The sequence below is a fragment of the Camellia sinensis genome, chromosome 6 (genome assembly GCF_055761805.1).
Source record: "Camellia sinensis isolate YWXY chromosome 6, ASM5576180v1, whole genome shotgun sequence".
NCBI lineage: Eukaryota > Viridiplantae > Streptophyta > Magnoliopsida > Ericales > Theaceae > Camellia > Camellia sinensis.
Genome location: NC_138966.1, coordinates 135,548,394 through 135,620,482, shown reverse-complemented (window position 1 = coordinate 135,620,482; position 72,089 = coordinate 135,548,394). Strand labels below are relative to the sequence as shown.

The 72,089-nt window shown below is 39.8% G+C and overlaps 1 protein-coding gene, 1 long non-coding RNA gene and 1 pseudogene across 13 annotated transcripts; all 3 read left to right on the top strand.

Moving 5' to 3' along the window:
* Positions 1-19,233: 19,233 nt before the first annotated feature.
* Positions 19,234-57,473, top strand: LOC114266895 (uncharacterized). 11 transcript variants are annotated; one of them, XM_028207844.2, is made up of 12 exons: positions 19,234-19,729; positions 20,019-20,642; positions 21,084-21,445; positions 22,032-22,217; positions 22,392-22,493; positions 22,783-23,458; positions 23,903-24,264; positions 24,762-24,947; positions 25,122-25,223; positions 25,315-25,386; positions 33,787-33,903; positions 56,391-57,473. In XM_028207844.2, the coding sequence occupies exons 2-12, from the start codon at positions 20,099-20,101 to the stop codon at positions 57,300-57,302; spliced, it is 3,621 nt and encodes a 1,206-aa protein (XP_028063645.2). In that variant the 5' UTR covers positions 19,234-19,729; positions 20,019-20,098; the 3' UTR covers positions 57,303-57,473. The 11 variants fall into 11 exon arrangements, with proteins under 11 accessions (XP_028063645.2, XP_028063652.2, XP_082728748.1 ...); XM_082872622.1 differs by having other exon boundaries at positions 19,528-19,729; positions 21,087-21,445; positions 23,906-24,264; XM_028207845.2 differs by having other exon boundaries at positions 19,532-19,729; positions 21,087-21,445.
* LOC145792130 (vesicle-associated membrane protein 721 pseudogene) lies at positions 30,033-31,416 on the top strand (annotated as a pseudogene). The gene has a single exon (XR_014331278.1). The product of XR_014331278.1 is annotated as a vesicle-associated membrane protein 721 pseudogene (transcript).
* A 195-nt stretch (positions 57,474-57,668) lies between the features above and the next one.
* On the top strand, positions 57,669-67,703 carry LOC114266898 (uncharacterized). The gene is made up of 5 exons (XR_003630801.2): positions 57,669-57,843; positions 65,948-66,040; positions 66,134-66,241; positions 66,330-66,673; positions 67,402-67,703. It is a non-coding gene; the product is annotated as an uncharacterized LOC114266898 (long non-coding RNA).
* The last annotated feature ends 4,386 nt before the right edge of the window (positions 67,704-72,089 follow it).

Below are 72,089 nucleotides of genomic sequence, written 5' to 3'. Positions count from 1 at the left end.
ACGGCTGAGTTGTTCCTTAAACATGGCAGTGACCAATCTTTGGTAGGTTGCCTCTGCATTCTTCAGCCCAAAAGGCATAACCTTGTAGCAGTAGGTTCCTCTTGGGGTGAGGAATGCAGTCTTTTCCTGGTCCTCAGGATGCATGGCGATTTGATGGTATCCTCTGTAAGCATCGAGAAAGCTCATACGTTGATGGCGTGCCGTCGCATCGAGAAAACTCTTGGGGCAAGTTTTGTTTAGGTCCGTGAAATCGACGCACACTCATCAAGTCCCATTTTTCTTCTTCACAACCACCGTATTGGAGAGCCATATAGGATAAGTCATTTCCCTGATTGCCCCGGCTTTAAGCAGTTTGTCAACCTCATCAACAATGGCGGCAGTGTGCTCTGCGGCTGACCGTCGACTTTTCTGAATGATCGGCTTGCACTTGGGGTCAACATTCAAATGGTGCTATGAAACGGAAGGATCTATACCCGACATCTCGTATGGAGTCCATGCAAAGACATCAAGGTTGCTGAGCAGGAAAGAAATTAGTTGCTGTCTGTCGACTTGATTCAGGGAGGCGCCGACCATGAAGAACTTGTCTGGGCTTCCATCGATTTCAACTCAGTTTAAGCCTTTCGTGGCCTTTTCCTTTGGGAGCCGCCCAACATCGTCGAGGCTCTCTCGATCCGGCACCTCAATGGAATTTACCCGTAGTTCCTTTGGATTTTTTTCAGCAAGGAGATAACATGCTTGTGCCGAGTTCTGTGAGCCACGGATTTGCTCGATACAATGTTCTATCGGGAAGCGTAGCAGCTGATGATAGGTTCTTGGCATGGCTTGCATAATATGCAACTAGGATTGCCCCATGATCAGATTATATGACGACGGCAGTTTGACGACCAAGAATTCCACATCCACTGTTCGGGAGCCTGCTCGAACAGGCAGTCTAATTTTCTCTAACAGGTACTCTGGATTGGCATTGAAGCCTGTTAATGTTGTTCGTCCCAGTGAATGGATCAGGCAGGTCCAAGCTCCTCAAGCCTACGTCCAAATGATCAAGCCCACCAGATAACCTGCAGGCAAGTTCAACGGGGAACGGGGTAATCCCCTAGTGAACTCTCCAACGAGCAAGTTAGGAAGAGAAGTAATGTGTAGAGAGAGAGATTAGAGATAGAAAGCTTAACCTTTTTCTTGTCTACAACATTCGCTTATATCCTTTGGCAATTATTTCGCTGTTCCTTCCGACCTGCTCTCTTTGCCGAAAGCCTATGCTATAGCTTACCTTGCTCAGGGTAAGGGGGTCCTGTTCCGGCGGAGAGGTGTTGTCGTAATAAATGCTGTGATGGGCTGCATTAATGGTGATGTGCAGTGGCAATAACTTTGCAGATCTTTGTCTGCTGATGCGGCTCGTCCTTCACCCGCCACGTGCCTAAATGCCGTTGGTTTTTGACGCCATATTGGATTCCAGCTGTTCTTGACTCCATCGGCTGGGTTATGCATTGGGCCTCGAATGATGGGCTCAAGTTGCTTATAGTGGTTCATGGCCTTTGTGGGCCTGTCCATGTCAGTAGTCCCCCATTTCTGAGTGCAGTTTCAGACCAACGAAGGGAATATATATGAGGAAGATGAGTCCGACCGGGATGGGCGGCCGAGTTGGTGAGCCGAGCGTAAGATGGTCCAACCGTGGGGAGGGCTGATCGCGCGAAGGCCGAGCTGAGGGTCGACCGGGAGGAGATGCGACCGCGCGGGAAGGCCGAGCTAAAGGGCCGACCGTGGAGAGGGGCGACCGCGCGAGAAGGCCGATCGTTGAGGACAGGCCGACCGTGAGGAGGGCTAATCGCACGAAGGCCGAGCGGGGGGGCCGAGCGGGAGGAGATGCGACCGCGCGGGAAGGTCGAGCTAAAGGGCCGACCGTGGAGGTGGGCGACCGCGCAAGAAGGCCGAGCGGATGGGCTAACCGGGAGGAGATACGACCGCGCGGGAAGGCCGAGCTAAAGGGCCGACCGTGGAGAGGGGCGACCGCGCAAGAAGGCCGAGCGAATTGGCGCGGGGCTCAAGAGGCGGCGTGACAAGTGATGATTTGAAGTAGAAAAGACAGGGTAAGGGGAGTGGACAGTGCATCGTGGTCGTACACGTGGCCACATCCCGTAGGGGGGAAGATTAGGCGTTAGATCAGAAACGAAACGTTAGGTCATTATGGGTGTTGAAAAGATGGTTTTGGCGAATGATTTTGAAAAGTTTTCAAACTGGCGAAAATTAATTGGGACCCTTGGAATATGGGCAAACCGTGGGCTTTTGGCATTATTCGATTCACCTACTTGTGGACGAAAAATCAAAATATTTCAAGTGTGAATTCCTTTGTTGCTCACAATACACCTCTGCAACACTTTTTCAATTTCCTTGTTCCTGCCACCGAAGCGATTTGCAAACATACCACAGAAAAGGCCGAAGAAGGGAGTGCGATTGTCAGGGTGGACCCACTTGGAGATGATGATGTTGTGGAGCTAGCGGCGCAATATAAGACAGAGAGGGTGGGGGAGTTGGTGGTACGACCCCACGGTTCCACCATGTTAGCAGCTCCAAAGCCAATCAGCCAGACGGAACCAGATCATTGGCATACGAAGGCTGACAAATCCACGATTACTGGGACGGAGTTGGAGGCTATCCGCGAAAAATACCAGATCCTTGGGGAAGTGGAGCTATTGCTGCCGACATCAACGGAAAGGCCGTCTGACGCTAGGCCAGGAGAGTTTTCTCTCTATGAGGAAGCTCTGAAGGGTGGACTGAGGTTACCACTGCCGCAAGTGGTGGTGGATGTGCTCAACCGTCTGAAGGTAGCACCGGGGCAACTAATGCCCAACGCATGGAAGATCCTGTTGGCCTGTGTAAGTCCGTGGCCGAAAGCGAATGAAGGGGAGGCCATGACAGTGGACGAATTCTTTGCATGTTATAAGGCCTCGGGGCAGCAGGAGACATGGGTCACTCTGCAGGCATCAGTGGGGAGAGGGTTGGTGGCGGGGCTACCGTCGTCGATCAAGGGGTGGCGACCACGATGGTTTTACGTGTTTGCCAATGGGGGGCTTAGAGTGCGCACCGTTTGGAAAGTACCCATCAGGTCGGTGGAGCCGAAACTGGGGGCAGCTGCGGAGGGGAGGGTGAAGAGGGTGAATGAGTGGAGGGAGAGAGAAAAGGCCAAATGGGACGAGCTCGTTCAGCCGTCGGCATTGTTTGAAGCGGGGTTGGGGCCAAAGCCAAGTAGTGGGGACCTCGACCGAGCGGAGTTGGAGGCGAGGAGAAGGGCTCAGGAGGCGGAGGATCAGGCCATTCTTGATAAAGCCTAACAATTCAAAGAGTCCCAGGCCGGCCGACCACCAAAATCGGTTGCGAGGGAGAGGATTCGACCTCGCCCCAAACCCTTGGGAGAGAAAAACTTGGGCGATTTTATGCCGCGGCCGCCCCCAACAGACCCTTTGAATGAGAGGTCCTTGAAGGAGATGGAGGCGTTGGGCGTGGGCAAGAAGAAGAAGAGAATGAGTCGGAGTGAGAAAGTGCCTGCCCAGAAGAGGAGGAGGGAGACGAGTGTGAAGGAAACCCGTGCGGCCGAGGGGGCTGAAGGGGGAGAAGTGGAGGGGGCCCCAAGAAGGGTAGGTGGCCCAGAAGTGGTGGATGTTGCCTCAGAGGTCATGGAGGTGGTGCCAGTGGTGGCGGTGATCGCCGCAGGGATCGCAAAGGCCGCCCCCAAAAGGCAAGTGGAGGACGAGGCTGGCCCTAGGCCAAGAAGGGAGGGACAGCCCCAAGGGGGTCTTGCACCTCAAGAAGAAGGAGTCGGTGTGACCACGGCGATCTACCATGCTCGTGCGGTGACGGGGCAGCTGGAGGGAGAAGAAGGCCCAGCCAGGGCAGGGGCAGACCGCCTTGTAGGGATTGTAGAAGAGGCGGCCTTGCGCTCGGCCTCCAGATTCAACGAGGCTGAACTGCTAAGGGGGTTATACTCCGCTCAAATGGAGGTAACCACCTTAGCAGGGGCCCTACTGAGGAAGGTGGGGGCTGCCAAACTCAAGGCAGATGAGGCCAAGGCTCAGCTTGTAAAGTTAAAGGAGAAGAGTGCAAGTTGGGAGAATGCCCACACTAAGCTGCAAGCGGTTAAGGCGGAGCTAGAGGACACACGCCGCCAGGTTGTGTCGCTCGAGTTCCAACTTGCTGGCGAGCAAAAGAAGTTGGACGAGACCCAAAGAGCCTGCGCCGTCGCGGTCGAGCGACATGAAGAGGCTATGAGCAGTAATGAGGAGTTGGTCAGGCAAAAGGATGAGGTGGATAGCAAAGTGGGCGATCTCCAGAGGGAACTGGAGGGCGAGCGCGCCAAGGCAGTGGAGGAGAAAGGGAGGCTTCAGAGGGAGTTGGAAGCAGAGAGAGTGCAGGTGACGGCGGAGAAGGAGAGCCTGAAGAAGGAATTAGAGGTGGAAAAGGCAAAGGCGGCGTCGGAAAGGGCGGCCCTGCAGAAAGAGCTGGACGAAGAGAGGGCAAAGGCAGCCTCTGAAAGGGCGACTTATCCTGATCTGTGCGTCGCAGCAATGGAGCAATTCAAAGGGTCTGCCGAATTTCAGACGGCGGTTGATGCCACGGTCACGAGTAGCCTAGCTAGGCAGGAATCTAGGGGGGCGGGCCCATCGAGGACGACCGTAGGAGGCAGAACTGAAACAGAAGTTATTGAGAACTTCCAGTAGTCAGACTTTTATAAGCACGAATGGGCTGGGTACTGGGACAGTGGCTGGAAGATGTTCAAACGTAGAGCTGAAGAGTTGTTCCCAGACTTAGACCTTAGTAGTGTAACAATTGGCGAAGACGATGTGGCCCAAACCCCCCTAGATGAAGGCATTGAAGAAGAAGACCTCCTCTCCAGTGAGGAGGAGTAACTGGGGAGGAAGGAGAAAAAGATAGTTTGTTGTTTTGTTTTGTTTTTTTTTTTTGTTTTGAATTGCTGTAATGAACTTTTGTACATGAATTGCTGTAATGAACTTTTGTACAAAGTTGTGAACGAATAAAATTTCAGTTGTGTTTGTTATTTGATTATTTCTGCTTGTGGATCTTAGATAAATGAAACCCGTGCGCGAAGTGTGTGTAGAACTCCTTGTTAATAAGAGTGGAATTGAAGCTTGTAATAAGGACTCAATGCAGAGTGAAGTTAAGAAGTCCACAATGCAGAGTGAAATTTAAAATGTAATAAAATGATAGGCCTGAGAAAGTTAAATGTAATAAAATGATAGTGGAATTTAAGAACTCCACAATGCAGAGTGGAATTTAAAGTTTAATAAAATGATAGGCCTGAGAAAGTTAAGTGTAATAAAATGATAGTGGAATTTAAGAACTCCACAATGCAGAGTGGAATTTAAAATGTAATAAAATGATAAGAACGTCTTTGGAATTTGACTAAGCAAAGAGTGGTGTGAAGACTTTGACCTGGAATTGTGACTAAGTGTGTTAGTGAATTCCATAAGTATGAAGTTTTGCATGGGTGGTTTTGACCGAGCCCTACATGTTAGGTCTGGACGAGTGCTTCACGCTCAGTCTGGATGGAGCTTTTAGCGCTCGGTCCGGCAGAGGGTGTGAACGGTCGGACTGCCCGAGGCGGCTCATGCTCAGTCTGGCTGAGGCTTTAAGTGCTCAATCTGGCTGAGGCTTTTAGGCCTCGTTTGGGGACTTACTTTTTTAGCCAATTAGCCAAAAAGTTACTAAATTAGTCAAAAAGCCAACAACTCATACCAAAAAGTCAAAGATTCTCTTTTCTCTCTACTTTTTGCACATTTTTTCGTAATTAGCCAAAAAATCATCCCAAACATACAAGTTTTTTTTACCTACCTTTTTAGCCAAATAGCTAAAAAGTTACTAAATTAGCCTGTTCCCAAACGAGGCCTTAGTGCTTAGTCTGGCTGAGGCTTAAAGTGCTATGTCTGGCAGAGGCTTTTAGTGCTCAGTCTGGCTGAGGCTTTTAGTACTCAGTCTGGCTGAGGCTTTAAGTGCTCTGTCTGGCAGAGGCTTTTAGTGCTCTGTCTGGTTGAGGTTTTAAGTGCTCTGCCTGGCAGAGGCTTTTAGTGCCCAGTTTGGCTGAGGCTTTAAGTGTTCTATCTGGCAGAGGCTTTTAGTGCTCAGTTTGGCTGAGGCTTTAAGTGCTCAGTCTGGCTGAGGCTATTAATACTGCAAATAAGAATGTTACTGAAACAACATATAGATAACTGAGATATATAATCAAGAAGTTACATTGCATGGGGGAATATCAAGAATGTATGAATTTCCCGAAAAGAAAATACAATAACTGAGCAATACAAAAATAGGAGCTTATTGAAAGTAACGTTTAAGGTGTTCGGCGTTCCATGGGTGGGGGAGGTCTCGACCTTCCATGTCCTGAAGTCGGTAAGTGCCTGGTCAGGGTCGGGCTTTCACAATGTAAGGTCCCTCCCACTTGGCTGCCAATTTACTCTCAGTCGGATTTTTGGTAGCGAGAGTTGCTTCTCTCAAGACAAGATCCCCTACAGCGAACTCCCTCGGTCGGACCTTGCGGTTGTAGTGTGTTCTCATTTTCTGTTGGTATGAGGCCAGTCGGACAGCGGTGGTCTCTTTGAGTTCTTCAATTAGGTCGAGGTCAGCCCGACGGAGTTCTTCGGTTAGTGCTGGATCCGGATGTGAAACCCTGAGAGTAGGCAAGCCGACTTCTACTGGGATAACCGCCTCAGCGCCGTATGTTAAGCAGAAAGGGGTTTCCCTAGTGGGAGTCCGAGCTGTAGTTCGATAAGCCCAGAGTACATTCGGTAGCTCCTCAGCCCAAAGTCCCTTAGTAGCCTCTAGCTTAGTTTTGATGATTTTCAGGAGAGAGCGGTTGGTGACCTCAACTTGGCCATTGGCCTGGGGATGGCCAGGGGATGAGAAACAAGGTTGAATCTGGAGGTCGGCACAGAACTTCCTGTACTTGGCATTGTCAAATTGTTTACCGTTGTCGGAGATGATGGCCTGAGGAATGCCAAACCTGCAAACGATCGACTGCCAGATGAATTTGGTTGTGTTCCGCTCGGTGATGGTGGCAAGGGGTTCTGCCTCTACCCACTTGGTGAAGTAATCAATGGCGACGATCGCAAACTTGGTCTGGCCTCGACCAGTAGGGAGTGGACCGACCAAGTCGATCCCCCATTTGGCGAACGGATAAGGGCTGCAAAGTGTGATCAACTCTATAGGGGGTGCATGGGGGATGTTGGCAAAACGTTGACACTTATCACATTTGAGCACGAAATCGGTCGCATCGCGATTAAGAGTGGGCCAGAAATAACCAGAACGGAGTATCTTGTGGGCTAGAGACTTGCCGCCTGAGTGATTGCCGCAGATGCCCTCATGAATTTCTTGCATCACATAAGTTGCTTGAGTCGGATTGAGGCACCGCAGATAGGGGCGTGAGAAACCACGTTTGTACAAGATGCCGTCGACGAGGATGTAATTGGACGATCGTGCCCTGACTTTGGCAGCTTGCTGGTGGTCATCTGGAAGTTCCCCCGCTGTCAGAAATCGAAAGATGTCTGACGCCCAAGGGATGGGCTCATTTTGGAGGAATTGTACTTCATGCTGGTCGGGGGAAATGGCGGGGTGGGATAGGTATTCGAGGCGGACACCACTACTGAGGGTGGACTGGTCTGCGGAAGCCAGCTGGGCCATCTCATCTGCCTTAGAATTCTCCGCCCGAGGAATGTGCTTGATGTGAAAGGTGTTGAAAAGGCGAACTAGGGGAAGTGCAAGATCCCTGTAAGTCCGCATTGTGCCCTCCTTGGCGTCGAATTCGCCCGTGATCTGTCCGACTATGAGCTGAGAGTCGCTGAGCACTCGGACATGGCTGACACCAATGTCCCTGGCTAGGCGAAGGCCTGCTATCAGTGCATCATATTCGACCTCGTTGTTACTGGCCTCAAATAAGAAACGGAGCGCACATTTGAAATAACCACCCTTAGGGCTGGTGAGAATGAGGCCAGCCCCACTACCTTGCCTGCGGGATGATCCGTCGACGTTGAGAGTCCAAGAGTGAGGGTCTTCTGGCTCGATGGGAGCTGGCAGGGGTGGAGAGGCAGTGGTTGGGGTAGGATTAGTGAATTCCAAGATGAAGTCGGCGATAGCCTGTCCCTTAATTGTTGTTCGAGGCCGATAAGAGATGTCAAACTGGGTGAGTTCCACTGACCACTGCATAAGTCTACCGGAAAGTTCTGGTTGCTGTATGACCTTCTTCAAGGGTTGGTCGGTGAGGACCACTATGGAATGGGCTTGGAAGTAAGGACGGAGTCGTCTAGAGGCGGTGACCAAGGCCAAGGATAATTTTTCTAACAGGGGGTAATTCTGCTCTGCTCCCTTGAGAGCCCGACTGATGTAGTAGACCGGTCGTTGGACAGAGTTGTCTTCCCTGATAAGAGCTGCACTGACTACGGTGCTTGAGATGTCTAAATAGAGGAAGAGGGACTCGCCTGTAATCTCTTGTGAAAGGAGGGGTGGATTGGCCATGCACTGCTTTAACTGCTGAAAAGCCTCTTCCGATTCAGTTGTCCATTCAAAAGTTTGCCGAAGAACTTTGAAGAATGGTAGGCACTTATCTATTGCGCGGAAAATGAAACGGTTGAGGGCTGCAGCTCGGCCAGTGAGTCTTTGAACCTCCTTGACCGTCCTGGGAGACTGCATCTCAATCAAGGCCTTGATCTTTTAAGGATTAGCTTCAATGCTCCGCTGACTGACCATAAAACCCAGAAACTTCCCAGATCCTACGCCGAAGGCGCATTTCTCTGGGTTGAGCTTCATTTGGTACTTACGTAGCGTGGCGAAGGTCTCCCGCAGGTCGATCAGGTGATCAGTGGAGAGTTTGCTCTTAACTAGCATGTCGTCGACATATACTTCCATATTCCGACCTATTTGGTGATGGAAGATGGCATTGACCAACCGTTGGTAGGTGGCCCCAGCGTTCTTCAATGCGAATGACATTACTTGGTAATGGTAGGTACCTCGGTCGGTGATGAAGGATGTATGTTCCCGATCGGACGGGTGCATAAGAATTTGGTTGTAGCCAGAGAAAGCATCCATGAAGCTAAGCATTTGATGACCGGGCGTGGCATCGACCAGCAGATCTATGCGGGGCAGAGGATAGCTGTCTTTGGGGCAAGCTCGGTTCAGGTCAGAGTAATCGACACAGAGTCACTATTTGCCATTGTTCTTGCGGACGAGGACCACGTTTGACAACCATTTAGGGTAGTCGACATTTTTGATGAATTGGGCCTCAAGGAGTTTGTCGACCTCTGCGGCTATAAGAGTATTGCGCTCCGGATGAAAGATGCGCTGCTTCTGGCGGTAAGGTCGAAAATGAGGTTCAATGCTGAGGCGATGAGTTATGAAAGAAGGGTCGATGCCTGGCATATCTGAATGAGTCCAGGCGAATACATCATTGTGCTCGGTTAGAAGGGCAGTAAGGTTGGCCTTAGCTTGGGGGGATAGCTGGCTGCCGATCTTAGCAGTTTTCATTGGGTTGGTGGGATCGATGGGAATCTCAACGAGCTTCTCCACCGGTTCGCCTCTGACCAGCTCGTCCTCATCTCGGGCGTCAAGTCCTTCAATGATCATGGCCTCCTTCAACTTGACTTCCTTGAGTGAGGCGACATAAAATTCCCTGGCGATGGTCTGCTCTCCCCGTACTATCCCGACCTCCTGGTCGGTGGGAAACCGACCCGGTCGCCAGTCAATTCCACATCCACTGTTCGGGAGCCTGCTCGAACAGGCAGTCTAATTTTCTCTAACAGGTACTCTGGATTGGCATTGAAGCCTGTTAATGTTGTTCGTCCCAGTGAATGGATCGGGCAGGTCCAAGCTCCTCAAGCCTACGTCCAAATGATCAAGCCCACCAGATAACCTGCAGGCAAGTTCAACGGGGAACGGGGTAGTCCCCCAGTGAACTCTTCGACGAGCAAGTTAGGAAGAGAAGTAATGTGTAGAGAGAGAGATTAGAAATAAAAAGCTTAACCTTTTTCTTGTCTACAACGTTCGCTTATATCCTTTGGCAATCATTTCGCTGTCCCTTCCGACCTGCTCTCCTTGCCGAAAGCCTATGCTGTAGCTTACCTTGCTCAGGGTAAGGGGGTCCTGTTCCGGCGAAGAGGTGTTGTCGTAATAAATGCTGTGATGGGCTGCATTAATGGTGATGTGCAGTGGTAATAACTTTGCAGATCTTTGTCTGCTGATGTGGCTCGTCCTTCACCCGCCACATGCCTGAATGCCATTGGTTCTTGATGCCATATTGGATTCAAGCTGTTCTGGACTCCATCGGCTGGGTTATGCATTGGGCCCTGAATGATGGGCTCGGGTTGCTTATAGTGGTTCATGGCCTTTGTGGGCCTGTCCATGTCAAAGCCGAATGATGGATAAGGGGCCGGAGAGAGATCCGATTCGGAGAAGCCAAGTTTGGTAAATGTGTTATAGTACATAATCTCCGATGTGCTCCCCGGATCGATGAGTACGTGCTCAATTGTGAATTGGTTTACGCTTAATTCAATCACCAAGGGATCAATGTGGGGTAATGTTACTCTGGCCAAATCCGAATCATCAAAAGTAATGCCCTCGGCTTCATGGGGTCATTTAGCCAGAGTGAGTTGGCCTTGAGGGTCAGACTTCGACTGAATCGCATGCACCGCCGATGGCATTGGCAGGCTTTATATCATGTGGATCACGCCGAGCGGCGGTGAATCCTGTCTTAAGGCTATTGCTTTGGTTAGGTTGCCTTTTCGGACGTACTATTGTAGCCGGCCATCTTGTACCAGTTCCTCCAAGTGATCCTTCAGTGCATAACAACTCTTAGTGTCATGGCCATGGTCCTTGTGATACTCACGCTGTCTATCCCGTCTTCTCGTGTCGGGAGGTCCCACCATTTTCGACGGCCATTTGAAGAACGGAAGGTGTTGGGTTTTGGACATAACCACACCGATCGGCTCTGCTAACCCCGTGTACTTCTTGTCAGCGCGCCTTGTGCACCTGCTGTCAACTTGCAGTTGTTCATTTTCCCGGTGGGAGCAGTGGTCGTTTGATCGGCGGGAATCTCGTCTCTTGTCTCGTTTCGCCCGATGACATGGTTCAGGGCTCTGAGGTGCTACAGAATTTAACGCCTGAGCAATTTCAGCAGGAGCCATCTTGTTGATTACATTGCCAACTTTGACCCTCAAGCATTGTCTACTAGATTGAAACATTCCCAATATTGCGCCGAGTAGGCACGAAGGGTTTCCCCCGGTTGAATCTGCATTGCCCAGAGGGAATCGACTTGCTTTGGTTGGACCTCATTAGTGATAAATCTTGCCCTGAAGGACTTTTGGAGTTGGTGGAAGCTTTTAATCGAAGCCGGCTCCAATTTGTAATACCACCTGACAGCTAGTGGTCCCAAACTGCTCGAAAATATTCTGCACATCAAAGCCTCGTCATCTGCATGTAGTGTCATGGCTTGCTTGTAATGGCGGATATGATCGGTGGGGTCCGATTTACCGTCGTACAAGATGAACAACGGTGCTTTGAATTTTTTGGGTAGCACTGCCTTTGCAATCCGTCGTACGAAGGGATCATGTCGGTCTTCTTCATCTGAGCTATCTCGTCTGCGTTTACGCCTTATACGTGGACTCTCTTCAGAGGAGCTGGAAGTTTCAGATCGACCTTTCTTCTTGGGACCTGGGGATAATGAGTTGGAGTCACTATTAGTGTCTTATTGTCGAGCTCGAGATCATCGACCTCCTGCCCTCACAGGTCGTTTCAGATCTTGGCGTACAGCTTGTTTGGACTTCGCCACCTCCAAGGCCAAATCCTGACGGAGACATTTGTTTTCAGCGATCATGTTCTCCAACCTTTGTTCGTTTTGCTTTGCTTGTTCCATGATTGCTTGCATTACCTCATGTTCTGAAGTCGAGGGTGAAGCGAAGTTAAAAGCGCGTCTTATGGAGATAGTCTCTGATCTAAGCATGTTCGTTGCAGTGAGGTCGTTTCTCTGCGTTGTTTCATCAGTGACTATCGGAGGGTTTTCCGTTACGCCAGCCATGGATGTGTTTGAGTATTTCCACAGACGGTGCCAATTGTGGAGAAATGGTTTGGAAATACTCTTCTAATCCTGGGGGACACTCGAGATCCTCTGCTAATCACCTGCAAAGAAATAAACACTCCGGTCGGGGGTGCCGGAATTAGCACTCCGACGGACAAGTTAGTCTCCACACTCAAGATTACTTGTATTCTAAGTTAAATATCTTGTTTCTCACATACCTCTTTCTGGCTGATGTTCCTCTGTTTATATCTTTTCTTTCTTAGGCCTTGGGATTAGGTCCATTTTCAATTCGCTATTCGGCATATTTTATAAGACACCACCCTTTACTCGGCCCCTTGCCTAACTGGCTGTTTGGCCGAGTAGGGTTGGATTCGTGCGTGCGAGCTGATGCCGAATTCCACAAAATTTGACTCTCCCAAGTTCGATTATCCGGAATCTCTACGACTCCCAGCACTCGGCCCTCACATATTACAAAATCAACAATTGATATTCTTAGGACAAAATCTCCTTCCTGTAATAAATCAATTTCAAAAATAAAAATTTCATTATAGCTCAACAATAAATACATTTCCTCAATCATTTCCAATAACCCATTTGAAAACCCTCATTTTTAATTTCAAGCCAAAACCCTAGGTTATTCAAAAATCCCAAAATCACAATACTGTCTTAAAAATAGCAAATATCTAAGTTAAAAATCATAAGAAATTATAGAGAATCCCTACCATGAAGTTAGAAGGCAAGAGAGAGAGAAAAAATTTCAACAACGTTGAAACCCAACTTTGTTCTGATCAAAAGAAAACTCTTCGTGTGCTCTACATTTTTGTCAAAGAAACTAGGGCAAAGAAATCAACGGATCTAGGTGTATTTGTAGAGAAAATGTGAGTTCTAGAGAGAAAGGATCTCAACTTAGGGTTTTGAAATGTTTAGAGAGTGAGATAGAGATGAAAAAGTGACTTCGTCGAACTGATATATGCATAGATCACTCAAGCACAAGAATGGTCACTCGAGCGACCAGATACAACAAAGACACTGCTCGAGCGCAAGAAAGGTAGCTCGAGCGCACAATGCACCCCTCCCAGTAGTTCAAACCTGCAAAAGCTCGCTCGAGCGTAGATATCAAACTCTCAGTAGTTTGCAAACTGTAAAAGATCACTTAAGCTCAGAAGCTTTGCTCGAGTGAACAAGTAAAATTCTAGGCAATACAGTTTTGAAAAGTCCAACTCCCAACTTGTTTTCAACCCAACCAAGACGCTTAGGGGTGTAAATTTGGCCCGGTTCGGCCTATATCAGGCCTCGCAGGCTCCCGCCAAAATTCAAGCCAGGTTAACCCACAGGCCAGAAAAATTATGCCTATGCCTAGGCCTAGGGGTTATTCGGGCCTTAGGCAGGTCTGAACAATTTTATTTATTTTTTCAATGAAAAATTTATTATTTTCCACAAAAAAGACACTAGGCCTCAGACGGGCCGGGACGGGCCTTAAGGGGTCTATCGGGCCAGGCCTCAAAATGATGGCTCAGGCCCAAGCCCAGGGTCTCAAACTGGGCTTAGGCTCGGTCCCAAACGGGTCTAAACGAGACGGGCCCACCCCGAATCGTGGGTGGGCTTCGGGCCGCGGGCCATTTTTATACTCCTAAAGACACTCCAATAGTCAAACTCAATAAGAAATGAATAAATACATGAACAGTGATACAAGACAAGATATCCCAAATCCAAAATAATAAAAAAGGTCGGGTTTAAGCCAGAGTCGCTATATGGACGACCCATCTTAATAGGTATAATTCGTTTAACAATTTTATTACACAAACATAAAAATCATTTGTATAATATGTATTTACAATCAAATAAACACATAATTTGATAAAACATTGTTTGCACAAAAATTTAAGTTATACAACATACTCAAATCAATTAAACTTTACAAAACTAAATACAAACTACCCCAATCACTTAATTAGAGTTTCATCTTAACCTTAAGACAATAAAGTTTCTAATACTCATATTACAACTCCTCTTAGATCTCATTTGTTTGGCTGCATAAGATGAATGAGATTAGGAGTACGGTGGGATTAATTGAGGAGATTATTAGTGTGATGGTATTAGGTTGGAGATGTAGGATAAAAAATGTTTGCTTGTATACTACCGGATTGGTAATACTATAGATTGTATTAAAATATAAAATTAATAATTTATAGTTTTTATTATATTTTTAATGTTATAATAATTATTATTTTTTTACTTTTTAAATCCACTTAATATAGAGGTACTTAAAAAAATATAAATTTTGCATAAAAATTATTTAAAAATTCTATAAATATTAAAAAAAAATCATATTTTTATAATGTTTATTAAAAAATTTAAATATTTCTTTCACAAATAAATTATTTGAAAAAAAATAATATTAAAAGTATTTTAATCCATTTCATTTAATATTTTAATCTATTAATCCTATCACTAGATTTCTAATCCCATATGTTTTCCTTTCATACCAGTCCAACCAAAAAGGGGGATTGCTAGTCTCTTTAGAGTGTTAATCCCATCATAACCTTCCACAATCAAACACTTTCTATATGACCCTTCCTCACTATTAATCTAATTCCCTTACTCATGGAGTCAAACAAACAATACGTTAACTATTTAGGGTCCAACTTGTCTCATGTTGAGATCAAGACCTGGTCGTCCAATTCGGCCCATGGGGTCCATTTTTGGGTCTCGTTTTGATAATTTAAACCGTTCAATGTGTAGAATTCATCGAGTACTATATCCTTGTAAAAAATCATGTTGATCGAATATCAATAACTATTTGATTGGATCAGATTTCTATCAACCATTTTTTTTCACCGTCCATTTTTGTTAAACAAATCTAATCTGATCAAATTGCTATCAATATCTGATTATCGTGATTTTTTACAGGGATATAGTACTCGACGAGTTCTACACACTGAACGGTTGAGAAACAAGGCCAAAAAATGGACCCATAGGCTAGACTGGATGGTCAAGTCTTAATCTCAACATGAGATAAGCTGAACCCAGATATTTACACTCTAAACTTTCTCACTTCACTTTCATTATTTTCTTTTATTTTCATTCTCTTTCTCTTTCATGTTTCACTGAGCTCCCCTCTCTGCTTGTTGGTCCTTTACGTTTGTTTGGCGGATTGAGTTAGATGAGATTATTAGTGAAAGGATTGTTAGTGAAGATATTGTTAATGTGTAGATTGTTAGTGAGGGGATTACGTAAAAGTGTGTTTATTTTGATGATAGTGTGAGAGATGATAAGTGATGGGATTGTTAAATTATTTTTATATAAAATAAATAAATAAATTATTTTTATATTTAAAAAAAACTAAAACAAATATTAAAACAAATAGGTGCATTTGGTAAAAAAAATAAAATTAAAAAAATAATTTTTTATATAAAATAGACTCAATCTCCTCACTATTTTCCTAATCGTACCTAAAATTCACACCGGCTAATAGGATTACTAAGGTGCCGTTTGGTAACACTTACGTTTTTATTTTTCTGTTTATATTTACAAAAATTTTAAAAATTCAAATAAAAATTTGTTTGGTAAATTTTTGATTTATAAATCAGTAGTCTCAGTTTATAAATTTGGCCAAAAAATGTAAACTAAAAAAATGTGTTTCCGTTTTTAGTTTTGAGTTTTTTTTTTTTTTACCACTCAACACTAGCCACCACCCGCCACCCATTTTCCACCATCGTCTTTCGCCACCACCACCCACCACTCACCCACCACCACCACTCACCACCCGCCACCACCACCTACCTACCACCCACCAGCCACCACCGGCCACCACCCACCTGCCACAAACTCGGCACCACCACCCACCACTCGCCGCCGCCGCCACCACCACCACCACCACCCGTCACTTACCCGCCACCACCACTCACCACCCACTTGCCACAACCATCCACCACCCGCCACCATTAGCTACCCACCACCACCAGCCACCTGCCACACACCCGCCACCGCCACACACCACCCACCACTACCACCACCACTCGCCACCTGCCATCCACCCGCCACCACCACATACCACCACCACCACCACCACTCGCCACCTGTCACCCACCCGCTACCACCACCCACCACTACCACTACCTGCCATCCACTCGCCACCACCACACACCACCCACCACCACCCACCACCCACCCGCCACCTACCTGTCACCACCACCCACCACCCACTCGCTACCACCCACTGTAATAACCCAGATTTTTAATTATTATGTAAAATTTATACTAATATTATTTAATTACGGCTGAAAATATATATATATATATATATAATATTTATTTTGTGACAATATAATTAGTAAGAAATTTGGTGGTCAAAGTATAAATAATTAACTAATCTATACTTTTCCATTTTTAAGGATAAGATTAAAGCCTATAGGTGATGATGCCAACTATATATAGGGAGGGTTATGTGGCATCGCTACGTGTGCTCTTGATGCTTGCTGGGCAAGCATTTCACTTGTATAAAGAAGGAATGGGGCTATGAAGGGAAGAATAAAAAGGAAACGCAGAAAAGAGAATGAAAGGAAAGAGAGAAGGAAAAAATAATGAAAGTTGAGAGGGTTTTTGGTAGTGGAAAGAAAGAGTGAGATATTAAAGTTAAGGTGAGTTATATTATACCTTGAGTAACCAAAATATGTTTTATGTATGTTTGACTTATCATATTTATCTTATACAAGTTATGTTTTATAAACTATTATAAATTATATAAATATTTCAGTTACGTGGTTTAATTTCTAAACCCTATTTTTGAAAAGGAAACCCATGGATATGTTTGTTTATGTTTTAAAGAATATTTGACTATGACCTTATATACAATTATGTTTTGTAACTACCACCACGGGAGTCTCACGTCTTGGGGGACTTAAATAACCATTGGTCTCTGTTTGGTTACTTTGTGGTCCTCTGATCTATTGACCTCTGTTCTGTGCGGAGCTAAGTGCTACACTATCGTGGGAGCCACGTCTAGAATCCGTACGAGCCACGTCTTGAATCCGTACCTCTGTTCTGTGCGGACCAAAGTACTGTGCGGAGCTAAGTGCTACACTATTGTGGGAGCCACCTCTAGAGTTCATACAAGCCACCTCTTGAGTCCACACATTTGTCCGGTTCTGTATCGTGGTTATGACTTCTGGTGTGGAGCAAAGTGCTATACGGAACTAAGTGCTACACTATGGTGGGAGCCACCTCTAGAGTTCGTATGAGCCATCTCTTGAGTCCATACATCTGTTCTGTTCCGTTATGTACTGTGGTTATGATTTCCGTATTTAATCTCTGTATTATATATTTTGCATTTTAATATCAAGCTTTGTTTAGCCAATAATTATCCATGGTGAATTTTATGCCCTTATACTCTTAGTATAATATTTCTCACTCTGTCATATGCTTATAGTTGTTTACCACTTTCAGGTGACATGCCAAGGTCAGTGCGTAGGGTAAGCACGAAGCACTTATAGAGATGGTTCAGCTCTGACAATTTAATTAAATAGAAGCTCCAATGATTATTTTGGTACCCTTATTTAAATATTTCTTCCGCTTGCATTTATTAATTTATTTAAGAATTGGTCGAAGGTAACTTCAGTTACCGGCCATCACGATACTTAACCATTGGGTATGGGGAGTGAGTCGTGACGCCCATCACTCGCCACCGTCACCCACCTATCCACCACCACCACCACCCGTCATCCGCCACCCACTTGCCACCACCACCCGCCACCACCCGTCACTATTCACCACCACCCTCCATCTGCCACCCACCTACCACCACCACCCTCCACCACCACCTGCTCGTTACCACCCACCACCCGCCACCTACCCGCCGCTACCACCACCCACCATCCGCCACCCACCTGCCACCGTCACCCACCTACCACCACCACCCGCTCGTTACCACCCCCCACTCGCCACCGTCACCCATCCACCCACCATTACCACCCACCACCACCCGCCACCTACCCGCCGCTACCACCACCCGCCATCCGCCACCGCCACCGCCACCCACCTGCCACCACCACCCACTACATGCCACCACCACCACCACTGACTCGTTACCACCCACCACCATCACCCACCCACCCACCACTACCCACCACCACCCGTTACCCAACACCCACTGTCACCACTTTCCACCACCGTCTTCCGCCGCCACTTGCCACAACTTGTCATTTTTCAAACTTTTTTATATTTTTAAATTTTTTTAAACATTTTGTCAATTACCAAACGTGTTTGTAGTTTATGTTTTTTCAAAAATAAATAAAAAATAAACAAAAACTAGTATATAAATTTTTTATAAATATAAACTGAAAACGTAAACGTTACCGGACAGATCCTAAGCTCCCTTCACTACTAATCCTATAACATTTTATTATATCCAAATAAAAATTTGATGAGTCTCACGAAATAATAATCCAATCCACCCTCAGAACCTCCTAATAAAACATGACCTTTATAACGATTTGATGAGCCTCATGGATTGATAATCCAATCAACCGTCTCAAACCCCGATCAATCGTAGCCTTTATAAGCAAAAGATCTGCAAATAAAGTCAAATAAATAGTATTATAATATATTATTTTATTATATATACCATATGCATTATTGATTCTAGTGGGTTGAGTGTCGGCGGGCTGCCGTGCCGACTTCATTTTTGTTTATATTTTTTTATTTAATTTAATTTATAATAAATATAATATAATATAATATACAAATAAATCTCTATATAATAAAATAAAATAATCTTATACACATTTATCTTATTAAGACGGTTTAAATTTATTCAAATTATAAAATAACAGCGGTGATATATCTTATTTTCTCTCTTTTTTATCTTACTTTTTTTTTTCTTTTTTTACTCACCCTCCCATGATCTCATGAATAATAATAATTCCATGATTCCATCTTCCTCCTTGTATTTTTATTTTTTTATTTTATCCCATTTTTTATTTTCCTCCCTATTTATTTAATTTTTTCTTTTTTTTGTTCACTTATTTTTATTTACACCATGTCTTCAAATATGAGTATACACTAGTAAAAATATATACCAACACATAAAATTATAAAATAATATAAATGAATAAATCTATATAATAAAACAGGATGAATTTTAAATTTATCCTACACACATTTGTTACATTTAGACCGCTCAGATCTAATTAAATTACAAAATAACGATTGTGATATGTCTTCCTTTCTCATTTTTCTCTTTTTTTTTTTTTTTTCCTTTTTCACTCATCCTCCCATGATCCCACATTCTTCTTTTCATTTTTTTTTCTTCCATATTTATTTAATTTTTTTCTTATTTTTATTCACTTATTTTTATTTACACCGTACACATAGATATACACTAGTAAAAATATATACCATCACATAAAATTACATAAAATTATAAAATAATACAAATTGATAAATTAATAAAATATATTTTAACTACAGATCGTTTGAGATTAGATTTTTTTTGCTTCTACGTATAAGTTCGAAATTTTTTCTTCCCTCTCAGCAGCAGAACTCTCACTCTCTCACTCTCGTTCGACCGACGCTATGTCATCTCTCTCTCTCTGGTGACCGACCGGCGATCGGTAGTGCGGGACCGCCGGCGGCGCAACACCTTCGGTTATTCTTTTCGCATCGCAGCTTGTAAGCCTCTCTCTCTCTCTCGTTAGCCCATGCGATACACTGAAAATGGAATTGATTGTTCTTGATTTGGCAAAGTATAGTCCAATCGGTTGTGGGTGATTTTGGTTGTTATTTACTTTTTAATTTACAGAAACGGAAATTTTATGGGTGTTTTGATCAATTCGACGGGCCTGTTTGATGTAAAAGACAATGAAAAATTGCTTGATTTATTGTGTTAGTTTTGCTTTTATATATACCTGTTTGTTTTAAGCCATGGAGGTTGGAAATGAATTATCCACCCATTTTCCAGAATCCGCACTGCGGGCGGTTGCAGGTTCACTTTTTCCCAACCTGCAGTCAATCAATCTGCGAGCACCCCTAATATATGGTATGAAAGAGTCGAGTAACAGTCATAGTAGCGGCAGCGGTGGTGGTGGTGCCAATTCGATATACAGGGGAGTTCGTAAACGGAAATGGGGCAACTGGGTGTCGGAAATACGCGAGTCTGGCAAGAAAACTCGAATTTGGCTAGGAAGTTTTCAGACGCCCGAAATGGCTGCTACAGCATATGATGCAGCTGCATTTCACCTCAGGGGACATGGTGCACGACTAAATTTTCCTGAGCTGGCTAATAGATTCCCGCATCCGGCAAGCTCGAGTGTTGTGGACATACGGTTGGCTGCACAGCAGGCAGCTGCTTTGGGCCTCAGACAGCTGCTTTGGGCCTCAACTCCGGTCCCTTCAAGTCCTGCGCTGTTGGATCACAAGCGCAAGCATGAAAATTTGAAGCCTGAAACACTGATGGCCGACTCAAATGTGAACGAGAACAAATCGGACTCCATCAAGAGAGCTGAGGAGGAGGCTGTCGAAGGTGGTGGTTCCGACGAGTCCGAAGCGCAACGACCTTGTTTGGTGGAGAATCTCAACGGCTCAGGTATTGTTTTCATTTCTCCGCGAGATTTGGTCCAATTGTGTGGCTAGGGTTTTGGCATTGTGGTTTTGTCACACTAGTTTTTTATACTGAAAATGCATTTTCTCTGTTTCTACTATTTTCATGGGCATATACACTCATGTAATTAGATTGCCTCCATTTATTTATGTGGAGATTTTTACCCTTAAAGATTGAATTTTTCATATAAAAATCTAGAAACTGAGCTCTCACGTGATTCCATTTGTTTGGAAAGAAGATACATTGTGGGGGAAAAAAAAAATTAATGTCCTGTCAAACCCTGATTGGATGGGAATGTAGGGGTGTGCTATGTGAGCTTGAGTCTGTGTGGATGTGTGTATATATTGTTTCTGGATTCATACCACTAAATTTCTTGATTGAATTGTAAATTTTATGTCTAACTGTTTGTTTTTTCATATGTGGTAGTAGCTGAGAACGGAGTACAAGAAGAGAAGGTGGATGAACTCATGGAGGAGGATGCTGAAAAGCCATCCGCAGAGAATAATAATACTGAATCAGCAGATACTCAGCAGCCTACAGAGGGAGCTTCGGAGACTGTGAACAATGAACAAGCTTCTTTTACTGATGATCATCAGAAACAGGACATCCAGCCAAACTCCATTGCATATCTGCAATTGGAAAGTGCTCAGGAACAGCCATCTGGAGGGGAGCTTCAGGAACCACCCTCAGCAGAAGTTCCTCAACAGGGGTTTTTTTCTTCTGCGGAAGAGCAACCTGTATCTGAGACTCAAACAATGTCACGGAAAATGGAGGTTCCTAATAATAAGGTGAATTTAAAATATTACTTTATACCCAATTTGGGTTCTTCTGATGTTGAGGAACATTGTTGGTAGGGTTTAGTGCCTGATTATTAAGAAGAAGCTAAATTTGAAGCAGGACAGGTCAACCTTCCCCTCACCCCTCACCCACCTGCAAAAAATAATAATAATAAATTAAATAAAAATAAAGGGAAGGAGAAATGTAATTTGCTGTAGATTTGATTGATGGACTAATTTGAAGGATGGAAGCCTGATGCAGATCAGAGAACTAATTGGTTTAATAAATACAGCGTTATTTGTAAAAATGATGTTAATTTTGAGCCCTTGAGTGATGGAAAATAATCATTTCTACTGCATAAGAGAAGGGCATGCTTAGAGAAAATAATCATTACTACTGCATCAGAGAAGGGCATGCTTAGAGAAAATTATCGTTACTACTACTGCATCAGAGAAGGGCATGCTTAGTATCAATCTTTTTATGTCTCACCATATGGCTCATCAACACTTCTTATGTCTGCTTTGATCTATGGAATTAGCAAGCTTCCACATTCTTTAAGGTGTTTCCTCAAAGATTGTTGTGCACATGTTGGTGCAGGTTGGAGTACTCATTGGCAAGGCTGGGGATACTATACGGTTTTTGCAAATCAATTCAGGTGCCGAGATTCAGATCACAAGGGATGGTGAAGCTGATCCTTATTCTTCCACCAGGCCTCTGGAACTAATAGGAACTTTGGAAAATATAAACAAGGCTGAAAAACTGATTAAGGATGTCATAGAAGAGGTCTCATGCTGTTTGATTTTTTCTCTTTTTCTTTCTTCCACTCCTCCTTAATTGCTCCCACTTTTTGTTTACGGTTAACCAGTGTGTACTGTGTTCTTTTGGTGTTACAGTTTGCTTTTGGTCATAGTTGTTCTGAATTTTCCTTTTACTAAAGCCATGTTTATGCTTTTATAGGCTGATGCAGGGGGTTGCCCTGCCCTTGTGGCTAGGGGCTTCAGTACTGTACAGGCTGCTGGGGCTGCAGATCAAATTCTCATACAAGTTCCAAATGAGAAGGTGAGTTTTGTCTCCCATGTGATACACTGACAACGGAATTTATTGGTCTTGATTTGGGAAAGTATTGTCCAATCGGTTGATTTATGAGGTTGTGGGTGATTTTGGTTGTTCATTACTTTTTAATTTACAGAAATGGAAATTTTATGGGTGCTTTGCTCAATTTGATGGGCTTGTTTGATGTAGAAGACAATGAAAAATTGCTTGATTTATTGTGTTAGTTTTGCTTTTATATATACCTGTTTGTTTTAAGCCATGGAGGGTGGAATTGAATTATCCATTTATTTTCCAGAATCCGCACTACGGACGGTTGCGGGTTCACTTTTTCCCAACCAACTGTCAATCGGGCGGGTCCAACCCGCAATCCGAACCGCACATAACCGATCTGCAAGCGCCCCTAATATATGGTATGAAAGAGTCGAGTAACAGTCATAGTAGCGGCAGCGGTGGTGCTGGTTCGACATACAGGGGAGTTCGTAAGCGAAAGGGGGGGAAATGGGTGTCGGAAATACGAGAGCCTGGCCATAGAAGTCGAATTTGGCTTGGAAGTTTTGAGACGCCTGAAATGGCTGCTACAGCATATGATGCAGCTGCATTTCACTTCAGGGGACATGGTGCACGACTAAATTTTCCTGAGCTGGCTAATAGACTCCCGCATCCAGCAAGCTTGAGCGTTGAGCACATACGCTTGGCCGCTCAGCAGGCAGCTGCTTTGGGCCTCAGAAAGCTGCTTTGTGCCTCAACTCAGATCCCTTCAAGTCCTGCGCCGTCGAATCACAAGCGCAAGCATGAAGATTTGGAGTCTGAAACACTGATGGCCGACTCAAATGCGAACGAGAACAAATTGGACTCCATCAAGAGAGCTGAGGAGGAGGTGGAGGAGAAAGAGGAGGAGGCTGTTGAAGGTGGTGGTTCCGACGAGTCCGAAGCGAAACGACCTCGTTTGGAGGAGAAGCTCAACGGCTCAGGTATTGTTTTCATTTCTCCGCGAGATTTGGTCCGATTGTGTGGCTAGGGTCTTGGCATTGTGGTTTTGTCACACTAGTTTTTTAGACTGAAAATGCATTTTCTCTGTTTCTACTATTTTCATGGGCATACACACTCATGTACTTAGATTGCCTCCATTTATTTATGTGGAAATTTTTATCCGTAAAGATTGAATTTTTCATATAAAAATCTTGAAACTGAGCTCTCATGTGATTCCATTTGTTTGGAAAGAAGATACATTGTGGGAAAAAAGAGGTAATTTTGATGTCCTGTCAAACCCTGATTGGATGGGAATGTAGGGGTGTGCTATGTGAGCTTGAGTTTGTGTGGATGTGTGTATTTATTGTTTCTGGATTCAAACCACTAGGTTTCTTGATTGAGTTGTAAATTTTATGTTTAACTGTTTGCTCTTTCATATGTGGTAGTAGCTGAGAACGGAGTCCAAGAAGAGAAGGGAGATGAACTTGCGGAGGAGGGTGCTGAAAAGCCATCTGAGGAGAATAATAATACCGAGTCAGTGGATACTCAGCAGTCTACAGAGGGAGCTTCAGAGACTCTGAACAATGAACAAGTTCCTTCTACTGTTGATCATGAGAAAGAGGACATCCAGCCACCCTCCATTGCAAATCCGCAATTGGAAAGTGCTCGGGAACAGCCATGCGGAAGGGAGCTTCAGGAACCACCCTCAGCAGAAGTTCCTCAACAGGGGGATTTTTCTTCTGTGGAAGAGCAACCTGTATCTGAGACTCAAACAATGTCACGGAAAATGGAGGTTCCTAATAATAAGGTGAATTTAAAATATTACTGTACACCCAATTTGGGTTCTTCTGATGTTGAGGAACATTGTTGGTTGGGTTTAGTGCCTGATTATTAAGAAGCTAAATTTCAAGCAGGATAGGTCAACCTTTCCCTCACCCCTCACGCACCTGCAAAAAAAAATTATAATTAATTAAATAAAAATAAAGGGAAGGAGAAATGTAATTTGCTGTAGATTTGATTGATGGACTAATTTGAAGGATGGAAGCCTGAAGCAGATTAGAGAACTAATTGGTTTAATAAATACTGGGTTATTTGTAAAAATGATGTTAATTTTGAGCCCTTGAGTGATGGAAAATAATCATTACTACTGCATCAGAGAGGGGCATGCTTAGTATCAATCTTCTTATGTCTCACCATACGGCTCATCAACACTTAATATTTAGTCTGCTTTGATCTATGGAATTAGCAAGCTTCTATATTCTTTAAGATGTTTCCTTAAAGATTGTTGTACACATGTTGGTTCAGGTTGGTGTACTCATTGGCAAGGCTGGGGATACTATATGGTTTTTGCAAATCAATTCAGGTGCCAAGGTTCAGATCACAAGGGATGGTGAAGCTGATCCTTATTCTTCCACCAGGCCTGTGGAGCTGATAGGAACTTTGGAAAATATAAACAAGGCTGAAAAGCTGATTAAGGATGTTATAGAAGAGGTCTCATGCTGTTTGATTTGTTCTCTTTTTCTTTCTTCCTCTCCTTAATTGGTCCTACTTTTTGTTTACGGTTAACCAGTGTGTTGTACTGTGTTCTTTTGGTGTTACAGTTTGTTTTTGGTGATAGTAGTTCTGAATTTTCCTTTTGCTAAAACCATGTTTATGCTTTGATAGGCTGATGCAGGGGGTTCCCCTGCCCATGTGGCTAGGGGCTTCAGTACTGTTCAGGCTGCTGGGGCTGCAGATCAAATTCTCATACAAGTTCCAAATGAGAAGGTGAGTTTTGTCTCCTTTTTTTGTGGTTTCCACTCTGTCTCTCTATTGCTTCTTTCTGACCCTGCCATATCTCAACTTTCTTCTGTTCTAGGTTCGTGTAATCATAGGAAAAGGTGGGGAGACTATTAGAAGCCTGCAGACAAGATCAGGGGCACGCATTCAGGTAGTTTTGTGCTGAGATGTATGTGAGAATAAGTAGAAGGATTTTTAACAGAGGTGTAGGCCTTGTTTGGTTTCAAAAATTTCCAAAATTTGTTTGATTGAAATTTTTTGAAAAAAAAATCCAAAATCACTTTTTTCTCTACAATACATTAATCAATCACTTTTTGTCTCACATCCATCTATTCAACTACAAAAAATAAAAAATAAAAAATAAAATCCCAAACTCCAAAACTCCAAAACTCCAAAACTATTTCAAAACATACAACCAAAAAAAATTTCAAATTTTGTAAACTCTTTCTAGAAAATCATTTTTCAAATTTGTTTCACAAATACAAACCAAACATGGCTGTAGACTCCTTAATAAGAGTTATATATCATTTTACAAATACTTGTGAGAATATAGAATATATTGTTATGTGTTTTGTACAAATTAGAGTCCTATTAGAGGCATGATTGTGTTAGTCCTGTTAGAGACATAATTGTATTTGTATTTTCTTTTTGGTTTAGGATTTGGGGCTATATAATCTAAGATCTGATTGTAATCTTTGATACAATGGAATATATAGAAAAGCTTTTAGAAATCTTACATGGTATCAGAGCTGAGGCCGAAACCCTAGTTCTCACCTTTGATTGTTCGAAATTTTCTCCCTCTGGTTCGAAATCATCTCTGTTTTTGATCTTGTTCGCTGGCTCCAGTACTCATCTAAGTTCGAGCAACCCATCTGAGTTCGAATTCCAAAAGTTGTTCATAATCTTCCTATCTCTCCGCAATCGGGATTCAATCTCGCAAACGCAAACTCTCTCGGTTCTCTCACTTCAGTTCGCAAGGGCAATCTCTCTATCTTGTCCCTCTCGCTTGACTTCGTCCTCTGGTTTTCTTCTTGACTTCAATATCTCTCTGTGGATGTTTGTGGGTCGGTGCTTCTAGTTCCGTCCATTTGACTTGGGAATATTTGTGGGTCTTTGGGTTAAGATTCTGGTTGTAATAAATTTGATCTCTCTGGTTCTGTTTTTGTTGTTAGTTGACCTGGAAAAGCTTTTATTTACAATTTGCCCCCAACCATCCCCCTCATATTACACTAGAAAGTTAGTTTGCCCCCTCAGATTTTGAGTATTACACTTAAACTCTTGGTTTGGCTATTTTGTTTGATTAAACTTGAACCTCTCAGTTTTCTGATTACTGTTATGTCTCTGGCTTCTGATGAGTGTGCTTTCTGCCATCAGAAAGGCCATTGGAAGTACCATTGTCCTAAGAAGAGATGTCTGTCTGCCACATCTTTTCAGCAGTCTCATAATCAATTCTGGGCTTCTCCCGCTGCGTACACTACATCCGCTTCAACTCCTGATCCTAATTTGGCTTCCCTAACTGCTCAGATTAGTCAGCTTCAGCATATATTATCTACCTCACAGCCATCCCCATTTGCCTCCATTGTTTCCTCTCTTCATTCAGGTTTGCTTGGTTCTTCTTCAGGTATTTCTTCATCTGTTTGGATTTTTGACTCTGGTGCTTCTCATCATATGACTCCGCATCTCTCCTTACTTCAAAATTGTACTCCTCCTCCCTTTCCTATTACTGTCAATACTGCTAATGGATCTGGTATGTCTGTTGTATCTGTTGGGTCTGTCCTACCGTCTGCTATGTCTGTTGTCTCTATTCCATCTGTCCTTTATGTTCCTCAGTTATCTGTCAGTTTATTATCTATCAGTCAACTTGATGCCGCTGGTTTTGATGTTATCTTTTCTTCTGCTATCTGTTTTGTACAGGATCGAATGTCTAAGCAGCAGATTGGGACCAGCCGTAGAATTGGAGACCTCTATGTAGTGAAGAGCTTGCATCTGCCTATAGCAACCTCTTTGACTGCCTTTTCCTCTTTTCAGTTGGATTCTTTGTCTAGTCCTTTTTACTTATGGCATTATCGATTCGAGCATTTGTTCGCTGACCGCTTACGGTGTTTAGCTCAGTCAGGTATTTTGGATAAAGTTTCTCCTAGTGAACTTATTGAATGCCGGGGGTGTAAACTTGCCAAAATAACAGCCTTACCTTTTCGTAAAAGTACTTCTATATCTGATGCACCGTTTTCTTTAGCTTATACTGATGTTTGGGGCCCTTCTCCTGTTCTCACCAAAGGGGGTTCTGCATACTATGTGTTATTTATTGATGACTGCATCCGTTACACTTGGATTTATCTTATGACTCATAAGTCAGATTTCTATCAGATATACTGTACCTTTCAGTCTATGATTACTACTCAATTTGGGTCTACAATTAAAGTGTTACGGTCTGACTTGGGTGGGGATTATTTTAAAAATGAGTTCTGTGAGTATTTGGCCAATTTGGATACCATTCACCAAACTTCCTGTACAGATACACCTACCCAAAATGGTCGAGCTGAGCGTAAACACCGTCATCTTCTTGTGACCGCTAGGTCTCTTCTTCTCTCTGCCTCAGTTCCGGCTCCATTCTGGGGGGAGGCAGTTCTTACTGCTACTTTTCTTCTCAATTGCATGCTTACTCCTCTTCTTTCTGGTTGGTCTCCTTATGAGGCTTTGTTCTCCCAAATTCCTAACTATTCCCTCCTTCGTGTGTTTGGGTCTGCCTGTTTTGTTCTTCTTTCCCGCAAAGATGGACCAAACTTAGTGCCCGGTCTGTCCTCTATGTCTTTTTGGGTTATAGTCCTACTCAGAAAGGTTATCGGTGTTACGACCCTGTTTCCCGTCGTCTTTATGTCTCCCGTCATATTGTCTTTCTTGAACGTCTATCTTACTTCTAGCTTCCCCCTCTCACTGCTCCAGTTTCCAAAGAGGATTTGGTTCACATTGACCCATTTCCTTCTGAGGTCTCGTCTGATGAGTACATCTCCACTGTTCCCCCTAAGCTTGTTTCATTTTCTCCTCCGATACCTTTAGCTGTTTCTCCTTCTTCGGCTTCTTCTCTTCCTTCGACTTCTTCTCCTCCTCCGTTGTTAGTTTATTCTCGTCGCAAGGCTCTTCCTCCACCGGTTGTCTCTACCCCTTCTGCTGCTCCCTCTGTTTCTGACGACTCTGATCCTACTGCACACCGATATCCTTCTCGAGCACGTCATCCTCCAAACAGGTTGGGTTGGTCTAATACTTGTTTTTCTGCTTCCTGTCGTACCTTTTTGTCTGCTATTCACTCTTTTGTAGAACCTCAGTCTTACAAGGAGACCTGTCAGAATCCTCATTGGGTTCGAGTTATGGAGGATGAGTTGTCTGCTTTACAAAAAACTAGTACTTGGGAGTTTGTTCCTTTGCCTGCTGATAAGAACCTAGTTGGTTGCAAATGGATTTACAAAGTCAAGACTCATTCTGATGGTTCTCTTGAGCGTTACAAAGCTCGTCTGGTTGCCAAAGGTTTCTCTCAAGAGTATGGTATTGATTATGAGGAGACATTTGCTCCTGTTGCCAAAATGACTACTGTCTGTACTTTGATCTCTGTTGCTGCTGTTCGTTCTTGGCTTCTCTATCAGATGGATGTTAAGAATGCTTTTCTTAATGGCCATCTCACTGAGGAGGTTTACATGCGTCCTCCCCTGGCCTCCACTATCCCTCTGGTCAAGTTTGTCGTCTTCGGCGTGCTCTGTATGGTTTAAAATAGTCTCCTCGTGCTTAGTATGATCGATTTCAGACTGCTGTTACCGAGCTCGGGTTTCATCCCTCTGCTTTCGACTCGGTTTTATTTCTGCGACATACCTCGGCTGGTTTTGTTGCTCTCTTACTCTATGTGGACGATATGATCATCACTGGCTCGGACTCTTCTGCTATCTCTGAGGTCAAGCAGTATCTCTTCCGCACCTTCGAAATAAAGGATTTAGGTCCATTACAGTATTTTCTTTGTATTGAGGTTGCTTTTTCTCCCAAAGGCTATTTTCTGTCTCAGGCCAAGTATGCTAATGAAGTCATTCATTGTGCTGGTCTTACTGATACTAAGGTTTCTGATACACCTATTGAGCTTAACGTGAAGCTTAACTCTATTGATGGTGTCCCTCTGGATGATCCCACTTTATATCGCGAGCTTGTGGGATGTTTAGTTTATTTGACTGTCACTCGCCCTGATCTTGCTTATACTGTTTATGTGGTTAGTCAGTTCGTTTATGCTCCTCGCTCTACTCATTGGGCTGCTTTGGTTTGCGTTCTTCGCTATCTCAGCGGTACCATCTTTCAAGGCTTATTGTTGTCCTCTACTTCCTCTTTGGACTTGGTGGCTTATGCTGACTCTGATTGGGCCGGTGATGTTACTGATCGTAAGTCTACGTCTAGTTTCTGTATGTTTCTTGGAGATTCCTTGATCTCTTGGAAAAGTAAGAAACAGTCAGTCGTTGCTCGTTCTACTGCCGAAGCTGAGAATCATGCTATGGCTCATGCCACTGCTGAGATTGTTTGGCTTCGTTGTCTCTTGTCTGATTTGGGTGTCTCTCAGTCTTCTCCGATATCTCTCTATTGTGACAACTGCAATGCTGTTCAGATTGCCCACAATACTGTCTTTCATTAGCGGACGAAACATATTGAGATTGATTGTCACTTTGTTCGCCAGCATCTGCAGTCTGCCTCTATCTCGCTTCCTTTTATCCCTTCGGCTTTGCAACTTGCGGACTTCTTCACCAAGACTCACACTACCGCTCGGTTTTAGTTTCTTCTTAGCAAACTCTCAGTGTTTTCTGCTAAAACACCTTGAGTTTGAGCGGAGGCATGAGAATATAGAATATATTGTTATGTGTTTTGTACAAATTAGAGTCCTATTAGAGGCATGATTGTGTTAGTCCTGTTAGAGATATAATTGTATTTTGTTAAAATCCACCCACTACACCACTACCACCTCACCTACTCCATTAAACCTAACCCACTACACCACTATCACCTCCACTTCACCTACTCCACTAAACCTAACCCACTACACCACTACCACCTCACCTACTCCACTAAACCTAACCCACTACACCACTACCACCTCCACTTCACCTACTCCACCTACCACCTACTACCACCTACTCTTCTATATATAGGAATCATTGTAACATATCAAGAAATTAATCAATAATACAATCAATTTATTCTCTCTTTTCCTATACATTAATTCTAATATTTGTTTCTCTCTCTCTTTTCCTATACATTAATTTTAACATGGTATCAGAGCAAGGTTAAAGATCTTGGTGTTCTTCGCCTTCCGGCGGGCGGCAACCTTGCCTTGACCGCCCGCCGGAGCTCAACCAATTCAAACCTCCCTCTCCCTCTCGGCACATCACTTTCTCTCTCTACAAATTTCTCCGTCCGTTTATCTCTCTACCCCTTTGTCTCTCTAAGTTTTAGGGTTTTGAGTGTGAGAGAGATGGGGCAACAGTCTTTGATCTACAGCTTCGTGGCTAGAGGAACAGTGGTTCTCGCCGAATTCACCGAATTCACTGGAAATTTCACGAGCATCGCTTCTCAGTGCCTCCAGAAACTCCCTTCCTCCAACAACAAGTTCACCTACAACTGCGATGGCCACACCTTCAACTATCTCGTCGAAGACGGCTTCACTTATTGTGTCGTCGCTGTGGAATCTGCTGGCAGACAGATTCCAATGGCATTTCTTGAACGAGTTAAGGAGGATTTCACCAAGAGATATGGTGGTGGAAAAGCTGCAACTGCTGCTGCTAATAGCCTGAATAGGGAGTTTGGACCCAAACTTAAGGAGCAGATACAGTACTGTGTGGATCATCCAGAGGAGATCAGCAAGCTTTCCAAAGTAAAGGCTCAGGTTTCAGAAGTCAAAGGAGTGATGATGGAAAATATTGAGAAGGTTTTGGATCGTGGAGAGAAGATTGAGCTTCTAGTGGATAAAACAGAGAACCTTCGCTCTCAGGCACAAGACTTCAGGACCCAGGGTACCCAAATGAGGAGGAAAATGTGGTTACAGAATATGAAGATAAAGCTTATAGTTCTTGGTATCCTCATTGCCTTAATTTTGATCATAGTTTAATTGTGCGTGGGCCAACCTTCTCCACTCATTTATTTTATTATTATTTTTTACAAATCCATACCCACTCTAATTCATACCTCCTCACTTTTTAAAACGCATGCTGATTCACGCTACCCCTACTTTACCCCACTTTACCTTTATTTATTTTATTTTATCAAAAATAAAAAAATAAAAAAATAAAAAAAATAAAATAAAAAAATACCAAACCCATTGCAGGTTTTCACCAAAACCGTGGGCCAAGAAACTCACGTGAACCAATTTTGTTTTTCCCTCACTCTCTCGTTTTGATTTCACATATCTTCTTATTATTTCTTTCTTTTTTTCTTTTTCTTTCACTTTATTTTTTCATCTTTTTTTCCCTTATTTTTTTTTTGCACAAAAAAAAAAAAAAAAAAAAAGGGGGAAGAAGACGAACTGCACACCAAACTCATTTTATTCATGTCGGGGCTCACCCCGATCACCATTTTACACCCCAAAAAAAAAAAAAAAAAAAAAAAAAAAAAAAAACCACAAAACAAAACAAAACCAACACAAATCGGAACAGTGGCATTTTTCTTCTCTACTCTGCCGCTGGTCTCTTCTTCTTGCCTCCGTCTCGGCCGGCCCTTGACGGTATTGCCTCCGTGCTTCCTAGACCACCAAGCAAGTTGCCTCCTCCCTGCTCCTCCACTACAGCATATGGTGGACCTCCAAATCGGAACATCACGGTGGCCTTCCGCTTCAGCTCCTTGTTTTCTGCCTTTAGCACACTTATCTCTGCTCGCGCATCCTTATACATGCGTTGGAGCAGAGCCAGCTGGGAGTTTAACTGTTGCACCTCATTTGTCCTGCTCTGCAGCCGGTGCGACAAGTTTGTGACCGCAGTCATGGTTTCCACACATGACTTCAGAGTATACTGATTGGCCTCAATATCAGTTTGCACCGCCATTTTTTGCTCCACCGACCGCATCGGAAAGTTCAACGGAGCAAACACAGAGGTGTTTGGTTGAGGTTCACTGGCCACCGCACCAGTTCTCTCTCTTGTTGACTCATTGAGGTCGGGAAAGAGAGTGAGTAGACCTCGGGATGAAGAGGCCATATTCTGGGTAGCTGAACGGGAAGAAGAGGCCATGTTTTTTGGGTTGCTGAGTGTTTCCGAGAAGGGTTGGATACAGAGTATTTACAGATTGTTTCAGAATAACAAGTTCAGAGGTTTCAGTCTGGTTTGGTTTCCTCTGCCTGCGCATTGGTTTATATTGACACAGACGACGCGGCCGACACGCCGCTCTGTCGCTCACGTGCCTCGCCGCGTCTCCGGCTCACCTTTTGATGGCTCGACACTTTCTGTCGGGCACGACTTTTGATGAAGTGGGCGCGCCTTTTGAGGGCGCAACTTTTGATGGCACGCCTTTTTATGGATTGGGCACGCATTTTGATGGCACGTCTTTTTATGGATTGGGCACGCCTTTTGATGGCACGCCTTTTGAAAGATTGGGCACACCTTTTGAGGGTGCGACTTTTTAAGGGTCCGACAAGACTCTGTAAACTGTCCCGACATTGATTCCGGTTAGCTCCTTCAAGGGTCCGACAAGACTCAGTAAACTGTCCCGACATTGATTCCGGTTAGTTTCTACAAGGGTCCAGCAAGACTCCGTAAACTGTCACAACAGTGTCTGTTACAACGGTCCGACATGACCCCGTAAACTGTCTTCTACATCGGTCCGACATGACCCCATAAACTGTCTTCTACATCGGTCTGACACGCCCACACAGTGTCTGCTACAACGGTCCGACATGACCCCATAAACTGTCTTCTACATCGGTCTGACACCGCCATCCAGTGTCTTCACCAATGGTCTGACACGACCATACAGTGTCTCCTATCCTCTTTTATTTTTATGTATTTTCTTATTTTGTTACTCTCTCCAAACTCAAGTTGGTTAGTTCCTATCCCCCTTGAGTTTGCGGGGGCTGTTAAAATCCACCCACTACACCACTACCACCTCACCTACTCCACTAAACCTAACCCACTACACCACTATCACCTCTACTTCACCTACTCCACTAAACCTAACCCACTACACCACTACCACCTCACCTACTCCACTAAACCTAACCCACTACACCACTACCACCTCCACTTCACCTACTCCACCTACCACCTACTACCACCTACTCTTCTATATATAGGAATCATTGTAACATATCAAGAAATTAATCAATAATACAATCAATTTATTCTCTCTCTCTTTTCCTATACATTAATTCTAATATTTGTTTCTCTCTCTCTTTTCCTATACATTAATTCTAACATATTTGTATTTTCCTTTTTTGTTTAGGATTTAGGGCTATATAATCTAAGATCTGATTGTAATCTTTGATACAATGGAATATACAGAAAAGCTTTCAGAAATCTTACAATACTGACATTTTCATTTTGTTCAGTTGCTACCACAATGTCTTCCTGATGGTGACCAATCTAAGGAAAGGACAGTGCACGTGTCTGGTGATAAGAAGCAGAATGAGATGGCAAGAGAAATGATAAAGGAAGTTATGAGTCAGGTTTGTCTCAACGTTTCACCTTTCCTTTGAGTAAATTGAAGCGGATGTTATTTCTTCTTACTTATTAATTTTTACATCCCAAGTATTTTTTTGTTGACTCCTGATCCTCTTGACAACTATAAACTGAATTATTGAAGCAGTATCTTATCTGTTGTTCACCCTTATACTGTATCTTTGGTATGCTCCTTGCACGAGATGATTGGAACATTTTATTTTTCAGGTTTTCTTATTAAATATATGATCAAGTTTGCTTTCACACTACAGGAAATCACATTTTCAGCTATCAAATTTTTAATCGCCGAAGGTTCTTTTTTAGTCACCGAAAGTCATTGGCAACTAAAGTTATTCGTCGCCCATTTAGTTGCCGAAGCCTTGTCGGCAAATGGTCAATGGTGACTTATATTATCTTCGGCTACTAAAACAAACTTAGTTGCCAATGGTCACTTTTTGGCGACGAAAGATTTAGTTGCTGAAAATAATCAAATAAAAATGAAATTCTCTTTCAGCGACTACAATATTTAGTCGCTAAAACTTTTTAGTCGCCAATAATAACACATTTAGTGACTACATAGTTTTGTCACCGTTTTATACCACCATTAGCCACCAAATAGTTTAGTCGCCAAAAGATTGGATATTTTCATTGTATTGCATTTTACGGCCAAACGTTTTTGTCACTGAAGGTGGATTGTTCTTTCGTGACTAAAATATTTAGTCGACAATATTATTTTGGCTACTAACTATTTGGTTGCCAAAAGTCTTTTGTTTTTTTTTTTTTTTTGCTACTAAATATTTAGTCACCAAAAATCTTTGCTTACATTTTTGGCTACCAAATATTTAGTTGCCAAAAACATTATAATCTATTTTTCTTTTAAATTAATTTATCGACCACCTTCCATTATTAGTACAACCTATACCATGTATATAAACAAAATAATTCATATACTGATTGTATTATCAACCATTCTAGAACGTGCAGAAATTTCACTTTCAACCATCCAAAAAAGTCATATTTAACGTCAAATTTCAAACGTAATAGAAATTTCATACAAACGAAGTATAATCCAATCTCAAAAATGTAATTCCATACAGGACAGAGGATTAAACAAAAACCATGCCCTCTGTACACAAAAAATTAATATCCACAATATCATGCCAAAAGTTAATTTGCACCACATCAAAAACTAATTTGTATCATGCATTTATCAAAAATAATAATAATAATAATAATTTGTACCACGCCATAAAAGTAATCTGTACCATGCCAAAAAAGTAATCTATATGAACAATAGTAATTTATAGACTAAAAACAATGTCCTCCATAGTTGTCCCAAAAAATTCGTATCCACAATTCCACGCCAAAAATCACTTGGAAAACTAAAATTAATCATTAGTATTGACTGAATATTAACATATTTAAAATTATAAAAGAAAGTCATATAAAACTCGAATGTAGTTAATCTTTTCAAATTAATCATTAGTTTTGCATACTCGAATGTATAAAAAAAAATAAAAAAATAAAAAAAAAGAAAGAAAGAACTTAAAAAAAAAATTCTAGTAATTTTTCTACATAAATTTTCACAAACAATTCAAATTGCAGTTAGCAACTTAAAAATTCAACTGACAAACAAATTAGTATTGACATAGACAATTCATAATTCCATATTAGTATTAAGATAAAAATAAATCTCCATTATAATTTCATCAAAAGCTAAAAAGCCCATTTCAACAAAGTGATATTAAACAGGGCAAACACATGACATGTAGACTAGAGGCTCGAAAGAAACTTCAAAAATAAAAAAAGCACATCGATAATTGTCCTATTATCAGTATAGTCATTGTTCATTTATGAAAGCTATGTTAAAGTTCGAAAGTGAAGCTAGAGTTTTCCATTTTTTTATGTTTTACTTCCATAAATGGAAGGTAAAAAAAAAATATTTGAATCAATATGCAACAACGGATCATACCAGAAGCAGAGTTGGAGATAGATATTGATCTTCCTTTTCTTTTTACAAATCAAAACTACTTCTACTACTACTTGTGAGCAGCACATTTAAACAACACAAATGGATATGGTTCTGAACAATTAATAATAATGTAAGAACATTTAAAATTGAAATTTTAATAATGTCTAAAGATAAAATAGAAAAAAAAAAACAAAACAAAACAAAAAAAAAAACAACTTATACATACAGAGGCCAAGGTGATGAAAATGCATCATTGTCGACTTGAGTATCTCCCAACTAGGTTGGCACATACGAGCCAAGCCAATCATGTGCAATCACCAAGGCAGAGAACCCAAACATGGAGTTAACAGCTTAGAAATTCAACTAAAAAAACAGAGGGTGTGCTTGGTTTGTATTTTGAGATAAATTTTAAAAAAAAAATTGGGGAGAGTGTTTAGAAATTTTTTTGGTTTGTTTGGTTGTATATTTTGAAAATAGTTTTGGAGTTTGGGAGTTTGGGATGATTTGATATTTTTGTTATAGTTGAGTAGATGTGTGTGAGAGAGAAAAAGTGATTGAGAAGGAGAGAAGAGAGAAAAAGTGATTGATTAATGTGTAGGGGGAGAGTGATTTTGAAAAAAAAAATTAAAAAATTTCAAAAAATTTGAACCAAACAAAATTTTGAAATTTTTTCTTAAAAATTATATCTTAAGATATAAACCAAGAATGTCTTGCTGCAATGTAACTCATCCAATTCATAGTTCCAAGTCTAAATCTTTTACCCAACTAGTGTCAAGCAAGATGGGGTCCCAATCTACGTGTCCTATTTATGGACCGTCTGTCCCCACAGGTTATATTTGGCACAGGGAAGCTGCTTGTTACATCCCAACAGTGGTTTCAGGGCTATTTTGCATTTTCGCCCTCCAAACACGCCCTTTTTTGACTAACTTTCAAGCATTTTCGACTCTAAATCTGAATCTATGTGTCCTATTTACGTACCATCAATTCTCACAAGCCATTTTTGGCACGAGGAAATTGCTCATTACATCCTAACAGTGGTTGGCACGAGGAAGCTGCTAGTCACATCCTAGGTGGATGAATTCAAAAATTACCAAGTCTATATGCAGAGTCAACAACCTAGATGAATTGACATAATGTTAAAGTCCACCTACTCTCCACCTACTTCACCCACTTAAACCTACTCCACTAAACCTAACCCACTACACCACTACCACCTCCACTTCACCTACTCCCTACCTACTACACACTCACCCTCTTCTATATATAGGAATCATGAATCATTGTAATAGTAATAACATACATCAATCAATAATACATTAATTTTTACATGGTATCAGAGCAAGGTTAAGAAGCTAGTAATTCTGCTTCACCGGCGGGCGGCAGCCTCGCCTTGGCCGCCCGCCGGACCTCCACACATTCCTTCACTCCGCTGCCACAAATTCCACATCTCTCTCTCAATTTCTTTTACACTCTCCTGGCATCAAACCAAGGAGACCCACGGCTCTCTCTCCCTCTCTCTAGATTTAGTATATACAGAGAGCTATGGAGTCTAAGCCAAGCTTACTGAGGAACATTCTGGTTCGACTCTTTGTCTTCAGTGTTCTCATCATCGCCGTCCGATTCGCCTACGTCGTCACCATCAGAGGCGAATCCTGCGATCTCGGAAGCTTCTGCTTCTTTTCCTCGCCGGAAAATCTCAACCTCGTGATCGGCGTCCAAAATCGCAGGTCATCGGCGATCATTTCAAACGACGCCGCCCTGATTGCATCGTCAGCGACATGTTCCATCCCTGGACTGCCGACCTTGGTGCTCGCCTCGGCATTCCCAGGTTCTTGTTCTATGTTACAGAGACATTTGCTTTGCCGGGTCTCCCCGATGATAACATCATATTTACCAAGAGAAAAATCCCATACTGGTTTAAGGAGAAAGGAACTAGTTATGGACAAATAATTGACGAGGTCATGTTACTTTCCAACCCATGTGCACTTTTGTTTTTATTCTACTTTTTGACATACCAACTCATGTGCACCTTTTTTTTTTCTCTTTTATTCTACTTTTTGACCCATCATTCCACCACCTTCCTCTTTTTTTCTAAATCATATTTTTATCACCGCCCACTCCATGATACCTATTTATTATTATTATTATTATTCTTATTAAAAAAAAAAAAAAAATAGCAAACACCATTGCAAACCATTTACAAATTTGCACAACCAATCATATTTTATTTATCTCAGGGAACAACCCCGATCACACTTTTACACACAAAAAAAAAAAAAAAAAAAAAAAAAAAAAAAAACAACCAAACAAACAAAACAACCACATCCACCGGCGGGATTTTTTTTTTCTTCTCTACTCTGCCGCTGGTCTCTTTTTCTTGCCTCCGTCCTGGACGGCCCTTGACGGTGTTGCCTCCGTGCTTCCTAGACCACCAAGCAAGTTGCCTCCTCTCTGCTCCTCCACTGCAGCATATGGCGGATCTCCAAATCGGAACATCACGGTGGCCTTCCGCTTCAGCTCCTTGTTTTCCGCCTTTAGCACACTTATCTCTGCTCGCGCATCCTTATACATGCGCTGGAGCAGAGCCAGTTGGGCATTTAACTGCTGCACCTCATTTGTCCTGCTCTGCAGCCGGTGCGACAAGTTTGTGACCGCAGTCATGGTTTCCACACATGACTTCAAAGTATACTGATTGGCCTCAATATCAGTTTGCACCGCCATTTTTTGCTCCACCGACCGCATCGGAAAGTTCAACGGAGCAAAACCAGAGGTGTTTTGTTGAGGTTCACGGGCCACCGCACCAGTTATCTCTCTTGTTGACTCGTTGAGGTCGGGAAAGAGAGTGAGTAGACCACGGGATGAAGAGGCCATATTCTGGGTAGCTGAACGGGAAGAAGAGGCCATGTTTTTTGGGTTGCTGAGTGTTTCAGCGAAATAGCAATTTCAGACTGATAATGTTCGGAAGGGTTGGTTACAGAGTGTTTCAAGATTTGCAGCTCTTAGAGGCAATCTCTCAGAAAACGAATATCTCTCTCAGAAAATGAAGAGTTTTTCAGAAGTTTTTTCCCAGGTTTTTTTGTCTTCGCTTCTGCCTCAAGCACAGCCTCCGCCTCAGTTTATAAAGACCCTGACGAAGAGGCAGCCACGCGTATCGCGCGCCACTTGACGCCAGACGACAAACGGGCGCGCCAGCCAAGGCACTCACGTGCCTCGCCATCATATCTGGCACGCCTTTTTATGGATTGGGCACGCCTTTTGATGGCACGCCTTTTGAAAGATTGGGCACACCTTTTGAGGGTGCGACTTTTTAGGGGTCCGACAAGACTCTGTAAACTGTCCCGACATTGATTCCGGTTAGCTCCTTTATGGGTCCGACAAAACTCTGTAAACTGTCCCGACATTGATTCCGGTTAGCTCCTTCAGGGGTCCGACAAGACTCTGTAAACTGTCCCGACATTGATTCCGGTTAGTTTCTACAAGGGTCCAGCAAGACTCCGTAAACTGCCACAACAACTGTCACAACAGTGTCTGTTACAACGGTCCGACATGACCCCATAAACTGTCTTCTACATCGGTCTGACACCGCCATCTAGTGTCCTCTACACCGTTATGACACCACCATACAGTGTCCTCTACATGGTTATGACACCCCCATACAGTGTCCTCTACAACGTTATGACACCACCATCCAGTGTCTTCACCAATGGTCTGACACGACCATACAGTGTCTCTTATCCTCTTTTATTTTTATGTATCTTCTTGTTTTGTTACTCTCTCCAAACTCAAGTTGGTTAGTTCCTATCCCCCTTGAGTTTGCGGGGGGCTGTTAAAATCCACCTACTCTCCACCTACTTCACCCACTTAAACCTACTCCACTAAACCTAACCCACTACACCACTACCACCTCCACTTCACCTACTCCCTACCTACTACACACTCACCCTCTTCTATATATAGGAATCATGAATCATTGTAATAGTAATAACATACATCAATCAATAATACATTAATTTTTACACATAACTATGACAATCACCTGTTGTCAACTCCAACTTCAGTGATAAACCCTTTGTAAAATGAACGTCAACAGTTTCAAGCACTATCAATGTGTGTTATATTTATGTCAAGTTGTGAACGTCGAATTATGTGTATTATGTATGCTGGAAAAAAAAATCATTATGGGAATGCCAAATAAATAAGCATGCCATGTTAAGGCTCCAGCCCTGACTCTTTCCCATATCAAACATTAAAGAAATAAAATAGTGCATCACTTGTCCATGAATCATGAAACATAGTTAAATACTCAATTACTTGACATAAATCTAGAAGTATATTTGTTTAAGCAAATGCTCCATATAATCTATATATTGGATAAGTGGTTGGTTAAGTAATCATATATATGCAAAATCAGTAACAACTATTTTTTTTTTCATTTTTATATAATTTATTATTATTGTTTTTAAATATATTTTTATTAATTTGACACAGCATGTGTGATTTTCCTTCTATTAAACTAATATGTAAGCATGTGATTCGAATCATCCCATCTATTGCTGTATGTCAAATTCAACTAATTTTATTTTTGGTTTTTAATTAGGTTAGGCGTCAGGTGCTAGATGGAAATGAGCCACCCAACTAATTGCCCATTTTGGATTCCTTTAGAAGCCTATACCCACATGGTATCTACTTAACCTGGGTGTAGGGTATAAGAAAATCAAAATTTCAATTAATGATCTATTTTGATTTTGAAAATTTTTACACTGATATAAATCAAACTTACGGAAATATTATATTTAAATATTTTGTTTCTTTAAACATTAGAATATGAGTAATTAATAATATAGGTCTTCTAATAAAAATTAGGAAGGTATTTATAAAATAACTTTCACCATTCTTCTTCATTTATTTTCATTGTAAGATTTTACAAATTTTTATAACATACTTTAAGATCTCATAAAAAACTTTTTCCTACACAACGATAAAACGGATAAAAAACGAGCCGTATCATGTGATCTACTTCAGTTTCTCAACTAACAAAATTGAAAACTTCTATTTGGTGCTAAACTTTCCTTTAATCCCATCCGAATCTAACCGCTTACCTCCCTACTTGGGTGGTAAAACCATTTTTTCATTGACCTTCCTTTTTTTTTTTCTTTCTTTTTTTTTTGTTTTTTTTTTTTGTTTTGCCTTCTATTTTTGTTACTGCTCTTTCTATGGATGCTAATATTTTGTTGTTGTACAATAGAACATGGCTGAATGCATTGCAAGCTTTGTTTTTGCCTCTAATATAGGAAAGGAATCAGGCAAAGCTGATTTGAATTTAAATTAAAATTCATCAGAATTAGCCATAGTGGCTGATTCAAATTTAGAGATTCATTAGAGCTTCTCTTGATCCTTGTGATTGATAAAATCAGATGGTTAAAAATTCTTTCCACCATTACCTAAAAGTTCAACTTGGATGAAGTGCGCGCCAAGAAATTCTTTTGATTTTGACTGAAAGTATAACAGGTAAGTTGTAATTGCCACCGTATATTGCACAATTAGGACACTCCACACTCACTTGTATGTATATATATGATGAATATAACTATATTATGGTTTGATTGTGTGAGTGAGCCACCCCCATGTGAAAGAAGTATAATAGGTGAGTTGGAATTGCCACTGTACCAACTTAAGAATTAACCTTCTTTACAATGACAGGTGGTACATCCATGTGCATCTCTCAACAAATTTTCATGAACACGATTGTATGTTTACAGCGTAATCACAATTTTGGGCTGGGTTTGTGTGAAAAAATATGAACGGAAGAAAACAGAGAGAGAGAGAGAGACACACACACACACACACACACACAAAGACGCATAGAGGGAGACAGAGGGATAGAGACAAAGAAAGGCCGAAATAGAGGCATACCTGGGGTAAAGTCAATGGTGGATGGATGGAGGTGCGACAGTGGTGCTGTGTGCGATGAAGGTGATGCTCCTGCACCCAACAGCGATGGAGGCAAATCAATAGAGATTGTGGAAGGAAAGCAGAGGCGTGAGAGAGAGGGTGAGGTAGAGAGTCACAGTGAGAAACATAGATGTCCATTCCAACTTCCAAGTATAGGTAAATATGCCTAAACGGTGACGTTTTGAAACCCTAGCTTAATTTCTTTTTCCCCACTAACTGTTTTACTAGCCCCAAACAAAATACTGAAACTTTTTCCTGACTAAATAATACTTTCGTCGCCAAGTAATATAGAAAACCCTCCAAAAATTTGAAGTCTTCCCTCCAAAACTTTTAATTACAATTGCCATTGCTAAAAGTAAGTTGAACTCCGACTAAATTATTTTTTAGTAGCTAAAGATTTTACTTTTTGCTGACCAAATTTTGTTTAGTCGCCCAAAACCCTGCGTTCAATGACTAAAAATCAGTTAGTCGCCAAAAGTAAAATAAATAGCGACTAAATTAATTTTAGTAGCTATAGATTAAAGATTTAGGGACTAATTTTTTTTAGTCGCCGGAAACCTATTTTCAACGACTAAAACTCAATTAGTCGCCAAACATAAAGCAAATACCAACTAGATTATTTTTTATAGCTAAAGATTGTAACTTTCAAGACTAAATTTTTTTTAGTAGCTAAAATGTGTACCTTTGCCAACTAAGTTTTTTTTACTAGTTAAAGTTGTACCTTTGCCAACCAAATTTTTTTAGTCAGCATTTTTAGTCGCCAATTAGTTTATCAATCCCTTCAAAAATTGAACTCTTTCCTCCAAAACTTTTTAGATTACAATTGGCTACTAAATTTTAGTCGCTAAAAGTGAAATAAATACCGACTAAATTATTTTTAGTTGCTAAAAATTGTACATTTAGGAACCAAATTATTTTTAAGTCGCCCAAAACCCTATTTTTAACGACTAAAACACAAGTAGTCGCCAAAAGTGAAATAAATGCCGATAAAATTAATTTTTAATAGCTAAAGATTGTACAATTAGGGACCAAATATTTTTTTGTCACACAAAATCCTATTTTTAACGAGTAAAACGTAATTACTTGCCAAAAGTAAAATAAATACCGACAAAATATTTTTTAGTAGCTAAAGTGTATAGCTTTCCCTACCAAATTTTTTTTAGTAGCTAATCCGTATACCTTTGGCGACTAAATTTTTTTTAGTTGGCATTTTTAATCACCGAAAGTGTAATTTCCTGTAGTGTCATGAATTATTGTTATGAATTGCAGTTTTTTTTTTTTTTTTTTTTTGGGTTTGGTTTTGTGAAAATGGTAAAATGTTAAAATGTTAATCAACAGTTCATGAGGATTTTGATTTATCCAAAAAAAAAAAAAGTTCATGAGGATTTGGGGCCATATGTAATGAGATATAAATAAAGAATAGTATGGATCTCTGTTATCAGAATCTTACGATTCGCGATTCGATTCACGATTCGATACGCAATTTTTGCAAAATCGATAGGAATCTATGAGTGAATCTATTTTGGAAATGAATCTCTAGTGAATCCCACGATTCACAATCGATTCACGATTCGATTCACTTTTTACGATTCATGCAATTTTTGAAATTATTGTGTTCAACATATTTTTGACTCATTTTTTCCACCTTTTTAGTGAAAATGACATAATACAACTTCTAATAGTGTTTATTACCAAAATAAGCAACATATATATATGATTTGTTATTATTTTAGTGATCATGGAGTTTTTTATAGGATCCAATCAGATTCAGTCAAACTTAACATATTTTTAACCTTTTTTCTCATTTTTGTCCCCTTCAAAAAATTGTAATATATCTTCTAAAGATGTTTAAGATTAGAGTCACACTATGAATTATCTATTACTATTTTATTAAATTGAATACTACATGTGTGAAGTCAGTTATACCTGTTAAAATGTTTTAGGCTTTAAAATAAAATATCCTAAATAATTCTTTCTTATTATTTGCTCACTCTTACTTAGAAAAGTATATATGCTTATTGTCCAAATATCAATATCGTTGTTAACTATTGTTACTTTAGAAATTAATAGTTTCTATTTGGTTATTACCTTTATTAAGAATGGTTGATAAAAAAATCTAAAAAAAAAAGAAAAGAAAAGGTAAGATGGCGATTTTACATAGGAACCTTTGTTAACTTCTTACCTATTAAATTACGTGATTATTATTCAAAAGAACATTTTTGTTGATTTAAGTCTAAATATTTTATATTCATAAGATACATTTAACATCTAAATGTGTAGATATATGTTTTTAAGTGATTTAGAAAAAGTGACTGAATCTTTACGATTCACGATTCGATTCGATTCGCAATTCGGTACGAGATCATTTCGATTCACGATACGAATCCCGATTTGACAACTATGGTATGGATTGACCTACTCTTGCAACTCTTTGCTTCTAGATATTACATCTTATCCCAGTAGTATGTTATTTTGTAACTGATATTATATATATATAATTTTTCCTTTTATTTGTTTCTATCACATCTGTAAAATGTCATGGTCTGTGTTATAAATTGTGTCAAAACTCTTTTAATGTACCACATTAAACCATCTTATCTTATCTAGGGCCTTGTGTGCTATCTATGAATTTCTCTAGAAACATATGTGGACCTATCTATTTTCCAACTAGGTTTAGATTCTCTTATCACTAACAAAAAGAAAAGAAAATGAGATTCTTTTGTCACTGCTTAGCATGGTTGATGATTATATTGGCAGTATGTTATCAGAGAGAGAGAGAGAGAGAGAACATGCATTGCTTGGTCGTCCCTTGCGTAAAGATAGGCTGAGCAGTTATCATGTTACATGAAAGTATTCTTGATCAGAACTACTGTTGCTTGGTTGAGATGATGTCATATCGGAAGGCATGTGAGTATTTATGCGTCGTAAAATTTTTGAGTAGCTAAAAATGGGATAAGGTACTACCAAAATTTGCTGATTTGGTCTTCATTAAGCTGATGTATGGATTTTGCATCGTGTTAGCTGTTCTATATGCCAAACCGATATATCAATTCACTATCATGATATAATTACATGTTTGGATAATTGCGTGTACATGTGACGGTTCCTGCATATTGTGTTGCTTTAGTCGAGCTTTTTCATCTGTTGAAGAAAGAATTGTTGCATAGTTATGTATTGGAGTGAGAGCTTCACTAGAATTCATGAGGGTTAGCGATATTGATGAATGATCCATGCTAAAGGTCATATGACTGCAGTTAGGAAGATGTTATATTCAAACTGAGGGTTGCCTTGATTTATTTATATTGAAGGTGCTGATTTCGAATTGGTTGGCTTTTAAAAATGCAAATTTGGCAGTGGCATGTGTTGGTCAATTGGTGCTGTTTGTGCTATAGAGATGCGGAAATGGTTGATCATTTGCTTGTGCAGTGTCCCGTTGTGTCTCGGCTTTGGTGTACGATTGTTGCTCTTTTTGGTTTGGCTTGGGTGCAACCGGGTTCGGTGTTGGAGGTGTTGCTCAGTTGGGATGGGGCGAGGGTGGGTAAGAGGCGGCAGTAGGCTTGGTTACTTGCTTTCCATTGCTTATTGTGGTTAGTTTGGTTGGAGTGTAACAGGCGTACTTTTCAGAACACGTGTCATTCATTTCTTTGGTTAGAAAGTAGGCTTCTTATGGTTTTGCATAGTTGGGTTACGGGTTCGGTTGATCCTGATGTATTGACTTTTGTACATTTTGTGGAGGATTTGCTTAGATAAGTGAGATTATGCGGACCGTTTTGGTTTGCTATTTCCTTTGTATTCTTTGCATCACCTTGATGGCTTTCTAATAAAGTCTTATTATTTGTCCCAAAAAAAAAAAAAAAGGCAGATTTGGCTATTGCCTTCCTCATGGTGTCAGCATTTCCTTCTTGGTGTAACAACAAACAATCACTATTCTCTCTCATCTACTGAAGAGAGGTATCTGGGATTAACTCTCGCGATTGCAGGATGTTAATAGTTGGTAAGATTTGCTTTGAGACTTAAAACTAAAACCACATAGTATTACTACCACCATGTTGTGTTAGTCCTAGTCCTCTAGCGTCCCCATTTTCTATGCATGAGACTTGTTGGTCAATAGTGTCGTGCCTGGCTTAGTCATCATTTTTCAAGTTTGTGTAAGATTCATATTTCCCAAATTTGATCTGATCTATCCTGAAACACTTGAAGGATGTGGTATGTTCTTTTTGCAAATTGAGCTTTGCACAATGGTAGCAAATCAATGTTGGCATTCTGATGTCTAAGAATTCTGAAAGAGCTCGTATGCAATCTTCTGTTGATGATGACTGATTTTTATGGTTCTTGAAATGCAAATGTTTTTTTCCCCTCCATATTCTTTTTATTTTTTCGGAATGTTCAATTTTACTTTAAATTTGATATGCTGGCCAAAATCTGTGCTGGAGATCATCAATTAGGATCTTAGACGAAGTGTTTAAAGGCAAATGCGCAACTCAAGATGTTTTACCCCTCATGATGCGAGGCGTAAGCCTTAAGACGTGGAGGCGTAAGCATTTTGAATTTCAAATTTAATATTTAGTGAATAAGTTAAAACTTAGAAAATATGAAGAAGAAGAACTCCGAAAATATGAGGAAGAAGGAATATATTTCTGTTATATTCAAAACTTCTTATCTTACAAGACCAAATGACACTCCTTATATAGGAGATATTACAAACATCATCATAACCCATTATATGCCACTTACATATTATATATTACCACTATCTACCACTATCATATTATATACATGCCACTATCTACCACCAACACCACTATCATATTCTATACATGCCACTATCTACAACCAACACCACTATCATATTCTATACATACCACTATCTACCACCAACACCACTATCATATTCTATACATGCCACTATCTACCACCAACACCACTATCATATTATATGCATGAACACAATTTCCAGCACTCCCCCTCAAGCTGGTTTGAAGATATCTTCCATAGCCAGCTTGCTAGTCAGCTTATCAAATTGCTTCTTGTGTAGTCCCTTCGTTAGCACATCAGCTAATTGTTCACCTGTTGGAAGGTAGGTCATACAGATTATGCCAGCATTGATTTTCTCCTTGATGAAATGTTTATCCACTTCTATATGTTTTGTGCGATCATGTAGAACTGGATTATGAGCTATAGATATAGCTGCTTTGTTGTCACAATAGACCTTCATAGGTGTCGGGTGAGAAAGCTTTAATTCTTCAAGAATTCTTTTAATCCACATTACTTCACAGATTCCATGGGCAACAGCTCTGAACTCTGCTTCTGCACTACTTCTAGCTACCACATTCTGTTTTTTACTCCGCCATGTAACTAGGTTCCCACCTACAAAGGAGCAGTATCCGGATGTTGATCTCCTGTCTGTAACACTTCCTGCCCAGTCTGCATCTGTGTATACTTCAACTTGAAGATGTCCATGTTTCTTGAATAGTAAGCCTCTCCCTGGAGTTCCTTTCAAATATCTTAAGATCTTATAAACGGCCTCAAAGTGCTCTGCCCCTGGTGAGTGCATGAACTGACTTACCATGCTGACTGCAAAGGCAATATCAGGCCGCATATGAGACAAGTAAATCAATTTCCCTACAAGTCGCTGATATTGTTCTCTCTCTTTGACTTCTTCAGCCTTAGCAGCTTGTAACTTCAAGTTAGGCTCGATCGGAGTCTCCGCCATCTTACAACCAAGCATACCTGTTTCTCCAAGGAGATCAAGAACATATTTTCTCTGATTAACGAATATACCTTCCTTGGATCTTGCAAATTCCATTCCGAGGAAATACTTGAGGGCTCCCAGATCCTTAATGTGAAATTCTTTTGCGAGTTTCTCTTTGAGGGCTGCTAACTCTGCTTCATCATTACCAGTTAAAATGATGTCATCAACATAAACAATCAAAATTGCAATTTTATTGTTTTTTGAATGTTTATAAAATATTGTGTGATCTGCTTGACTCTGCGAGAAGCCACAACTGATAACTGCCTTCCCAAAGCGTTCAAACCACGCTCTTGGTGATTGTTTGAGTCCGTATAATGACTTGTTCAATCTGCATACTCTGTCACTTCCAAGTCTCTGCTCAAATCCCGGCGGTAGGCTCATGAACACCTCCTCTTCAAGATCACCATTGAGAAATGCATTTTTAATGTCAAGTTGATGTAGAGGCCAATCTAAATTTACTGCAAGAGATAACAGTACTCTGATGGAATTTATTTTAGCAACAGGAGCAAACGTCTCCTGATAGTCGATCCCATAAGTTTGAGTGAAGCCTTTAGCTACCAGTCTCGCCTTGTATCTCTCAACGCTTCCATCTGCGTTACATTTTATCGTAAACACCCATTTACACCCAACTGTTTTCTTGTCTTTGGGTAGATCAACTATCTCCCAAATACCACTTCTCCTTAAAGCATTCATCTCCTCCATGACTGCTAATTTCCAATTCGGATCATCCAATGCTTCCTGTATATTCCTTGGAACAAACAAGTGTGAAATCCTAGATGTGAAAGCTCTATGGTTTTTAGACAGTCTTTGATAGGAGAGGTAATTTGCAATAGGATGTTTAATGCAATTTCGGACACCTTTCCTAATTGCTATAGGTACATCAAGGTCGGAAATAGAAGGAATAGGATTACCTAAAATTTCGATGCCAGAACTCGGGTGGACATTCGGGTCATTAGGATGGACATTCGGGTCATTATTCCTCAGATGAAATCGCTTCCTAGTATAAACCTGAAGCTCAGGATTTAGATCATTTTGTAGTACTTCTCCCCCTAAACAAGAATCTTCTTGACTAGGCACCATAGAACTTGGTTCTCCTAAGTGATCATTATCAGACAGATGTGGTTTTTGTGTAGGATAAATGACATTGGGGAGCGGGATAGAAATATCCCAAAAACGGTCTTCTACTCCACTTGTCTCCCCCTGAAGAGAAGTGTTGGGGAAATAGGATTTTGTTTCCACAAATGACACATCCATACCCACATGAAATTTCTTATTTTGAGGATCGAAGCACTTATACCCCTTTTTGTTTGAGGAATAACCCAAAAAAACACATTTTATAGCACGGGGGTCAAGTTTTGAACGAAATTGACTGGGAACATGAACATAGGCAGTACATCCAAAAACTTTGGCGGGTAAATCAGAAAACAACCTCGTGTCAGGAAAAAAAGTTTTGAGACAATCAAAAGGTGTTTTGTATGTTAACACCTTTGTAGGCATCCTGTTTATCAAATAAGAGGCTGTTAAAATTGCTTCACCCCATAAATATTTAGGAACATGCATGTAAAACATTATAGCACGTGCTACTTCAAGTAGATGTTTATTTTTTCGTTCTGCAATGCCATTTTGTTGAGGGGTATCCCGACATGTAGATTGATGAAAAATCCCATTTTTTTCCAAAAACTCACCCAACTGCTCATTGAAATATTCTGTTCCATTATCAGAATGTAAAATACCAATTTTGGTTTGAAATTGGTTTTCAATCATATTGTAAAAATTTGTGAATAAATTTTTCACGTCAGATTTTTTATTCATCAAATAAATCCAACATAAGCGGGTATGGTCATCAATAAATGTAACAAACCATCTTTTACCAGAAAGAGTAGTGATTTTAGAAGGGCCCCAAACATCACTATGAATCAAATAAAAAGGTTTTGAAGCCTGATAAGGTTTTGGCAAATAAGTAGAGCGATGAAATTTTGCAAAAATGCAACTTTCACAATGAAAAGAAGAACAATCAATCCCTTTAAATAATTCTGGAAATAAATGTTTCAGATAAAGAAAACTAGGATGTCCTAGCCTATAGTGCCATAGCATTATTTTTTCTCGAACAGAGATTGAACTGGTACTATTAAAGCTCTGAGCTTTTTTATTACTAACAGGTACTTCATCAAAGTAGTAAAGACCTTCAAGCATCCTAGCACGCCCAATCATCATCCCCGAGTTCTGGTCCTGAAATTCACAATGGGATTCAAAAAATGTAACACGACAATTAGAATCCTTAGATAGTTTACTGACAGACAAAAGGTTACAGGCTAAGTTGGGGACGTGAAGAACAGCATTGAGATTAATTTTCTCAGTTAGTTTAATAAATCCTTTTCCTGCAATAGGTGAAAAACTACCATCGGCTATTCTGATTTTGTCATGACCAGAACAAGGGAAATAGGTACTAAATAAATGGGAAAAACTAGTCATGTGATCGGAGGCACCGGAATCTATGATCCACGGAGAGAAGTTTAGGCAAGAGAAGGCTTTAGGATTTCTACCTGTTTGTGCCAACAAAACACTAGGAGTACCGGTTGAGGAGTTGGATTTTATCAGCTTTAAAAGTTGATCAATCTGCTCTTTGTTGAAGGGACCTGAATCGGCTTCATTAGCGGTAGGAAAGCCACGATTCTTCTCTCCTTGTTTGCTGCTTTTCCAGTTGGCAGGTTTGCCATGAATCTTCCAACACGTTTCGCGTGTATGGCGAGGCTTGTTGCAAAAATCACACCAGACCCGTGGCTTATCATCAAACCTGCGCTGGTAACTTGCAGCCTTGTTGGCCGCAGCATCGCTAATTAAAGCAGAAATTTCAATTGATTCACCATTACCTTTTTTCTTAAGCATGACGCTCCTTCGGCTCTCTTCCCTTCTGACTTCGGCAAATACTTCGCCAATGGATGGGAGAGGAGGTCTGCCAATAATTCTTCCTCGCACTTCATCGAACTCAATGTTGAGGCCGGCAAGAAACTTGTAAATACGGCTGTCTTCCACAATTTTCTTGTGGTGGTTGCAGTCATCAACCGATTTCCATTCGTATGTGTTGAAGATGTCAAGATCCTGCCACAACCTTTTCAACGAATTGAAATATTTGGTGACGGAATCATCTCCTTGACGAATCTCTCCCAACTTCAAAGTTAATTCGAAAACTTGAGATTGATTTCCTAGGTCAGAATACATCTGACTAACATTATCCCACAATTCTTGTGCAGTAGTATAGCACATGTAATTAGAGCTTATATCCTCCTCCATGGAATTGACCAACCATGTCATAACCATGGAGTTTTCAGCGTCCCAATTGTCGAACAGCGGATCATTCACAGCAGGAGCCTTCTTGTCACCAGTGATGTAACCGATCTTTCCTTGCCCACGGATATACATCCGGACAGATTGTGACCAGCGGAGAAAATTATCACCATTTAGGCAGATGGTGGTGATTTGGACAGAGTGAGAGTTGGACGTTTTCACCGGAATGGCAGCGGCAGGGGTTGAAGTGGTTCCGGACGTGACTTCCGACATGGCTATGACGGTTTTAGGGCTGCTGTGTTTTTTGTTGCTCTGATACCAACTTAGAAAATATGAAGAAGAAGAACTCCGAAAATATGAGGAAGAAGGAATATATTTCTGTTATATTCAAAACTTCTTATCTTACAAGACCAAATGACACTCCTTATATAGGAGATATTACAAACATCATCATAACCCATTATATGCCACTTACATATTATATATTATCACTATCTACCACTATCATATTATATACATGCCACTATCTACCACCAACACCACTATCATATTCTATACATGCCACTATCTACAACCAACACCACTATCATATTCTATACATACCACTATCTACCACCAACACCACTATCATATTCTATACATGCCACTATCTACCACCAACACCACTATCATATTATATGCATGAACACAATTTCCAGCATTAAATATTTTAAAATAGTAAAAATAAATAAATATGAAGGTGTAAATACTTTTCTCCTTAAGGTATTGAACATTTCACTGCAAAAAATGAAGTTTGCTTTCATTGAAAGTGAAATTAATATCCTTAGTTTTAGTGATTGAGCTTCTCACTTGAGAATTAGGTGTGTTTTTTCTTGATTGATTATTTACTTAATTTTTCCTTTACAATCTGCAAAATGGAGGTTTTTTATTTTTTATTTTTTATGTTTAAACAAATCTGCTAAACTAAGTTTAACAAAAACCCAAGGCAACCTCTTCATAAGCGTACTTTTCGTATGCTTATGCTCAAAAGGCGTACAAGACGCACCGAAGGCACATGTTTCAAACTGTTATGCACTAGCCTTTGGGGAGTAAAGCCTAAAAATCAAAGCCTTGATGTGTTTTACCTGAGCCTCAAGGCGAGGCGAGTCCCAGTAAAACCTTTTAAAACTTTGGTCCCAGATATTTTTGTCTGAAACTACTAGTTGGTGCTTCTACACCATGCTTCTGTCTATATTTCACTACGAATAATTTTTCATCTGCTAGAGTTTCATATTACTAGGAGATTTCTAGAATCATTTTTATACTATTCGTAGATTGCAATCACAGCATTGTCTAACATGAAACTATCATTGATGACTTCGTCAGTTGAGCATTTGAAGTTCTGGGCATGATTTGGATACTGTTTGCTGCAAAATAATACATAGTATTCTTAGGGACATCAACTTCCCAATATATGTGTGCTCGTGTTAAAACTTTTGGGCTGTTGAAGTAGATGTAAATTTTACACATTTTGAAGCTGTTGAGGGGCGCAGTTGTGTTACATTAGTGTTGGGACATGAGTTGCAAGGAGTAATAAGGTAAGTACAATGGCTAGTGACTAGAAATTTGAAGTGGTGAGAAGTTGCATGTCTAAGAGCTGATGGGTCTAAGGGTGTGATTGGGCCATAATCTGATTTGTGCATGTGTAACTTTTTCTCATTGTTGATATATCCTGTTTCTTCTTTAGTTTTCCTGAAACAGTGGAAAGTGGATGGTAGCATTATTTTCTGGATGAGGGTTTTGAATTTCAGAAGACTTGGAATGTGATGTGTACATATTTTGCTGCAGTTTGAGAAAAGAATTGTGTTTCATGGTTCTGCTGTTTGTTTTCTTTTGGTACATGTAAGAACTTGGTTCCTACACTTGAACACCTCTAACATGTCCTTATACCACAAACATCAGTTAAGCTAGTGTGCTCTTGTTTGATTTTCTTTTATTTCACTCCATCATTTGTCAATGTTATATGTTTTATTTTGTTATGGCATATTTGGATTGGTACCAAGTTAAATTGTGAGCATAAATTTCTTCAATTTCTTCTGCAAATGCTTTGTTCCTTCGGCTTTCCAGATCTCTGTATCTTATTCAACCATTTCCATTTGTTAGTGTTAGAATTTACCATAAACCTACCACCACTACCACCTCACCTACTCCACTAAACCTAACCCACTACACCACTACCACCTCCACTTCACCTACTCTCCACCTACTCCCAAACACACTCCTATATAATAGGAATCCTTGTTATTGTAATAAACACAACAACATATATCAATCAATAATACATCATATACAATTCTCTTTATACATTCAATTTCAACATGGTATCAGAGCGGGTTTAAAATCTAGTATTTACGCTTCACCGGCGGGCGGCAACCTTACCTTAGCCGTCCGCCGGACCTCAACCTAATCCGCTAGAATTTTCTACACATACCTTACCATCATTGCCCAAATCCTCTCTCTCTCGGAGGCAACCCAGTTTTCCGGCGAGTTTCCGGACTCCGGCACATCTCTGTTTCGTCTGTACCGGCTCGATCTGTGAACCGTCTGATTCTCCTCCTCACGCTCCGACTCGAAGAGAACCAGTTTCCAGGACACATTTCCCAGATTTTCCTGGATACTGGACGCTGTAATTGAAGAACCACATGAGGGAGGGTCCTCTCTTTTATCTCTGGACGAACCAAAATCAGAAGCACAGCTTTTTTGATCTTTGAGATGAAGCACAATTGTCATGGATTCACATAAACGTCCTTCGGAACCACATTTTAGTACTGTTCCACTGCTAGTTAGGGATTTTGATTGACGGAGTCAGGGATTTCGATTCTTGTTGCTGGTACTGAATCGGGGGACACCACTACCTGACCTACGCCGTCAACGCCTTCTTCGGCCCCGACCTCTGCTCCTTCTCCGACTGGCTGGCCTCCACTCTACGCTTCGGCCAGTCTTTCGCTTCCCGAGATCTAGAGAGTGGTCTCCATGCATGTGTGTCTCTGTGTCTGATAGCTGAGAAAGAGAGAGATGGTATCGGTGCATGTGTCCTGTATATGCATGTGCCTCTGTCCTCTTCATGTGCCTCCTTTTCGTCTGAAGCACCTACGTCTCTCTCTCATCTTTTCACTTTTACACCCTCTCTTTTCCTTTTCTTTTCTTTTTTTTTTAATTCTTCACCCAACACCACGTTCCCACCACACCATTATACTATATTCTACCATATTTTTCTTCTTTTCACAACCATCATCATGTCCCCCACTTTCTTTTCCTTTTTTTTTTATATATTTATTTTACTCCATTTTTTTTGAACAGCTACCGAAACAACACCACACCTTCCACCCACCAACCTGTTCCCCATTGATTTTATATAAACAATAAAAAATAATAAAAAACATAAAATAAAATAAAATAAAATAAAAAAATATCATCATCTCTCCTCCGTTTGATTTCAACCTCCATTATTTTTCTTTATTTTCTCCAAACCACTTTCCTTATTTCCCCCATCTTTCATTTTTGATTTCAAATATATTTTTATTATTTCTTTCACATTATTTTTAATCGTTTTCCCATTCCATTCCTACCATATAGCTTTGCACACAACACCATATTTTATTCATCTCAGGGATCAACCCCGATCACAATTTTACACAAAAAAAAAAAAAAAAACACCAAAAGCTTTGTTTTTTTTTCTGCAGCCGGCCACCCACCGACCTCACTTCTTCGCCTATTCCGCCGGTCTCTTCTTCTTGCCTCCGTCCTGGACGGCCCTTGACGGTGTTGCCTCCGTGTTTCCTTGTCCACCGAGCACGTTCACTCCCCCATACTCCTCCACTGCAGCATATGGCGGCCCTCCAAATCGAAACATAACGGTGGCCTTCCGCTTAAGCTCCTTATTTTCTGCCTTCAGCACACTTATCTCTGCTCGCGCATCCTTATACATGCGTTGGAGCAGAGCTAGTTGGGCGTTTAAATGCTGCACCTCATTTGTCCTACTCTGCAGCCGGTTCGACAAGTTTGTGACCGCCGTCATGGTTTCCACACATGACTTCAAAGTATACTGATTGGCCTCCACATCTGACTGCACTGCCATTCTTTGCTCCACAGACCGCATCGGAAAGTTCAACGGAGCAAACTCCGGGGCGCTTGGTTGAGGTTCCAGTGCCACCGCACCAGTTATCTCTCTTGTTGACTCGTTGAGGTCGGGAAAGAGAGTGAGCAGACTCCGGGACGAAGAGGCCATTTTCTGGGCAACAGAGTGTTACAGACTATCTCTCTCAGCAAAACGAAGAGTTTTTTTCAGAGGTTTCCGACTGGTTTGATTTCCACATGTTCTCTCAGCCTCTGCATTGATTTATATAGAACATGACGAAGAGGCCGACACGCGCACTGTCGATCACGTGCATCGCCGCGTGTCTGGCGCGCCTTTTGATGGCTCGTCTTTTGATGAATTGGGCACGCCTTTTGATGGCACGCCTTTTGACAAAATTGGGCACACCTTTTGAGGGTGCAACTTTTTCAACGGTCCGACATGACCCTATAAACTGTCCCGACATTTGATTCCGGTTAGCTCCTTCATGGGTCCGACAAGACTCTGTAAACTGTCCCGACATTGATTTCGGTTAGCTCCTTTATGGGTCCGACAAGACTCTGTAAACTGTCCCGACATTGATTCCGGTTAGTTTCTACAAGGGTCCAGCAAGACTCTGTAAACTGTCCCAACAACTGTCACCACATTGTCTGCTACAACGGTCCGACATGACCCCATAAACTGTCTTCTACATCGGTCTGACACCGCCATCCAGTGTCCTCTACACCGTTATGACACCACCATACAGTGTCCTCTACAACGTTATGACACCCCCATACAGTGTCCTCTACAACGTTATGACACCACCATCCAGTGTCTTCACCAATGGTCTGACACGACCATACAGTGTCTCCTATCCTCTTTTATTTTTTATGTATTTTCTTGTTTTGTTACTCTCTCCAAACTCAAGTTGGTTAGTTTCTATCCTCCTTGAGTTTGCGGGGGCTGTTAGAATTTACCATAAACCTACCACCACTACCACCTCACCTACTCCACTAAACCTAACCCACTACACCACTACCACCTCCACTTCACCTACTCTCCACCTACTCCCAAACACACTCCTATATAATAGGAATCCTTGTTATTGTAATAAACACAACAACATATATCAATCAATAATACATCATATACAATTCTCTTTATACATTCAATTTCAACAGTTAGCTTACGTGGGTTGATATTACGTTTTTTGTCATTGTATTCTTGTATGTTTGCTACTCTTAACTGCTGTGTTTGTGACAAACTGACAACCATGAGCACCTCCATTGTATAATCAGGAACTGGATCTGAAGCAGCAACTTCTTCATTCATTTTCCATCTGTTTCTTATTGATCAACAGTGTCATTTATTTAAATAGATCAAGTAAAAAGTTGCTAACTTACGGTTTTTTTCTTCCCTTCTTTATCGCATTGATTAGTCTGTAGGGCTGTCTCCTCTATGTGGCGGTCAGCAGGAGTTTCAACCACGTTGGCCCGCTGGTACGCCACAATGGGGACCCCGAGGACAACATCCTGCGCAGCCAACAGAGTATGATTATGATTATCCGCAACGAGGGCCATATTGTTCTCAGAATTCACAGTATCCTCCTCAATCGTACAGTAATTATCAGCCGCAACAAGTGGCTTCAAGAAGCAAATTTGGTCCGGGATGGGTCCAAAGGCCTCCAGCAACAATGCAAGGTCCCCCACCCCGAAGTGGTGGCTATGACTATTATGGCAGACAAGGTCATATGGTTGATGCACCGTCATCTAATCCTGTTCTTGGTCCTGGCCCTTCCCATACTGCTATGGGCCCACCTCCTTCACAGGGAAATTACAATTACAGACAGCCACATGGTCCGGAGTATCAGCAAGCTCCATATTCCCAATCTGCACCTCCTCAGAGTTACGGCCATGGATACAATGAAACAAAATATGAAAACCAGGCTCCAAGTCATCATTCCTATGGAGAAGATTCACAGTCAGGAGGCTATTCTCAAGGCACTCATTCAGGCTATACTCAGCAGGCACCATCTTATGGCATGCCACCACATGGACCTCCTTCCCAAGTCTATGGCCAGCACCGAGCTAGTCAACCAGGTGATATGCCTTATCAAGGTCCCATCTCATCGACCCAATCTCCTTCTGGTCAAAATGTGCCACCTCAGCAGACATCCCCCTATGCGTCAAGTGGGCCCACACAGCAAACTTATCAACTCCCATATGGTTCTGCATCTGTTACTGATGGTTATAATCAGCCGCCACCTGCTGCTGCATCTTCCCAGCAAGGTGGTCAGCCAGTTTTAGGTTATGGTCAGGCCGCAGGAGGACAACCAGCTAGATTGAAGTAGATGATGTTCCTTTCTCCTATGAAATGCTTGCTAGATTGAAGCATCCATCCTTTTATTAAGGTTTTGTTTTTAAAGACTTGTCTGTTTAGAACTTTGTTATACTGTTCCAGTCCAAGGGGATATTCTATGTGAATCTCACGTTGCAAGAAATTAAAGTTTTAGAGACAAAAATAATTTGTCTGTAAAAATTATACTTTCAAAGACAAAATGAAAGAATTTTTAAAGAAGTATATTTAATCATACTACTACATTTTAAAGACAAACCTATTTGGTTGCAAAAAGATTTGTAACTTTTTACCAACAACTTTAATTGGTCCCCAATAAGCTAACTCATACATTATTTTATTTTATTTTCATTGTTTTGAGCTTCAATAGCCGGGATGGGATTTCATTTCATTCTCCACACCACACCACACTACTGTCTCTCTCGATCGATCGAATCTCTAAATCTCGATCGATCGTATCTTAGCTTGATTCTTCGAAGCTGAAAGATTTGGAATATACTTGAATCGCCATTGAAGAGAGATAGGTCGATTTTAAGGTAAAATATCCGTATCCATAAACTCATGAATGTTTACAAGAACACATTCTACAATGTGCTTAACTATGTTTCTGTTATTGTTATGGCTTTGCTCTGTCAAATTCCTTGCAAATTGTTCATCTCTCTCTTTCTGTGTGTTTTGTTTTGTGTTTTTCTTTTGTGATTGTGGCTATTGAGTTGGATCTGGTTCCATTCTCTAGCATTTGATCTCCTTCCCAATTTTACTTGAATATTCAGAATGTTTGAATGATTGATATTTGTTTCATTCAATAGATCTGATGAATCTTAGGATATTAATATGATTGGATTTTAAAGCAATATCTTGCTATATCACCAAATTTTTTTTTTTTTTTTTAACAGATTGTTAATCTGTGGTACAATGCTGAAAAGACTATTAGGATCAACTCATTACTAAAACTGCTTGATTATTGTATGCATATAAGTTGTTTGATGAAATGCTTGTATGAGTTGTCCTTTTGGAGCTAGTAATTATATGGTCTCTGAAAGGTCATATAGTTCATTTGGCACTGGTCATAGCTCTTTTCCTAATTCTTTTGATGGGTATGAGAAGCGTGGTGATGATGATATGCATTCTTTCTTTCTTTGTTTATTAAAATTTGGTGTATTTTTTTTTTTAATTTTTTTTTTTAAGACATTCTAATCTAGAAGGGTCTAAAATTAAACAATATCAAAAGAAATTTAAAAATTCACAAATAAAAAGAAATTGAAAAAGAATGTGACTAATTCCCAAACAACCACAACAATTGGATACTATTAGCTATTGGCATGGATATCTTAAATTTGTTCGCCAAAATGAAAGAAGATTTTGGTCCTATTAATTACATGAATGAAAATGAAAATCTCAGTTTAAAACAGAGGTTTTTTTAAGCTATTAAAGTGCAAAACTATTCTCACCTTTTCTTTTAAACATAACACAAAGAAAGTAATAAGCTATTAACATTTTTATTAGTGAAGCTTTGTGGTAATTCTGGCCAGTTAGAGGTTTTTGTCCAGTTTGCATGTTTTTGGGTGTTTTTGGGTTTCCAAGTTGATTGTCATAGTTTCCTGTCACAAGTTTGCTATTTAACTAAATTTATTCTCTGTTTCTTTGTTTATCAAAATTCATAAATTATGTAATGTGTGAAATTTTCCTTACCTTCAGCACAGGGGTTTTGTGCTGACTTAATTGATTTGTTGTTCTCATTCTTAGGCTCTCAAATATTCTTTAGATTTGTTATTTTATTTTGACAAATTGTTGGTAACAGATGTCATAATTCTTAACTTACAGAGTTCCGATTTAGACCACTAATACACCATCACTAAAAGCAACACTACTTACATGACAGTATAAGGAAAAAAATAAAAAACAAAGGCCAAACTATCACATCAGTGTGGTGTCTACATTTCGCCACGTCGTTAGTGGTTGGTTTAGTGATACTAAATTAGTGGTATGAAGCATTTTTGTAACTTACATGTTTACCAGTTTCATGATATTTGTATTTCTCGAGCATAGATTGAAAGAGTAGATATTGGAAAGGCATTTAAGATTAATAAAGTCTAATCTGGCTTAATATTTGAATAATGAACTCTATATGTGAAGGCATCTTGTATTAATAATTTCTTATGGGTATATTGTGAATTAGTCACTCCAATTTTACTTTAATTTTCAATGTCATATTCGAACTTTTTTTTAATTATTTAAATCTTCTTTCTTTTTGGTTTAAATATGAGAAAAGAACATGGATAGTGAAAATTATTATTAGTTTTAAATGAAATTATTTTCAATTTAGGATAAAATGATAATTTATTCAAAGGGGCATCTATCTTTGATTTCTTTTTCCTTTTTTCTACTCATTTGTTAATCTTTTTATTTTTTTTATGTAGTTTAAATTCTAAAATTAGGTCAATTAAGTAGCACATAATAATAACATTATAGTTTTTTTCACATCTAATAATGCATTGGACTATATTGACTTAATTATGAAAATTGAAGGGCTTAAATAGAAAATTAATAGTTTGTATTTCACTGTTAGTGTATATTAATGTATGGTTACTTTAGTGCTAGTGCGGTTAGCCTTTCGGCTATATGTAATAATAGTGCTTCGGCTACTCTCAGACTCTCTCCTCTATAAAGGAGCAAAACTAACATTTGAATATATAACATTTAATACATATAATTTATTTTATCTCATTTTCTATATATTATTCTAACATGATATCAAATCTATAAATTAAGTTCTTGGTATTCTTTATCTTCCGGCGGGTTGCAACCTTGTCTTGACCGTCCGCCAGACCTCAACCAATTGAAACCTTCATCAACTCCAGCAAGACACCTCTCACCCTTTCTCTCTCTCTGATAGACACTCTCTCTCTCTCTCTCTCTGGTGCATGGCAAAGGGAGCATTATTTGTTTTTTTTGGAGCTAAACAAAGACATGAACATGGAGGCAACAGACCACTACAACTGATCTCTCTCTCTCTTGCTGGGCTATCACACACAGAAGGCACATGGCGAGAGGGACACCACCACCTGGAGCTTGACAACCCGAAAAACAACACCACTACAGCTAGCTCTCTCTCTCTCAACCTAAAACCTCTCTCTCTCTCGGTGTGCATGGAGGAGAATAGCAGCTGGGCTAACAGAAAAACACAAAAGACACACAGCAGCGGCATCACCAACTCTCTCTCAGGTACTGTCTTCGAAGAGCTAAAATCTCTGTATCAACACACTCTCTTCTTTGTCAATCACTCTAACATATGGGTGAGAACAACACTGCTACCAAGAACCAGAATCATCTTAGCCACACCATGCTATGGACATCTCTGCCGGCGGCTCTAAATGCTTCGATGACGATGGCCGCCTCAAACGGACAGGGACTCGGAGTTGCCATTGGGTACACCATTGCATCTTCCATAAGCATGATGGCAATCAAGACGTCTAATTGCTTCCATGCAAATCCATGTTCATTTTTGGTGTTGATGAAATCATTTTCTCTCAAATTCTGGATTTCGATCAGATTTCTTGGCTTTCAATTGTTGCCGCGGTCATGTTGCGCATCCAGAAGAGTACTCGGACGGAAAGGAAGCCGACGCCTCCTGAGTTAACTCGTCAATTGATCTCTCTCTCTACTCAAGGACACCATCCAAAACATCTTCACTCAGCCTCAACAAAAGCAGACTCCAAACCCACCACTATGTCAACTTTCCAACCCATCATCCACCACCTTTTGCACACACGCATATCCACCGACTTTTGTCCCCCCCTTCCTTTTTTTTTTTTCACCCAGAGAGATATGATATCCCTTTTTATTTTTAAAACAATCTTCACCTTTTGCAACCCACTCACCGACTCCCTCAAAACAAAATAGAATCATCATCTAACTTTGCCACCCCTCTAATAATTATCCAACTAACACTCTACCATAGGTCCCTGACGCTTTTCTTTTAAAACTCATCCTTTCTTTTTTTTTTTTCTTTTTTTTTACATCTCCTCCTCCACCAAAGACATAATCATCATGCTGACCATACACCATCCTCTAAAATAATAATTCTCCACACACTCACAATTTGACCCATTCTTATTATTATTATTATTATTTTTATATTTTTTTCTTTTTCATTCAACCGTTTCAGAACCCAACAGTCTGATCTCACTACCCCCACTTTCTCTTTATTTTAACCATCATTTCTTTCACTTTTCACCACCTTTATTTTGTTCTCTTCCTGATCCATCTTTTTATATCCCCAACATGGACAACCGACTCAAAATAATATATATATTATCCCAACTTTCATCATCAATTAGTTTCATGTATAGCGAGAGAGAATAAATTGTATGTATTTAATGTTGTATATTCAATTTTTAGAGAAGACTCCTTTATAGGGGAGAGTGTGTACAGAGGGGCCAAAAGTGGCCGAGAGAGAAGGGACAGCACTACAGCACTACAGCATAATATAATATACGCACACTAACACGGCACTACAACACTGTAATATACTAACAGGCCCCCTCAAACTCAAGGAGGATAGGTACCAACCAACTTGAGTTTGGAGAGAGTAACAAAACGTGAAAATAAATTGACAAATAAAATAAAATAGGATAAGAGACACTGTATGATCGTGTCAGACCGTTATAGAAGATACTGTATGGTCGTGTCGAACCATTGATGAAGACATTGTATGGTCGTGTCGGACTGCTGTAGAAGACACTGTGTGGTCGTGTCAGACTGTTGTAGAGGACACTGTATAGTCGTGTCAGACTGCTGTTAAAGACACTATATGGTCGTGTCGGACCGCTGTAGAAGACACTGTGTGGTTGTGTCAGACTGTTATAAGAGTTAGCCGAAATCAATATTGGGACAGTTTACGAGGGCATGCCGGACCGTTGTAGTAGACACTGTGTGGTCGTGTCAGACCGTTGTAGAAGACACGGTGAGGTGGTGTCGAACCGTTGGAGAAGACACTATATGGTCATGCCAGACCAGTGTTGTTGTATGGGTGTGTATATAGGCTATCCAAAGATATACATGTATATATATTACGCCCTCAAAAGTTGCGCCCAATTCATCAAAAGTCGCGTATGACACTGTGGCTTCGAGTGTTCTGCGATTCACGTGGCTCTCGCTCCCCGTTTGTCGTCTTTGTCACGTGGCTCTCGTTCCCATTTGTCGTCTTCATTTTTTGGCTCTCTATTTAAATTGAGGCCGAGGCTGGATAGAGACAGTGCAAAACAAACCATTCTGAAATCTCGTCGTTCTTTGATAGCTGCAAACCCGTTCTGACATTCCCTGAAACACTTTGCTTCTCTGAAACACTCTGCAACCCCTAACATAACATGGCTCTTCTTTCTGTGGTCCGCTCACCCTTTTTTCAAACCTGAATGAGTCCATAATAGAGATAACCGGTTCTGTCGCCCTTGAATCGCAACCAACCACCCCTAGACCAAGCGCCTCTATTTTTTGCTCCATTGAACTTTACGATGCTGTCAATTGAGTAAATAATGGCAGCTCAATCTGACATTGAGGCCAACCATTATACGCTGAAGTCATGTGTGGAGACCATGACTGCGGTCACTAACTTGTCTCACCGGCTGCAGAATAGGACAAGTGAGGTACAACAGTTAAATGCCCAACTCTCTCTGCTGCAGCGCATGTACAAGGATGCGCGAGTAGAGCTTTGCGCGCTGAAAGCGGAGAATAAGGAGCTGAAATGGAAGGTCACCGTTATGGTCCGATTTGGGGGTTCGCCATACGCTACGTTTGAGAAGCAGCGGGGAGGCAACTTGCTCGGTGGACTTGGAAACACTAAGGCAGGGCTGTCCAAAGGCACCCAAGAGGAAGAGATCGGCGGCTGAGTAGAGAAATAGAAAAGAAAAATTCCACCGGTGTGTGTGGTTGATGGTTATGGGTGTGGTTAGTTAGTTGTTTTTTTTTTTTTTTTTTTTTTTTTGGTGTAGAACGGTGATCGGGGTTGATTCCTGATGTGAATAAAACAAGGTTTGTTATGCAAATTTGTATTTTTTTTTATTTTTTTTTTGGAATGGAAAAAGAAGATAGAAAATAAAAGAAAGAATGACCCGTAAGAGACATGCCCAGGTGGGTTGAACTATTAAAAAAAAAAACTAGGTGGGTTGGAAAGTGGAAATAGGAGAGAGAGAATGAGTGGTGGGATTGTGAGAGTGGAGATGCTTTCAACATAATCAATTATCAGTCCATTGAATAAAAAATAAAAAGAAAGGCGTTGATGGTGGAGGAAAGTGGACGGATTGGCAAGTTGGTGATGTTTAAATGAAAGAAAGAGTGTGCATATCTCTACTCGCGCATCCTTATACATGCGCTGGAGCAGAGCGAGTTGGGCATTTAACTGGTGCACCTCATTAGTTCTATTCTGCAGTCGGTGCGACAACTTGGAGATCGCAGTCACTGTCTCCAAGCACGACTTCAGCGTAAAATGGTTGGCTTCAATGTCCGTTTGTGCTGCCATTATTTGCTCCACTAATAGTATTGGAAAGTTCAACGGAGCAAAGGCAGTTGCACTCGGTCCAGGGGCACTTAGTTGCGCTTCAAGTGCGACAGAACCGGTTATCTCTATTGTGGACTCATTTAGATCTGGAAAAAGGGTGAGCGGACCACGGGAAGAAGAGGTCATGTTATGTTAGGGGTTGCAGAGTGTTTCAGAGAAGTAGAGTGTTTCAGGAAATGTCAGAAAGGGTTTGCAGCTCTCAACGAACGAAGAGATTTCAGAATGGTTTGTTTTGCACTGCCTCTATCCAGCCTCAGCCTCAATTTAAATAGAGAGTGAAGAGACGAAGACGACAAACGGGAGCGAAAGCCTGAATCGCGCGACACTCGAAGCCACAGTGTCATGCGCCACTTTTGATATATTGGGCACGACTTTTGAGGTGCGACTTTTGAGGACGCGATATATATATATATATATCTTTGGGCAACTTATATACACGAACATACAGTGTCTTCTACAATGGTCTAACACGACCACACAGTGTCTGCTATATCAGTCCGACATGACCTTGTAAATTGTCCCGACATTGATTCCGGTTAGCTCCTACAACGGTCCGACATGACCACACAGTGTCTTCAATAACGGTCTGACACGACCATACAGTATCTTCTACAGCGGTCTGACACGACCATACAGTGTCTCCTACAACGGTCTGACACGGCCACACAGTGTCTTCTACAGCGGTCTGACACGACTATATAGTGTCTGACACAGCGGTCTGACATGACCATACAGTGTTTTCTGCAACGGTCTGACATGACCATATAGTGTCTCCTACAGCGGTCTGACATGACCACACAATGTCTTCTACAGCGGTCTGACACAACCACACAGTGTCTTTTACAGCGATCTGACACGACCATACAGTATCTCCTATCCTATTTTATTTTATGTATTAGTTTATTTTCATGTTTTTGTTACTCCTTCCAAACTCAAGTTGGTTTGTACCTATCCTCCTTGAGCTTGAGAGGGGATGTTAGTGTATATTAATGTATGCTTACTTTAGTGCTAGTGCTATTAGCCTTTCGACTGTATGTAATAATAGTGTTTCGGCTACTCTCAGACTCTCTCCTTTATAAAGGAGAAAAACTCCGAACATTTGAATATACAACATTCAATACATATAATTTATTTTCTCTCATTCTCTATACATTATTCTAACATTTACAATAAAAAGTTTAAAGGTTGGATTGAGAACTAAATAAAAGTTGGAAACTTAGAAAGACTAATGATATCTTGTCAAAAAACAATAAATAGAGCAAAATGATTCTACATACAACCTTGGGAGTGTAAATGGTGAAACAATAGTGAGAAAAACAATATGGTAATGTTTGGTAGAATTTTCTAAATATGATTTGAGAATAAAGTTGTATTTTGAATTTGTAGGTTTTGGAATTATGATTTGAGTGTGGAAATTTTGTTTGGTTATGAGTTTTGAAAAGAGTTTTACAGAGAGTTTTAAGTTTTTGGAGTTTTAAGTTTTTGAAATTAGAAAAGTTATTTGATTCAAAAATTTATAACTCATAACCAAACACACAACCCAAAATTCTATTCAAAGCTCATATAAAAATAAAAAAAAATTCTAAAAATATTTTTTTATTTATAATATAAAAATAACAGGTGCAAAAAAAAAAAAAAAAACTGTTCCGGTCAACCGCCCAGACGCTTGGGGGACATCCGGGAGGATGATCGAGTTAGCCAAATTTTCCCCCTGGAAAGGAGTTTTCAAAAGTAAGTATGGAATTATAATTTGAAAATTCAAAATAAACACCACACTCAAATCAGTGGGTAGAAATGTGTTTGGAACACCTAACCAAACACAGCCTAAATGTTTCTGGTGCATCCATCGAAGTGGATGTCTGAGTTGATGCATCTTGAATAGTGAGAATGCAAGAAACAATAAATGTTTCATGCAAGCTTATGTGGTAGTTCCTTGGATCTTGAATTAGCAAATTTGTTTTTTAAATCGAATTGCTTCCATGAAATTTTAATAAATGTATCAGAATTTTTTTTACCTTGTGATAATCTGAATAGGCTTGGGAATTCCTCTTACCTTATACTCTGACTTATGCATTTAATAATAGGTGAGATGTGGCAAGAATAAGTTGAATAGGGAGAAGTTAAAAGTCTTCCACACTGTTGGCTCGAAGGCCTTCAGAAAAGTGCAATATGATGAGGTATTAATTATAGAATCTATAATTTATGTTTTGCGATTGTAATTGAACAACGTAATCTATATTGAGGTTTAATGTGTGCTATAAATGGCATAGCGAGACCGTGCCACTGGAGAGGAACTTGGACTTGTTGAGTTGTACAAAAAGACGCATTTTAGTGAGAAAAAAGAGGCATGGGTGCATGCTGATATTGAGATTAGACATGTAAGACATCAATCTTTATGTACTTTCATTCCTTATATCCTTAATAAGATGTTGATGTTAGTTTTATCTCAACTAATGAATATTGTAGTACAAGCTTGAAAAGCGGTCGGAGAAAGCTATTGAAGATGGATCTTACCCGCTATTTGATAAACAACTTTCTATTGGGGTATTTGGACAAAAAGTTAGCTACATACGAGGCTTAGGGCGTGGTTGAAAACCAAGTACAACATTATCTAGAAAATGTACCCGTGCCCAACTTGAGAGGGATAATGAGGCTGCTACAAGGGAGACTAAAGAGCAACAAAGAATCAATGAGGAGCTGGTGGAAAGAATTCAAATCTTAGAGTCCGGTTGCACGGAATACAATGCCAAAATTGACTTCTTGATGTAGCAAATTAGTCGAAGAGGACCCTCTACTGATTCTTCTTCTTAGTAAGTCATCTTTTGAAATCTACATTTGTTTCCTTTGTGGGTTTCTATACTATTTTCATGAGTATGCACTAAATATTGTTTTATCCATTTTGTTGATCATGAATTCATAGCTTAGCATCAATAATTGTATTCCAAAGAGTCAATAAGGCTTTAACTCAGACACAACACATAGCTTCCCCTGAATGAAAAAAGTTTGGTCTAAAAGCTTATGAATTATGTTGAATTATGTTGTTTGAAATGGCAATAAGGCTAAAAGCTTATCAATTATCAGTAAGGCTTGTGAATTTTGTTGTTTGAAATGGAAATAAGAGAGATGATAGGGACCTCAAATTTAGTTAATTTGTTGGGTAAATGTGACTGGGTCATGAAAACAAAATCACCCTAAAAGCTTTAGGTGATTCTTTCTTTTCTTTTATTTTCTTTTTTGGGTTTTATTTATTGTGCGTTTGTGGTGTATTTGCAGTTCATTTCTTGGTCATACCAAAACAGGCACAGTTGCACAGAGATATAATGATTTAATGTTTTGGTTAATGGGTATGAAATATGATTGCTGCATATGGAATGAGTATATAAACTTCGAGTAGATAATAGATATAGAAGGGGATGTGTTCAGAAATGGAAAATGAAGTTTTTAATGTGGTTTAGCTTAGTACATATGTGAATTGTCTGGTTAAATTTCCTTTACTTTGTCTTATTGTCTTGTTAATGTTGTGGTCATGATGTGGCAGATTGAAATTTAAATGTGCACTTTGAAGGTTTGGGAGCTCTTTGCGAGATTTTGAATGACATTTCAATGAAGCCCTTGGGAAGAAGATGTGATGGATGAGTAGTTCTGTTTTGTAGGTAGCCTTATAAATTGGAAACAATGCTTATGGCACTAGCCTTATAAATTGAATAGTTGAATGCTACAAACAATACTTATGGCACTATCCTTGTAAATTGGTAATGATACTTTTGAAATCTCTATCAGTTTATGATATACAATCAAATATTACATATTAATGAATCAAAGCATGGTATTTGTTTATCATTGAAATATCTTTTGATTAGGTCTCTTTAAATATGATGAGCATGGTGCTTTTCTTTTTTTTCTTTTTTTGGTGTTGTTAAATTTTAATTTGGAGTTGAACAGATGGTCTGGTGATATGTTTGATATTTTCTGTTTCGTTGTTGAGAAATCAAGAAAGGAATATGAGTTTCTGTTCAAACTAGTATTTTTAGAGTAATTGTTACAAAATCAAAAAGCAAAAAATATATATATATATATATTATCAAACTTTGATAGACCAATTTTAGTTGTTTGAAAAAACATTATAACTTTTGCAGACGACTTTTAGTTGTCTGGAAAACTAAAACTTTTAGACACAACTTCCACTTGCCTCAAAAACTAAAACTTTTAGAAACCAATTTGGGTTGTCTCAAAAACTAAATTTTTTATCTCCGTAAATACACTGTATGTCGTAGGTTGTAATAGATTTTTAGAGACAAAATTTGATTGTCTCAAAATCAAAATTTTTTGTAACCACATATTTTTGTCTCTAAAAATCTATTTACGACAAATGTAAAATTTTGTCTCTAAAAGTCAAATTTTGACTTTTTTGACGATCCATTTGAGACAAATTTCACGACAGACAAAATTAGTTAGCTAAAGTTTTTCTTAACAAATATTTATATATTTTTAGGAACGAAATAAATTTATTCCTAAAAAGCTGATTTCGTGTAGTGTGATATGACTTCCCACCTTCTCATTCCATGAAGCTACATATGTTATATGTTTGTTTAGTGCAGTGTGTTGCTTTTTTAGGGTTAATTTTTTTTTCTTCATATATATAAATAAATTGGTAGTCTTTGTTTATGTGTTTTTTGGTCATCTCCTGGGTCTTACTGGAAGCCAAGAAGCTGGTAGTTTCTATTTCTACACTATTTTGTCTCAATTTTTTCTGTTTGTGTCGTTCCAATATTAATTTCTGAATAAAAGTAAAGTGTTTGGATATCAATTACTTATATTTGAAGAAATCATTTTTGTTTGGAGGTTTTGAAACGGTAAAATGGGTGAGAATTGAGCAATCTGTGATTATGCGAATATGGGTGGGGTATTTTGGTTTCTCATAAAATTTATCTAGTACCTTTCATTTGAAAAAAAAAAAAAAAATTTAAAAATTTTATTCGTGTGTAAAATTACTTTTGAGGAGAAAAGATTAAAATTAAATAGATTTAATTATTTCCTTATAGTTATTAAACTAATATCTCTACTTCTTTTCTTTCTTTCTCATTTTTTTTTTCTTTACTATGCATCTAATTTAAAAAAAGTGAGAATCATAGGCTGTGTTTGGTTTGGTTTTATTTTAGAATTATAATTCCAATCAAAAAATTTCAAAACTCATAACTAAACACATAATTCAAAAACATATTAAATTCAATTCAAAAATTATTTTCAAAACTCATAACTAAACACACAGCTTAAAATTCAATTCAAAACTCTTTTCAAAACTCAAAACCAAACTTTTTTCAAAACACTATGTAAAAAAAAATCAAAAAAATATTTTTTTATTTTGTTTTTTAAAATTATGATTTAATTGTGAAGTCGTATTTGGAGTTATGAGTTTTGAGTTGAACTTTGAAAAGAAAAAAAGTGTTTGGTTATGAGTTTTAAATTGTATTTTGAGTTGAGTTTTAAAAAGAAAGAATTTGTTTGGTTATGAGTTTTGAAAATAGTTTTGAATTGTATTTTGAATTATGAATTTTGAGGCGAGTTTTAAAAAGAAAAAATTTGTTTGGTTTTGAATTTTGAAAAAAGTTTTGAATTGTATTTTGGGTTTTGAGTTGTATTTTGAACTTTTTTTGGATTTATTTTTTTAAAATGTTTAAAAATTTATTAATTTTATTTTTTTGGGTAAATATTTTATATTTTAAATATTTATTTATTTATTTTAATGTGAATTGTATTTCATACATTTGAGTGCTGCATTTTTTTGAATATATTTTTTTAATATTAAACATTTAAATAAATTATTTTTATTTTAAATATATAATTTTTATTTTAAATGTTTTATTTTTTTATTTTAAATGTTTTATTTTATTTTATAAATATATTTTTAAATATTTTGTTATGTGTTTAGTTATGTTATGTGTTTGGTTAAGATTTGAATGTGGAGTTTTGAAAGTAAGATGGAGCTCTGAGTCATGTGTTTAGTTATGAATTTTGAAAATAGTTTTTGAATTGAATTTTGAGCTATGTGTCTGGTTACGATTTGAGTGTGGAGTTCTGTTTTGAGTTTAAAATATTAAAAAAATTAAAATATTTACAAATAAAATAAAAATTATATATTTAAAATAAAATAAAATTTTTCTTAAACATTTTTAAATATTTTAAAAAAATAAATCCAAAAAATTTCAAAATACAACTCAAAATTCTTTTCCAAATTCAAAAACTCTTTTCAAAATACTTTTCAATACTCTTTTCAAAATTCATAATCAAACAAATTTTTTCTTTTCAAAACTCAACTCATAACTCCACACTTAAATTGCAACTCTACATTCAAATCATAATTCCAAAACTAAACAAAATGGAGCCATAGTGTTTTGATCATAAAAAAATAAAAATAAAAACAATGAACGAAGAAATGGTGTTAAAGGACTAGCAAAAAAGTGAAATTGTGAGTTTTTTTGTTTGTTTTTTATGTTTTCATTTCATTTTTGAGATCCAGAATCAAATAGTCTGAAATCACACTACCGAACAAAAAATACATATACCCACTGCTAAACAAAAACTGCCAGACAAAAAATACATATCTAATAACTCACTAAACATTATTAATTTCATTTGTCTGGCATTTTTATTTTGTTTTTAATGATTATGTTTTTATTAAAGAGTTTGCATTTTTTTTTTTTGGCAATTAACAATCTATTGTCTATAAATATTGTTTTCACTTTTTAACGTGTCAATTTGTTATTAGAAAATCATAAACGGACTCAAAATTAAGTACTAAAAATTGAATGCTGAATTTTTTAAGTAAGAAAGTTGTTCGGTAAAAATTTAAGTGTTGAACTAAAATAGCAATATGGCTAGTAGTGCATTGTTAATGGGTTGTTGCTTCCTGATCATTCAGTACATCCGAAAGCAAGTAATTGGATGATTTTTATCACCCATGTACTAATGGATAGGAGAAAGCATATACTAACCGTATTGATCAATTTCATATGCTTGTTAGTCCTAATGTGGTAATTAGCAAAACTACCAACATAGATGGATTGGGATAATATCTCAATGTGCTTTTATGGATGTTCGTATTGACAAATTTGAATATATTTGTATTGACAAATTTTATGAATGTTTTTATGGATGTTTGTATACTTTATATTTTTATGGATGTTTGATGTTTTAAGAAAAAGTAAATCTGTAAACGTGCGGGTAATAGATGGTTAGACAAATCTAGTTTGTTTGGCAACATGACACCAGAATAATATAAATTGTTTGGCAAACTAAATGTTTTAAGAAAAGTAAATTTGTAAACATACGACAACAAATGGCTGGATAAATACAATTTGTTCAGTAACATAACAACGAAGTAATTCAAAAGGAATAGGTGTAATGAGAAAATTTTGTAAGAGTTTTGAAAATGATTTAATTTAGGATTAGCTTTACTATTATAAAGGGAGAAATGAGGATTTTAATTTTTTTTAATGATATAATAAAAAAAATAAGTATAAAGAGATAAAATTGTGGTGTAATTTCCCTTCGCTTTTACTTTCTCCATTAATAAATTCGAGAATTTGAAGGATTTTTTGTAATCATATGCTGGTCTTATGTTTTGTATTGGACTTGCAATGATATATATATATTTTTTGGAAAGGTTATATTTTATTAATTTTATTATGGGTCTAATATATATTAAGTAGATGCTCAAAACTTTGTTGGCATAGGGGGAGGAGGAAGTACTTAGATTAGTCTGGTTGCTTAGGAGTGCACCAGATATGTGCAATGAAAAACCAGATGTATTGAAATGGACAGCAGAGCCATCTGGATTGTTTAGTGTAGAATCAGCCTATAAATGGAGTGAATCCCTTCTCAGTCCTGTTTTGGCAATGGCAGACTCTATATGGAATAATTTTGCTCCTCCCAAAGTACAATTTTTTGGGTTGGCATGGCTTGGGAAGGTCAAAACTTCCTGTTTTCTTCATGGAATTGGTATACTTGATGGGAGTGTCAATCTTGAATGTGTTTTCTGCCATAATGATGTTGAAACCGTAGAGCATATTCTTCTTGTATGTCCTTTTGTTTGGAGGCTTTGGTCAAACATTGTGAGATGGTGGGGTTTTCAGTGGGTCATGCCAGGTTCTGTAGATGGGCTGCTGCAGTGGTGGTATGGATACAGAATGTCAAAATTGGAGAAGAAAATATGTATAGCGATCCCGG

What these genes read in the sequence shown, in the direction of transcription:
- LOC114266895 (XM_028207851.2), top strand. Translation starts at nt 20,099, where the DNA reads ATGAAAGAGTCGAGTAACAGTCATAGTAGCGGCAGCGGTGGTGGTGGT. An exon ending in TTAAGGATGTCATAGAAGAG is followed by an intron (nt 22,218 to 22,391) that starts GTCTCATGCTGT and finishes ATGCTTTTATAG; the next exon opens with GCTGATGCAGGGGGTTGCCC. An exon ending in GGAGAAGCTCAACGGCTCAG is followed by an intron (nt 23,459 to 23,902) that starts GTATTGTTTTCA and finishes CATATGTGGTAG; the next exon opens with TAGCTGAGAACGGAGTCCAA.